General features: G+C 35.3%; 5 protein-coding genes and 1 long non-coding RNA gene across 7 annotated transcripts; 2 read left to right on the forward strand and 4 right to left on the reverse strand.

Moving 5' to 3' along the window:
- Nucleotides 1-29,092: 29,092 nt before the first annotated feature.
- LOC145030383 (uncharacterized) lies at nucleotides 29,093-30,679 on the forward strand. Its single transcript, XM_078978761.1, has 3 exons — nucleotides 29,093-29,593; nucleotides 29,650-30,005; nucleotides 30,193-30,679. Exons 1-3 carry the CDS (start codon nucleotides 29,093-29,095, stop codon nucleotides 30,677-30,679), a joined length of 1,344 nt encoding a protein of 447 aa, XP_078834887.1.
- A 973-nt stretch (nucleotides 30,680-31,652) lies between these two features.
- Nucleotides 31,653-32,691, reverse strand: LOC145029339 (uncharacterized). The gene is made up of 2 exons (XR_013676477.1): nucleotides 32,131-32,691; nucleotides 31,653-32,044 (listed from the first exon to the last, which is right to left on the reverse strand). It is a non-coding gene; the product is annotated as an uncharacterized LOC145029339 (long non-coding RNA).
- A 1,399-nt stretch (nucleotides 32,692-34,090) lies between these two features.
- LOC145032777 (ubiquitin-like protein 5) lies at nucleotides 34,091-34,689 on the reverse strand. Its single transcript, XM_078981699.1, has one exon. The coding sequence runs from the start codon at nucleotides 34,611-34,613 to the stop codon at nucleotides 34,392-34,394; it is 222 nt and encodes a 73-aa protein (XP_078837825.1). The 5' UTR covers nucleotides 34,614-34,689; the 3' UTR covers nucleotides 34,091-34,391.
- Nucleotides 34,690-34,923: 234 nt separating this feature from the next.
- Nucleotides 34,924-39,883, forward strand: LOC145032776 (phosphoglucosamine mutase family protein). 2 transcript variants are annotated; one of them, XM_078981698.1, is made up of 16 exons: nucleotides 34,924-35,067; nucleotides 36,459-36,668; nucleotides 36,979-37,045; nucleotides 37,156-37,339; nucleotides 37,416-37,468; nucleotides 37,562-37,887; nucleotides 37,962-38,026; nucleotides 38,105-38,165; nucleotides 38,252-38,369; nucleotides 38,453-38,534; nucleotides 38,618-38,690; nucleotides 38,772-38,833; nucleotides 38,895-38,990; nucleotides 39,059-39,213; nucleotides 39,319-39,493; nucleotides 39,559-39,883. In XM_078981698.1, exons 1-16 carry the CDS (start codon nucleotides 35,061-35,063, stop codon nucleotides 39,664-39,666), a joined length of 1,842 nt encoding a protein of 613 aa, XP_078837824.1. In that variant the 5' UTR covers nucleotides 34,924-35,060; the 3' UTR covers nucleotides 39,667-39,883. The 2 variants fall into 2 exon arrangements, with proteins under 2 accessions (XP_078837824.1, XP_078837823.1); XM_078981697.1 differs by lacking the exon at nucleotides 36,459-36,668 and having other exon boundaries at nucleotides 34,926-35,067.
- A 1,642-nt stretch (nucleotides 39,884-41,525) lies between these two features.
- On the reverse strand, nucleotides 41,526-43,593 carry LOC145032778 (Acyl-CoA N-acyltransferases (NAT) superfamily protein). Its single transcript, XM_078981700.1, has 3 exons — nucleotides 43,198-43,593; nucleotides 42,063-42,477; nucleotides 41,526-41,988 (listed from the first exon to the last, which is right to left on the reverse strand). The coding sequence occupies exons 1-3, from the start codon at nucleotides 43,316-43,318 to the stop codon at nucleotides 41,697-41,699; spliced, it is 828 nt and encodes a 275-aa protein (XP_078837826.1). The 5' UTR covers nucleotides 43,319-43,593; the 3' UTR covers nucleotides 41,526-41,696.
- A 1,380-nt stretch (nucleotides 43,594-44,973) lies between these two features.
- LOC145032779 (double-stranded RNA-binding protein 2-like) lies at nucleotides 44,974-47,439 on the reverse strand. The gene is made up of 3 exons (XM_078981701.1): nucleotides 46,923-47,439; nucleotides 46,167-46,386; nucleotides 44,974-46,083 (listed from the first exon to the last, which is right to left on the reverse strand). Exons 1-3 carry the CDS (start codon nucleotides 47,166-47,168, stop codon nucleotides 45,326-45,328), a joined length of 1,224 nt encoding a protein of 407 aa, XP_078837827.1. The 5' UTR covers nucleotides 47,169-47,439; the 3' UTR covers nucleotides 44,974-45,325.
- Nucleotides 47,440-62,300: the final 14,861 nt, after the last annotated feature.

Here is a 62,300-nt window from a genome sequence, read left to right on the forward strand (position 1 = left end):
TGCATGTAAAGAACGTCGAAAACGGAGGTCGTATGAAAAGTTATGGATTTTAGAAGTTCAGAGCATAAAAATCAAAAAAAGTCCAAAATCCGAGGAATTTTGCATGACAGGTGTTCGGCCACGTCACCTCACTCGAGAAGCTGCCCCGTGTCCGATCTCAATGAATCATCCGAGCAGCTGGCGACGCGTATCACACTCCCTTGCATTCGAGGTGCTGGTCCAACCGCGGAGCGACGCGTGCCCCTTCGTGTGTCCGAGTCTCGCACGAGCCACCTAGCCTTCGCATCTGCTTCTGCGTGGAGCCTTCTCAGCTATCGATCTTCGGTCTCTCACCCTATAAAAGGGGGGTTGCGATATTTCCCGAGTAATTTTGGAAAATTGCCCATTTTCACCCCTAAACTCATATTTTCACTATTTTCACTTCCCCCGATGCCCTGAGATCATTTCCAACACCCGAAACACGCCCCGAAGTGCCCGAGGATCCCAATAAATTTATCTTTTCGGTTTAAAGCTCAACCCTCGCAGGGCCTGGTTTTCATAGAAGAAACATTATTATTATAACGAAGTGCTGCACAAATTACTAATTTAAACCCCAGTTATATCACGACGAGTTTCAATATAGGGACAATAGTATGTTATGTGTTATATGTTCAATGTGCTTTCCTATGTTATTATGATAATGAGCTATACCTTAGGCCACGAAGTGTATGACATAAACATCACTTGGGTACTAGTATGTAGCATTAGCCATGAACTGGAAGACATAAGCATCACTTTGGCATAATAGAATACAAAGACATGGCTAAAAGCCTGTGTATTCTAGTGAAAGAATATTCTAAAATCATCTATTTTCTATGCCTCTTGGGCCGAAGTCTTATTGATGTATATCAAGTGTTAAAATTATTATGTTTCATTGAATTCAAATCTTTGAATCTGATTATTCGTTGATATGCAAAGCCTGTCATATAATACTCATTTTCTTATCTTCTTCCTTGTCGCTCTATGCTTCTGTCATATTGATATGTATATGGCATAATGTTATATTGTAATTGTTATTGAACTCACTAAGCGTCACCCGCTTATCCCTCTCAATGTTTAAAACTATTACAGGTGATAAGCAACTAGTATAGTTTAGTACTAGTAGAAGATGTAGAATACATAATATTACAACTTTTGTATTGTATACCTGGGAAAGTATGTAATATGTTTAAAACTTTGTAAAAATATTAATAGTCAGTTTGTATCCAATCGTTTGTAAATAAATTATTAATGTAAAGTATTATTTGTGAATATGCATGTATCATGTTTTGGAGTTACAATTGTCAAATATGAAAGTGTTGGGATTTCATATCAGGACGCGTAAACGTGAGATACTATAAAGCATCAACAAGACTGTGGTATAACGTGGGATCAGCAACAGGAGGCCCGGAGCCATCAATCTTGGCAGATAAATCAGCAGGAGTGGAGGCAGATTTACAATTCGACGTAGAGTCACGGTCAAGGATCCCAACAGCATATTTTTGTTGAGAGAGAAACAAACCATGAGGATCAAACAACGGAGACCCCCAAGAAGTAATATAGATCGCTGAGGTCAGGCATGGAGAACTCACCACTTAGTAGGGAGATAAAATGAGCAAGCAACTAAGTGGATGACTCTATGAGAATAATGTCGTCGACATATAGTAACAAATATGCAATATGCTCGCAATGTCAATAGATAAAAAAAGATGAATCACACCTGCTATAAACAAAACCAATGTTATAAATAAATACCGCAAAGCGCTGAAACCATGTCAGCGGGTCTGTTTAAGACCGTAGAGTGATTGTTGAAGTAAGCACACGTGATCAGGATGCATCGGATCTCGGAAACCAGGTTGCTGCTGCATGTAAACGGTCTCCTACAAATGACCATGAGGGAAAGCATTCTTGACATCAAGTTGTCGAATGGGCCATTTGTGGGTGACAATAATTGTGAGGACCGTACGAATGGAGGCAGGTTTGACAACCGAGCTAAAAGTTTCATCACAGTCAACACCCGATCTTTGACTACGACCATTAGCCACACCTTGCTTTGTAGCGAGATAAGGAACCATTTGCATTAAGTTTCTTTTTAAACAACCAAATACAGTTGATAACATTAGCCTCCTTAGGTCGTGGAACTAATACCCAAGTTTTGTTAGTGATAAGAGCAATATATTCTTCTGTCATTGCATTAAGCCAATTAGGATCTTTAAAACTTGGCAATAATTTTTAGGGACAGAGGAAATGGTGTCAACATGTAGATTCAACCGACGTATGGGTTTTGTAATACCCATTTTTCCTCGTGTGACCATGGGATGTGTAGATTCGATTATACGGTTAGGGGAAGAGGAATCTGTGGATGATGTTAAGGATGGGTTGTGGTCAAGTGGACCAAAGTTAGGTGGGTTGGATGAATTATGTTCACAGGCTGAAGAGGGCGTTGGGTCGAAAGTTGGTTGAGTTGGGCCAGTAGGTGTAGTAGGGGAAGCAATAGAGGTTGAGATGGATTTGAATGATTCAGTAGAAGGTTGGTATTGCATTGGAGGATCATGATGTGGTATAAGGGTGGTAAATGGTGGATGGTTCATGTTGGGTTTATCATGTTCAAGGAAGGAGTAGGATGGGGCACGGTTAGGCGTCAGTGAGCCAAAAAGGAACACCGTTTCATTGAACACAACATTCCGGGATATTATAATCTTATTTGTCTCAAGGTCTAGGCACCGGTATCCTTTATGATTTACGAGGAAAATACAAGGAGTTGATCGTGGTGAGAGTTTACAAGGAGCATTAAGGTGAGGAAAACAAAGGCATCCAAACACACGAAGGTGATCATAGGATGGTGGTTTGTTGAAGAGTTTGTGATATGAGGTATCATGGTCGAGGGTGGTAGAGGGTAGTATGTTAAGTAAGTGAGTCGCCATGTATAATGCTTCGGCCCAAATAGGTTGGTGGTAGTCTAGCATGCATTAAGAGGGTTCGAACTGTATTATTGAGAGCACGGAGCATGCGTTCAGATTTTCCATTTTGTTGTGAGGTGTATGGGCATGAGAATCTAATTTGAATGCCATGGTGAGCAAAGAGGTCATTAAATTTTGTGTTGTCATATTCACCTCCATTATCACATTGAAAGGTTTTGATATCCATGTTAAACTGTTTGTTGACAAAGGCACATAAGTGAACAAATTTGGCAAAAACATCAGATTTTGCATGGATTGGATAGACCCTCACATAATGAGTAAAATCATCTAAGAATATGACATAATACTTAATTCCACTCAAACTTTAAATATGAGATGTCCAAACATCCCAATGTATCAATTCAAAAGGAAAATGTGAAACAGAAGTAGATAAACCAAAAGGCAATTTAACATGACTGACACGCATGACATAAAGTAGCCTCTTTTGACGAAGAACTAGAAATTGAATTATTATTGACTAAAAATTTGAAAATATGATGACCCGGGTGACCAAGACGTTGATCATAAGGAGGGAGCAATGGTGATGAAGGCTTGAGCAGTTGGAGAGGTAACCAGATAAAGATCACCAGTGCTATCACATCGGATGAGAACTTGTTTGGTACGAAAGTCCTTCACAGAAAATCCAAAAGAGTCAAATTCAACCGAGCAATTATTTTCACGAACAAAACAGCGTACATATATAAGATTTTTAATAATATTCGGGGTTATTAAAACATTGCGTAAGTGCAAGGTGCGATAGGGATTAGGTAGTAGAAGAGTGGTGTGTCCCATAGTAGTTACAAGTATTAAAGATCTGTCACCAACTAACACAGATGAAGAAAAAATACTAGATTTATCAGAAACAAACTTGAGTATACCTGAGTTTGAGTGAAGATGTGAAGTGGCCCCGGTGTCCATGTACCAATCTGCTTGACCCAGATCATTTAGCGAAATAGTGTTAAACATGTGAGGGAGAGTGGTGGGCTTGGTACCTTGTTGTTGGACGAGATGAGCCTGCTGATGGGTCTGAGCATAGTTGGGTTGTGGAGAAGTAAATAACTGATGTTGCTGCTGACCCATATGCGATTGAGCTGATGGCTGTCGAGGCCCACTCCTTTGGGATGCTAACAGATTTGAGGCGCCAATTGGACTAGGCAGAAGCCTATTTTGTGGAGACCCATTGGATGGATGATGGACTTGAAACCATCGATCAGATAAATAACGATATATGGCTAGAACTCTTTGAGATTCATTGCATCGGGTACGGCATGTATGATCATCTCAAACCAAAACCGGCTCAATCAGATAAAGACAAAGCCACCACAAACTCCTGGTTGCGCATGGACTCCATTGTCAAACCATGGGTGTACAGGACTCTATATGTTTCTCTTCTCAACATGATTTTTCAAAAGAAGGCCACATCATATGATGTTTGAAATTGTCTATAGTTTTCAATGTGTCTTTCATTATATTACCCTCCAAAATATATACATGGTACATTAGGTTTAATAAGGGCCAAACATCATGGGCCGAACTATAATGAGAATTACACAAAATACATAAATACAATATGCTAAAAATATGGAAAAGAAATTAATTCAAAATAGTCACAAAATGACATTTAACAAATTGAATGAGAGTGTGATACGTGACAAAAAAAACATTCATTTATTAGAGTATATATCTACCTCAATTCAAAGGTGATTGAAAATCAATACATTAATTATCATCACTTGATTTCAAGGTCTATAACCAAAAATAAAACCAAAAAATATATATAAACGTCATTTATCCAAAAGTATGAAACCAAAAGAGTTGCAACATTCCAAACAAAACAACGAGTAACTGAACCCATTGGATCACTTGCAATATATTTCACTACACTGTCATCTGTATCAAATGAGGACAACTAAATAATTTCTTTGATTTTGATTGATTTTCCACCAAATAATCGAGAGCCCTTGACATCCATTGATTCCAATTATTTATATTTTATTATAAAGTTGTTAATTTTAACTTTTGATACACATTATGCAAAGTGTTGAAATTATGTGTATCTGAAGATTTAAATATAGACAACGTATTTGATAAAATATATTCATGTTCACATCACACATGGATGATGGATCACATTATAATTGATCCATAGAGTATATGTGTCACCCTCAATCCAAATGTACTAGATGGATCAAGTTGTGGACATATTGGTTTTTGGGATTGGTTTGGATGACATTTTATAATGGTTCAAGAAACATTTAAAAATTATTTGTATCAGCATACATCCATCATATACAGGTTCTGATAACCCGATGAATATTTGGGTTTTGTACTAATTTGACTCGACTTTTGTATACGTAAAATGGGAGTCCCAAAGATTGTCATTACATGTACTACTTCCCCAATTTATCGTCTAGCCGAATGAGGCGTTGTAAGGCCAATGGTAAGTAGGTGAATCTGAATTATTCATTGTCTACCAAAATATTTGGTTAGTCATGGCGTGCCTTCTCATGTAGACTAAAGGAAATCAAATCATTTAGGGATAAATTCATAAATTCCATAGAATTGTCAAATATGATCGTTAAAGGTAAACTTTAGCAAATTGTTATTGAAGGCAACATTTATATGCCTGTTAGTGGAGATATCTTTTTATTAGGCACGACGATAGAAATATTTATTATTATGATTAAAGATATTAAATACAACATATTAAATTTTTAGATTTTTTATAAATGTTCATTTATTAACAGGATTATCACGTGGTGACAGTTTTATTAGACCACAATTTAAGCTAATTTATTGTTTAAGTCTTTTTAGGTTGTCATATTTAACAAACTAAAAAATAGTTTATATATATATATATATATATATATATATATATATATATATATATATATATATATATATATATATATATATATATATATTGAGACTAATGTTTCAACAAGTTAAATATACCTTTTATTAGTTATAAAAAACCAAAACTTATACATAATCTTTTATATCAACTTATATATTTCAACTATTTTATTATTTAAGTAAACATTATTTTTTTCATCAGTTAGCAATTAAATTTTCAACCATCAATTAGTATTTAGTTTGGCATCAGCCACTATTATTTTGGGTTGAATTATTTATATTTTAATTTTTTCTTAACGATTATAATATTTCATTTATTTGTGAAAATGTTAATCCTTTTAAATAAAAAAATGTGTTTTGTCACAAGTCGTAACGATATCCACAACATTAAGAAAATCTAAAATTCTATTAAGAAACCACAACAATATAAATTTTAACTATCATTCAAATCCGATCTATAAATGGTAAAGGAAGACGCCACCAACACTTTGTCATTAAGTTGAATGGGTTAACAATAAACAAGAAGTACAGTTCCAAGGAAAGGAATCACCCCACCTATTCTGAGGGGGAGAACATGCCATGAGGTAGGGGATTCCGAAATTGCGGGAGACGTTGTTCGACCAAACCGTTGAGTATCGAAAACATGCTATATCACTTATTCATGGTAATTATATTGAATTATATTGAATCTAATAACTTGTTGAATATCACTATGCATATTAGATAAGAGACGATGTCCCTATTCTTTATTTTAGTTATTATTTAGATTATAATAAATTGTTTGTTGGTATCATTGATCAAATAAGATATAATGTTTTTTCGGGTAATCATATATCTTGTAAGATATTTCGAAGGAAAAAAAAGATTTGTAGATAGCTTACAAAATATATTTTTTCTTGTCCCATTTCTATAAAAAAATATTATTAAAACTAATTAAATCAAGATACTTAGAATAATAAATCTAAGGATGAACGAAATCCACATTTGGTGAAACACCTTTCAATGGCTTTTAACTGTTTCAATATTTAAGGAAAAATCCCCCAATGTTTGATAATGCTTAAGAATAACGATCATAATGTTTTCATAACAAGTACGGAATGATTTAGGAATGTCAAAACATGGTTAAGTAGAAAGTCAATTACTATCATTCATCTCTCCGCTAGTCCTTGATGAGCATTCTTGTTACTTGATTCACGAATTCAAGTAGTACATTAGGCTAACATGTCATAAGTAGAAATTTGAGTTCAACAATTTACACGCGTTATACATGCGTAATTTGCAAGGTATAAATTCCATTATTTCAACTTTACTATTTTAAATTCACTTCCCTTTTTGTAACAATGAGCTAATTTGGATTGCCATCCATTCATATATGTTACATAAAGACTTCCATGTATACGGACACTAGATTTACAAGGCTACTTTCATATGAAATGAAAATGTAGTAATATAATCAACATGTAATTCCTATACATTAGTCAATATCATTAAGCATTTCATAAGTTTAGGGTAGAAAGTAGTTACTTATGGTTAAGGATTCTCAAGTTCTTACCAACATAAGATATACCTACCAAGTATAATTGCAAGAAACATATTTCTTAGTGGATTAAAATAAGATTCAAAGGTTTTAATCACTCACCTTAATTCCTCCAAGATAAGGTTCGTTTAAGACTCTTTGTTGCTTACTTAAATGAATGAGAAATTAAATATATTTCTACCTTTTGTTCCTACAAATTCTTCTACACAATTAAATAACGACATATATAACAGTTAATGCTCATTTAATATACTAATATGACACATGTCATCATTTAATTGTGTAGGAGGATTTGTAGGAACAAAAGTAGAATGACCCACATGATCAGTCTTGGAAGGTCCAAACGTGAAACGACACACAACGTACGTACGCTTCATCCTCCTTTAATGCTTCTCTTCAGACGGCGCTGTTTTTCCAGCTTCTTCTTCAACCGATTTTCAAACGGTAACTCCAAATTTTATTTATATTGCTTAAAATAACAAACCTATGAGAGCAACAACTACTGTCATTTAGAGCAATTGACCCAACAACACGATTTTTGTGCCTTAGTTTCATCAAATCAAGAACATCATAAATTGATGCCACGTGAACAATGCTAGCATCTGGAACATTAAATCCATTTTGTGAACTGTTACGAATTTCTAATGTAATATTAGATTAAGGAATCCAACAATGAGAATGTTTTTGTTTCTATCCAAATATTTAATATGATAAAATTTATTGAATGAAAATGATATTCGGTAAAGAGGAGATCATGAAAATTGAGTTTATGTTAAATAACAAGCAAACTGATTATATGTTAAATTTATTGGATGAAAGTGGTATCTTCTGAATATCCTATAATGAAAAGGAAATCTTTTTAGTTGACTCCTTGGCTAGTCTTTGTACGATCATTTGGTCCGATCTAAATGAATAACAATTAACAAGCAAATGGATTATATTTTAAATACTAAATATTGCTTCAGATACATCCTCTATAATTTATAGAATGAGAAAGTATGTTACCATAATACCATTATATGTGCTTTTTAGGTTCCAGTTTGGCCATATGCAACGACACAAACATTTTAAAAAATTATAGTTGATCGTATAAAAAATGACCAAAGAAGAAGAAAAAAATATATTAAAATGAGCATAAAGGTTAAAAGAACGAAACCGATATAATCAATAAGCAAATAAAAAAATATAATTGTTATTTTTATAAATATTTATAAATTAGTAAATGAAAATAAAAGATATAATTATCAAATAAAATGAGTTACATGATTTTGAATATATATAAGTTTTGGAAACACTGATGAAAAGAAAAACTTCCTCTCTGTCGAGGATTTTCCTCACTAAGCTTTCAGGAGCCTCTCCTTTGCTTTTTTAGGTTTCCCATGCCATTCCATTCCAGTGGCTCAACCAGTAACCAATGGCGAAAACTACTTCTTTGCCGACAGCAACTTTCTGTAACTCGGGTAGGACCTTGCGATTGAGAACTCATTGTAAACAGGATTTCTTTCAATACTTGTACCTTCTAAAACCAAATAAGAGCTGTGAACGTAGGAACTGTTGGCAATTACCGTTGGTAGACTTCTTGTTTCCGGTGTAGAAACAAAATTGGGAATTTCTCTTACTTGTGTAAACAAGGATATTATTGTCTTAAATTAAAATTTTCAGTGGAAACATCAAAAATACTCGGTGGATTTATCAGCACCCATAACTATAGGGGGGCTAATAACACAAGGCCGGTAACACAAACCCAACAACATGTTACTCACTTACTTGCACTGCATTATCATAGGAAAGTTGGGCTAATAGCAAAAGCCCATCTAAAATTGTAAAACTAACTATATCAACAACGGTGAATGTTTCTATGGCAACTTTGCACCCCTTCTATTTTAATATTCTTATATAAAGATAAAGATACTTCTACTTTTTTTAGAAGTCGTAAAATAATTCTTTTTTCTCTTTATTTCTCAAAATGTATTCTACACTGTTTCAAACTTTATAAAATATCATTTTCATCTCCAACTTTTTAAACTTTCATCTCTTAAAATCTTAAAATGTATTCTACATTGTTTCAAACTTTATAACACACACACATACTCTCTCTCTCTCTCTCTCTCTCTCTCTCTCTAAATGTGTATGCTAATATGATCAAGTCTGGTAAAGCAAAAAACGATTTATGTTAACAATAGTGCCTAAACATTTAGGATGAGTGGTTAGACAAAGGTGACTTGATGGCGATTGGCTTTCGGCGAAAACAATTATACCATTTCCTTCTATGTTACAAACTTTCCACGTGATGCCAGGAGGGTTGACCTTTGGAAACCTTGCACGAAAATTAGGAACCTTGTTGATGTTTATATCTCCAGTAAGAGAGATGCTAGAGGTGTTTTTTTCGCTTTCATTAAATATACTTGTCGGATCAATTAGGGACTTACAATACTAACATCAGTGTAACATTCTATTTGAAATATAGTAATTAAATAATAAATCTGGAACACCAAGATGTAAATTTATATTTTATATTATTTTATAGTAGCCCAAAATTCATAATATTTAGCGGGATGTTGGTTTTGAGGAGCCAAATGATATAAGTTGGACTTTTCGGGGGTTAAAGTGTAACTTCAGGATTTATTTTGTAAAGATTTTCAGAAGTCAGGGGGTGTTTGGTATCATTTGGACTTATATTGAATAGATTTTGGAGGCTTAGGGGTTGAATGGTAACTTATGGACTTTATTTGAAAAGAATAAAAGGAGGAGGGACAGAAAGCGTCAATATGGAAAATTGTTGAGATTGGACGAGAGTTTATAACCCATCACCTTATCGCTCTCAAACCCTAACCCTACCTTATCAACCTCCAACCGCCACCTTCTTTATCCATCGTCCAGTCGCTACTACCCAGCCCTCCACTCCCACCCCCCATTGTTGTTCTGATCAATCAAGACCACAATGGACCATTGTTGTCGACGGAGACTAAGAGTCGCCACTGCTCGATTGTTGTCGCTGCTGCACCGCCGACGATGATGCCAGTAACCACCAAATCGAGGACCATCGTTGTTGCTTTAGTTGTTGTTTAGGACGAGGACCGACGATGGATGTCGTGGTCGCTGCTGTGACGGACGCGACCACCTTCTTGCCATAAACGATGTCCTCTCTTCTCCGTTTCCGTTCAGGCTACCAATAGTTGTCGATGCCGTCACCAAACAACCCTTCTGTTGCTCCGGTCATCATCCATCACCGCCTGCCGCAGCAAGGAAGCTGAGTCGTGTATGTGTTCAGCTCGTGTTTATGAGTGTGTGTGTGTGTGTGTGTGTGTTTACTCAGTTGGGAATCAAGAGAATCCACTGCCACCACCGTGAGATGTTGGCTGTCACCCTCTACCACCGCCTGCCGCCACAATGGTGGTTGAGTGTGTGTATTTTATTGTGTGTGTTTATTTTGGATATTATGTTGTATGTATGTTGTTAATTTGGCCGGATAAACCCGTCACAACCACCGTGAGGTGGTGGCTGCCACCTCACGCTGCAATTCTGCCGCCACCAGCCACCGCCTTGGGTGGTCATGTGCTATTATGAGTGATTGGATTGCTTTTTGGGATGTTTTGATGTGTTTTGATTTAGAATCGTGACCACCACCATAAGGTGGTGGTTACCACCGTGAGCCATCATCAACCATCACCGCCCAAGGTGGCAGTGGGTGGTGGTCGTCCTAGTGAAACCCTAATTTTACCTATCACTTAACAAATGGAGTAATTGGCACACGATTAGGTTGGAAACCCTAATTAGGGTTTAGAAAACCCTAATTTTGGAAATGTGAGTTTTGGATTTGTCGGGATCCGCGTTTGGACCATAGGATATTGTATGATTGGTCTAATGGAGTAATGGACTTAATGGTTAAGTCCTTAAAGGCTTAAGTAAGAACACTTAACCTAATCGTCATTTTATGTGAAAAAACCCTAATTGGGTTTAGGTTCTTGTTGGGCCATTTCTTGGATTAACTTGTTGTGGGCCTTCGTGGGCCAAATGGGGAACATGTTTATGGACTAAGGAGATTTATGGGCTTTAGGATAAGGCCCATTGGAAAGACTTGGGCCCAATTTGGAAAATTAGGCCATAGGTAGGCCATAATTGGTCCTTGATGATTATGAGATAGTGGACCATTGAAATGCCAAATGTTTGGACTAGGATAAATGTTTGGGCCATAAGATAAGTCCATGTAGTGGTTTGGGCCCAATTTGGAAAATTTGGCCATATGTTTGGCTTTGGTTCGTTGTTTGACTTTTGGGCCTTTAGAGTGTGTGTTTGGGCCTTGGGCTTGGATCAAGCTAGGTTGGGGTAAAGTAGTATTTTACCCTAAGTATGGACTTATGGTCATGTATTGGAACCTAATTATTAATTGGGTGTTGTTTTGATATGGATAGTTCGAGAGTCTGTCATCCAGCAGCTAGGGTTTTATCCGCTGAACTTCGGCAGTGTGAGGTGAGTCTCCTCACCATACTAATAGGCTGAAGGCACTAAGGCCAGTCCATTTATATAGTTGTAGTGATTATTGCGGATATGCTATCGATATATTATATATTTATGTGAAGACTATGCAGGGGTTCCCATGGCAATTGGTTATATGTGGTATGCTAGTTGATTGTGTGGTATTTGGTATGATAGTTGTCTTTTTGATGCTTGCATGGAAGACCCCGAAGGGTTCTTGAGGCGGTTGGATATAAGACCATGGGGGGCTCCCATGGCATTCCAGGCTAAGACCATGTGGAGATTCCCATGACAGTGGACTAAGACCATGTGAGGGTTCCTATGGTACCTGGTGTAAGACCATGGATGTTTCTATGGTACCTTTAGATGTTTTGTATGTATGGTTTATATGGGTTGTATGACATTTATGTTGATTAGTTAAGACCATGCGGGGGTTCCCATGACAGTTAGTTAAGACAATGTGGGGGTTCCCATGGCAGTTAGTTAAGACCATGAGGGGGTTCTTACGGTAGTGGGCTAAGACCATGAGGGGGTTCCTACGACAGTGAGCTAAGACCATGAGGGGGGTCCTATAGCACCCGGAGTAAGACCTTGAAGGGTTTCCACGACAACCTGATATGTTTGTGTGCATGGCTTATGTGATTGATATGGCTTATGTGATTGATATGACCTATGTGATTGATATGGTTTATGCGGTTATGTGGATTATGCGGGATATGCTCTGGGAAACTCTCTAAGCTACGTACTTACAGTTTTGTTTATGGTTTCAGGTATCATCGGTTCGGAAAGGAAGGGCCCGACTTGATCGCAACGCACACCCGTGTTTTCCGTAATATGTGATTTTGGGATGAACTCTGATAAATGTTTTTAATTAGCAATGTTTTTGGAATGTTTGGATCAAATGATATTTGTGTTTTGACTATAATGAAAATGAAATTTTTACCCTTGATTTTTGGGTTGTTACAATCATAAGCATCGATGATACGGTGGAAGCCTTGAATTATTTATTGGTAGGTGGTTGGAAAATCACTATGAATGTTTCCAAGCATCTCCGTTATCAACCCCCATCCATATCTCACACGCCCCCGCCCTTGGCAGGCGATTCATCCCTCCTCACCCAACCTTTAGGGATTCTAGGTCATTCGCCAACATGGCGAGAGGTAGAGAGAACCCATCCCACATAAGAATTGTGTTGAGATTATGGGTGAGCAAAAACCGAACCAACAAACAAAAAACCGACAAAACCGAAAAAAAATCGCAACTGACCAATCGAAACCAATACAAAAAACCGATGGTGCGGATTTATTTTTTTCAAAAACCAAAGTTATCGGTACGGTGCGGTATTTATAAAAAAACCGGTCAACCAAAACCAAACCACACCGAAAATGAATAAATAATAAATTACTAATTTATATTATATACATAATCTCTAACAGAGTAATAAATACTATATATAGATATGCATATATAAATATTTACAGTTTATTAATTTAATGACATTGCAAAGTTTTTAAAAGAAGGTACACTATTCCCTTCTTAGCTTCGTGTTCTTGTGTTAGACAAGATCAATGTTTGTTTAATTGTGTTTGTGGAACCACATAGCTGTATTTGGATGGAGGCCGCTGCTAGTACTTTTATTTTTTTATTTTTTAATTTTTTTAATGTATATATAGGTTTTTATACTTTGTATGACATAAAATGTTTTTTTCCTACAAAACTTATTTAATCTGTTTATTTATCAAGGCTTTTGTATTTGTATGTACAAAAAATGACTTGTTTTAGAAAAGGGTATATGCCATAAAATCATAAATGATTGTTTAAAAAAAAAGTTTTTAATTTTTTTTTCATATGTTGGCTATTTAGTTAAAAATTGGTTTAATTAGTTTCAAAAAATCGTGCACCACGCAAAAATTGGATTTGCAGAGTTATAGAGTTACAAAAAACTTGACCCACAACAGCAGAAACCATCCTAACGAATATAACCGGTTTAAAATTGAAACCGCACCATTTAAACTGAAACCGAACCATTAAAAAACCACACTCATCGGTTTTAGTATGATAAAAACCGCACCTTGCGGTTTGGTTTTGCTTTAAAAGCGCATCAACCGCACCATGTTCACTCCTAGCTGAAATCTATTAGGCAGAACCGAGATTGGTTGGATTCTGCGGTGGTCATTGGCGAAGTCAAAAAATTTGACATTCTATGCAATTTTCCCTCTGTCGTCAACATGGAAGGCTATGGTATCACATAAATCAAATATGCGTCGGAGGTTTACTTGTTACTATAAAATTCCTCTCTAGCAGGGTCATTGATGTCTTCTAGTTAAACAAAACATATGGTTAATATGGTTCAACCACTTAGATCCGGCTGGGAAAACCGAGGTTCGTTTTGAAAGAATTGTGTGGGTAAAAATTAATGGTGTCCCCATCTCTACTTGGGACGAGGTTAATTTCACAACCATTGCTAGCAACTTTGGAAAGGTCCTGGTTCCTTTTAAATCTTTTGTAATAACAATGACATATCTGAGGGGAAGCTATTCATATTAACTGCTTTCAGCACCAAAATAAATGAGGAAATAATAGTCGCATTCGATGACTCTCGTATTAGGATTGGTGTGTGTTAGATTGATGATAATTGGTTTCCTTTCAAGCCATTTTCGCCGGCCGTTTACTCGGATTCAAAGGCGAACGAATGTGATGATGATGAGGAGGACGCCATTGTTGATACATGGGCTAATTGCAAAATGGATTTTGAAGACGGAGAATTCTCCCAACCAACAGTAACGGAGGAACGCACGAAGACTCCCGACTACCTCGTTGGCCTCAATGACTGTTAAGATTCTGCATGGGAATAAGTTAAAAGTCGGACAAAATTGCAAAAATGGTCCATGTGGTTGGCAAATTTATGTGCTTTTGGTCAAAAATGAAATGTTGGTGCACCATTGGTCCAAAATTGGATCTTTTTAGTGATTTTGGTCCCTTTACACCTGAAAAGACTATTATACCCCTCCTGAATTCGTTTTCCTTTTCTTTTAGTTCATTTATTATTTATTATATAAAAAAAGATAACTTACTCTAAAAGAAGGGCCCTCTCTCTCTCTCACTCGCTCCCCCCCCCTTATTTGCTGCTATATTTTTAAAACACACACAAACACATACCATCAAGAACACCTCCACCTAACCTCCTCCTGCCATCAACATTAGCCCCCCCACCACCCTCCTTCGTCGACCATCTCCATCTTCTCCACCGTTATCCCCCACCAAACATCTCTCTTTCTCAAACCTGAAACCCATATCTCGTTGGAGCTATCTCTCTTCCCTCCCATCATCGGCTGAGAAAGAGCTCTAAAAGCTCCAATGTTTTTCACCACTAGTGAACTAGAAAACCATCATCGACAATCTCCCAAAATATCTGCGTTTGTCACACCTTCTCGACGGGGGCTGGATTATTTCGACTTTGGATCTAGAGGGATGTAAGTTTTTGACCTGAAAAGATTCTCAGGTTTTGATATTTGTTGCAGGTTCCAGGTTTGTTCTTGATTTGGTGTAGTGTGGTCTAGTATCGAATTTCAATTTGATTTGGGGAGAGAAGTTAACAGGTTGTCTTCTCCAGCAATTAGGGTGGGGTAGGTGGGATTTTTTTGTGATGCAGATCCAATAGGTGGTGGTGTTATGATAACGGTGATGGAGATGGTGGCTGATTATGGTGGCTCGAATAGATAAACAAGGGAGGCGTTCTGCTACTCCCTTTTCTCGTTGATTACGACGATCTTTCATTGTTTATGTTGTGAAACCAATAAGATGCACAAAAAATCATATTGCACTCTACATGTTTGGGGATCTAGAAAACAATGGAATACCGAGAGAAATGATTCCCTTGACTCTATCTGGCCGGAAAAGACTAGATTTTGAGGGACAATTGTGCCCTAATCGTGCCCCATCACAAACACATGATATGATAAGGATTTTTATGGATCCGGATCTATTGAGGAAGGAAGATGTCGTGACGATGGTTGATTGAAGTTTTTGAGGTACTAGTGGTCGAAGATGGTGGAGGCAGTGGGTTGAAGGCCAGTGATGGGTCTTTAACAACATTAGAGAGAGAGAGAGAGAGAGAGAGAGAGAGAGAGAGAGAGAAAGAGGGTAGGGGTGGGGTGTTACATAAGAGAGGTGGGGTGAGTTTTTTGGTTTTTTTAGTTAAAATAATAGGAACTTAATTTAAAAATTAAAAAAAACAATCAATTAAGGGCATAATCGTTATTTTAGGTAGGGTATGGATCAAAACCACAAAAAATGATAACCATAAGGATCAAAACTACACAAAATATCCAAATTTGAACCAGTGTTGCACCAACATTTTATTTTGGATAGAAAACACATAAATTTACCAACCACAAGGACTATTTTCGCAATTTTATCAAAAGTGACCATTCGGTTTTCGCAATTTCGTTATTTTAGGTGGGGTGTTACACAAAATATCCAAAGGGACCATTCGGGTTTTGCATCCACTTGATGACGTGATTAACTCCCCATCATTTCAATAACAATGACATGCCTAGTAATTGTATGTACCCATCCCGAACCCCACCCAACAACCCATTATCCCTAATTCTATTGGGCCTATACTCAGCCCATTTACAGTGTATATGGATTGTAACCCAATTACGGATATTGTTGGTCGTAGCCCAAATTTGGAGTCAGTCGACTATGCTCTTAAAAGACATAGAACCAAATTGAAAAAGTCTTCCAAACCAAGGGCACATCCCCCCTTCACGGACCACGCTAATCAACTTTCTAGCTCTGGGCTTGTTCCCCTATCGATAGATCTAAATAAGGATATGTCGTGTTCTCATACCTCCTCTTCGTCTGAAATGAACCATATGATTAAGATTGGTGCTCAATTGGGGTTTCAATTTGAGAATGGTAGTAGGACTTTGGAAAAGGAATTGTTCGGTATCGGTGGCAAAGCTGGTTTCCAATGAATGTCCTTTCACTTAATATTAGGGGAATGGAGGAGGTTCATAAGTTTAAATGGATCAAAATGTTGAGAAGTGAGTCTAATTTATCTTTTTGTGGTATTCAAGAGAGGCAAATTTCTTATTTTTCTTTAGCCGACCTGCAACTTAGATGGGGTAACATTGACCATGATTTTGAATTTGTGGAGGCATCGGGAAGATCCGGAGCCCTTTTATGAATTTGGGAGAATTCACAATTTCAAAAAAAAAAAAAAAAAAAATTGCTTCTATAAAAACAAATATATATATATATATATATATATATATATATATATATATATATATATATATATATATATATATATATATATATATATATATATATATATACTAGCAGTAGACCCGCGCAAAGCGGCAACGAAAAATAGTTTCTCATTCGGCAATAAGTTCTATACGGAAACATGTTAGATTTCAAGTAACACAAAACATATGCATATTCTTATCGATTGGTTTTACGGTAACAAATAAATGTAACCCTCGCAATACAAAAGAAAATAAATATTTTGGTGTGTAGTGTACGTTTATAGTTCTTTATTTTAGAAATCAGGACACATCCATACGAAGTGATTTGCTTATATCTTTATTGGTATTGATAAAGTTAATAAAAAGGAGAATCAAAGTTAATCTTAACAACCCGGTTTGCTTGATACAGATAAGTCTAAACGGATATATCATATTATCCACTTTACTATCTAAAGTTTTAAACCGAAAAATAATAAAATTAATACAACCATATTTAATGGAACATGAATAACAAATGGAATACTAATTTTCTATTAGTCATAAATCATACATAAATATTTTTTCTTAATATTAAACAAAATATTTGATTTTACAACTGATTGGTCAATTTCGATTAGAGGGCATAAATAATAAATAAAGTTTAAAAAAATTACAAATAAAATGGCATGTATGATGGATTATTTGTTTTATTTTAATTGGATAAGAGATTTGGTCAAAATTTTGAAAGATATAAGATTTCAAAGATAATCAGATTAAAATTTAGTATTATTTTATTCATGATTAGTTGTACTTTACGCTTAGAGGGTTGAACGTCTTAAAAAAATAATATTATTTTATTGGATCTATTTATAAAAATAGTAGGATTTCTTTTATATATATATATATATATATATATATATATATATATATATATATATATATATATATATATATATATATATATATATATATATATATATATATATATATATATATATATATATATATATATATATATAGTAGGTTATAACCGTAAATACACGGTTTGTATATTTATAGTTACTATATAAAAAAAAACGAAAATCAAACAAAAAAAAGTTGTAGTCCGATTAGGATATTGTAAAAACTTGAAGATAACTCATAAAGTTTTGTAAATTAATTTTTATAATATTAATTTTTTTGTTAACTAAAAGTTATAACATATTTATGATTCAAACTAAAAAAAGTTAAAAATGATTTAAAGAAACAAAAAGTAATTATATAGGTTTGAAAACTTATTTGGAAAAAAAAAACAAAAACAAAAATACCAATATGGTATTATTTAAAAGTGAAGGAGCTATATAATAACTCTGTATTAAAAGTGAATAAGAGGGGTTATACCAGGTTGCTCTATATGATATCTTAAAAAAGAAAAAGAAAAATAAAAGCAAGAAGATGAACTCCTTGAAAAGGTTCGAAAGGATAAATGTTGCACAGCAAGAGGTGCGATTTGTTGTGATTTGAGTAAATTACACGAATGGTCCTTATGGTTTAGGGTAATTTGCACGTTTGATCCCTAACTTATTTTTTTAACTCGGAAGGTCCCTACTGTTTTTTTTTGCTACGCGCTTGGTCCCTGTCTTACTTAAAAAATCTATTTTTCCCTTTATTTTTTAATTTATTTAAATAAACACACCCCTAATCTCACCCTTCTCACCTTATCTTACGTACTGCATTATTTTTTCCTATTTAAATAATAGTCTTTTTAGGTATGACAGGGACCAAGCGCGTAACAAAAACAAACAATAGGGACCAGACACGTAATAAAAACAATCAGTAGAGACCTTCCGAGTTAAAAAAATAAGTTAGGGATCAAACACGCAAATTACTCAAACCATAGGGACCATTCATGTAATTTACTCTTGTGATTTCCAATTCAAATGGAGAAACTTTAAAGATATATTCAATCGATCAAGATCGTATGAAGCTGCGATTTTAACAGATAAAAATTAGGGTTATATTTTTTTAGAAGACGAAAATCCTTTGGGGGTGGAAGAGTTTACATCTTTAATACGTTTAGCATTTAACCTTTGATTGTTATGCAAAATTACATCCCGAATTTGTCTTCCGTATCTTCTAAAATTTACAATTCCCCCTAATTTAATTTCATTTTGGGAGTTCAAAGTTCCTGCTTGGTTCGAGTACATTAGTCTTTTCTTATTTTCTCATCTGTTAAAATCCGTTTCTTGAAGTTTTAAATTTCGTTTTTCATTTCAAGTTGATTCCACTTTGTCAAGCTCTGGTGAATTTCTTGTCTTTGTTTATTATTCTTTAATGGGTTTATTTTGGGATTTTGTGTTTTCTTGACTAAATTTACAGAAAACAATGCTGCAGTTATTTAGTTTTAGATAAAACTATATAATAAATTACATAAAAATATCTCTATCCTTTGAAGAACAAAGCTTTAAATAAATCATCACACTTTTGTTTCCTATTTTACCCTCATGTTTTTGAATCAATGAAAAAATGGATTTGAAAACGTAGGTCGCAATGGCCACCATCAGTTGGTGGTGGCTGGTGGTGTGAGTTTGAATGAACATCAATTGGGAACCAAAATAAAATATAAAACTTATTTCCCAAGAACAAATCAAGGAATTGGTAAATTACTTACTTTTCAACTAATGAATGAAAAATAATAATCAGTCATACCATTTATAGCATCCAACTACATCATATATTCATATTAGGGGGTATTTTGGGTAATTTCGGGCCAAAAGAAAAAAAAAAACCCCAAAAAAGTAAGTAATAACCATTATGTATAAGATTTTTTTATCAAACAAACTTGTATTTTGATTGATAAATGTAATGTTCATCACATATGTATTTCTTCATCAGAATGTAATGTTCATCAAATATTTATTTCTTCAAAATTGTATTTCCATTGGCAAAATTGCATAACAATCATATATCTTCATTCGTTATTTTTCCAAATTTATTGATCTTCTTTACAATGTTTTTAGCGACTTTTGTTAGTCAAATTAGCTAAAAGTGATGTGCATTGTTACAGATCCAAAACAACTAATTTTCGGTTTATAGCACTTGTTTTCTTGAAACTTTTCAATTTCAAGTCAAATTTGAAGGTGGAAAGTTAGTTCCTTTGCATACACCCTTTCAACTTTTTTACATAAGTTATTTAACCAAATCCATATAAATATATGGTACATCGCCCTTATTTCCTCTTTGTTCAATCAACATTTGTTTATGAACTCTAACTAATGGCAGTAAGAATTAATATTGATTTCAGGTGTAGAAGTTCATAATTGGAGTTACCCTATTTTTTACATACCAAACTCATATTATAAACATGTAATATTGTTATACTACAATATCTTATAAAAAATCGCAGTACCTTTTTACTACATGCAAAAATACATCACATTACTTAAAAATACATAAATACCATTTTACATAAATAATTACACTTACCATTTCATGCTATTACATTGTCTTTTTTATGAAAACGACAAATATGTGGTATTCTTTTGGTTGTATACTTTTAACAATGTACTTTTGGTGTGTCACTAATTGTTACATAAATGGCCACTGTCACGGTTTACAGTTTGGGAAATGGTCCATGTGACTATAAAATTTAACAGAAATGGTCCATGTGTCAGTAAATTATTACAAAAATGGTATGTCCATGTTACAGAATTGGTTTCTGTAACAATAAACTGTCAAAGTGACCATTTAATTCATGAACGATGTATAAAACGAAAAATTATGTTATATATATATATATATATATATATATATATATATATATATATATATATATATTAGGGACAAAATGGTCAAGTTAACAGTTTGCATGGGCAAAATGGTTAACTTGACAATTCCCAGGGCAAATATGATAAAATAAATGAAAAAAATTAAACTTTCTGTTATAATATCATAATAATACAATATGAAAAGTAGACTACCTTTTTTGCCCGGTCCCCTAAAATTTAAAAGAAATCATAATTATAACATTATACTTTAATAGAAATGTACTTTATTTTATGCATTAATAGAAAAAGAGGACATGTGATGCGTAAAGGAAATTACATAAATTTTAATTAAGCATTAAATGTTCTGGAAAAGTTATATGAAACAAAAAACAAAGTAAGATGTTATAATTAAAAAAATTTGGAGCATAATGATATCATTTTATAAGAAGTTACAAAAAACCAAAGTAGGATTCCATATTAGGACAAATGCAATAAAAAAAGACATAACGATATGCTTAACAATCCTACAACTTTCAATTGAAGAATTATAGAAATTGTCCCTTTCCATACAAATGACGATAAATGGTACCTGTTTAAGAAATTAACAGAATGATAGAAACAGATGGAATAAATTTAAAAAAAACACTTTATGTATAATCGATTATTGATTGGTTGTTGCAGGATCCTGATAATGAATTTTATCAGAAATCAGTTGAAGAGGCTGCAAAGGTAAATGCTGCAGTCAATTGAATCACATGAAGAAACTTAATTAGAAATCCACGGTAAGGGTAGTTATCGTATGAAGGTATTTAAAAACATACCTGCTGTGTTGTACTTGCATGAAGAGATGTAATAGAAACAGGAAGAAAAAACATGAAGAAGACGAATCACGAAACTGTGAAGGGTATTTTATCGTATGAAGATATATATTCGTAGATTATTTGTATTTGTAGCTAATAATATGCAAATCGTCCAAATTTATTAATATATTGGGAGATATTATCTTTATCACGTTAAATAAGGATGTGATTGTAACTTGTCATATGAATTACCGGATTATTAGGTGTACAACGTTATTTTTTTTTGAAATACCTTATTTAAAGGGTTGTAGATTATAAATTACCTTGTTTATATGTGATGTTATTAAAAATTCAAATTTTAATACCGGATTCTATGGATGACAGGCTGTTGATTATGATCAAAAGCTGGTTAATTTAAGCATGTTCGATATCTAAATTGATTTTCAATTTTCATTTCAATTTAAATGCAGGAATGCATGAATAGAGATAGAGATGAGTAAACCGAAATTGTCCCAAAATCGGCTGCTAAATTGTAAGGAATCAGATTTGGTATTGAATGTAATTGAAATTAATTGAATGGGCGGGAAAAAATGGGTAAATAGGTGGAGAGAATGACACGTGGCATCGTGCTTGTGTATAAGATGGACACCTGGTGTTTAAAGGAGGTTTTTATTATATATATATATATATATATATATATATATATATATATATATATATATATATATATATATATATATATTGCAATATTGAATACTGGAATAGGGTGGTAGGCGAAACCATTTTCGTTAATGTTTACACGCTATAGGGACACTCGGACAAGAAAACGTTGTGGGCCAATCTTGCTATTTTGATGACCATTCGACCATGCATTTTGATGTTTCTTGGTGATTTTAATGTCGTCAAGTATCCTGAGGAGCGCTTTAATTCTAATTTTTGTCAGTCGACTACATTCACCTTTAACAAGTGTTAGGTTTTTTTCAAAAATTAGTTTAAAATATAAGAGATTTTAGCAACGAAAGGCTTGAAATTTTCGAATAACATAAACAAGTTATAACCAACCATGGATATTCTTGAAAAGTTTTGAAAGAAAACAACAACCAAAAAATAAGAAGAAAAACATAACAACGTTTGTAGTATTTGAATCCTCATACAAAGACTTGGAAGTTGTAGAATAATATATGAACCTTTGAGACGCCAACATGAAACCAACTTGATGTAAGATGCTAGACTTGTAGGACTCTTAAGCTTTAATACATAAAAGTAGGTAATGTCTTAAAGAGAGAAATACAAGTAACATTTTCTTCCAAGCCTTTATCTTAGAGAGAATGAAGAGAAGAATCATAGGAGGATACGGTTTCACTAAGAAAAGAAGCACAATGCAAGACTTTAATCCAAATATATTAATCATTAGGTCTTTGCACTTTTAGCCTTTTCCATACCTCTAAATCCTATAGTTTATTATATCCATCAAGACATGCTTCTAAAGCATGTATGTTCCAATAAACTAACCAAAACGAAGTCAACTCTTGTCCCTTAATCATGGATTCGGTTTTGTTTATAAAAGAAGAGAGAAATTTATAAAAAATACTTCCATTAATTCTTTAATAACTTATAACCTTTAACCTTTTGGAAAAAGAAGAAAGTCCTTATGGTCCAAAATGTTGTACATGACTTAATAAATAATACCATATGATATATATTATGTTACTCATTAATGAAAATTATTAATTCCAAGAAGCAAATAATTTTCAATTTATTATAAGAGTTTGTTGAATATTTATTAAAATCAAATTTTAATAAATAATCAATTGTATCAAGTTGTTGTTAGTGTGACCCTTATGATCATATATTAATTAACAATATCACTTTAATATTACTCTTGAGCATATGATATCTTTTAACAAGTTCATGCACGATACCGAGCTTATAGACTTAAAGATTGGTGGCCAGAGATTCACATACTTCTATGATGATGGTTTCAAGCTTAGAAAGATAGACAAGATTCTTGTTTGCCCCAAATTCATGTTCCACTTTCTATTTGTATGTGTAATCACTTTACCCCGGGAATACTCGAACCACTCCCCGGTTATTCTCCATGACAATTATGTGGATTTGGATCCGTGGCTTCTTCGTGATTGTCTCAATCAGGTTGTCTTCAATACTTAGTCATCTTATCATGGGCATGAACCAGCTAATAAGTACATGGTTTACAAGCTTAAGGTTGTAGAGAATGTGATAATCAAATGGAGCCAGACTGAATTTGATAAAGAACACAAGCAACTTCTTGACGCAAAGCTAGAGTTGAAGGTCTCGACTGGGCTGTCGAGGAAAGGCCTATATCAGCTGATGAAATCACAGATCTTCATGATGACAAGAAAAAGATCCTTGAATTTGAACACTTGGCGAGACTTGATTTACAACAAAGATCAAAAGTTAAATGACTTACTGATGGGGATGAAAATACCATGTTCTATCATAGTTTGTTAAAAATCAAAGCGAAGAAGAACTCCATTCAGGGGCTTATGGTTAATGAGTGTTGGGTTTCCAATAAGGACTCTCTCAAGGTGGAAGCCTTGCGATTTTTTCGGGAAAATTCAAAGAACATCATACAGTTAGACCATTGCTTCTCAATCAAACCCTCAAATACCTTTCTATTGATGTCATTTCCTTTCTGGAGAATGACTTTTGGTTGGAAGAAATAAAAGATGCAATTCAGGATTACGGTGGCATAGGGCTCCGAGCCCAGATGGTTTCACGTTCAATTTCATAAGGAGATATTGGACCCAAATGCAAGATGACATAATGAGATTTGTCAAATTCTTAGAGAATAATGGGTGTTTGTCCAGGGGCCTAAGTTCTTTGTTTATATCCTTAATCCCCAAAGTCAAGGATTTGTTAACTCTTAGTGACTTCAGACCCATCAGCCTTATTGGTTTCCTCTACAAAGTTATCACCAAAGCTCTCGCTAACCGCATCAAGCGGATTATTAGTTCAGTAATTGATGATATCCAAACTGACTTTATAGAGGGGTGTAGCATCCTTGATGGTCCCCTAATCATTAATGAAATAGTAAGGTTTTTACAGATAATAATAATACATGAATTGCCATAATAGATAGACAAATAATACAACAACAAATAAACTAGCTCACCTGTAATCCAATTTGTCTTGAATGTTTGTTTAGTGATTTACTAAGAATACATGTAGTTTTGAGGATCAACACAAGGTTGGTGAGAGTTACAAGTTTTTTTCTAACATCAGCAATACATTCAAAAGACTAAAAAGTATTTTCTTTGTAAGTATAACAATAGTTAAAATTGTATTTTCAAAGAGTCTTTGAAAGACAAAATGTATCTTTGTATAAGTATATCCATACATAAAACTGTGTTTGTAAAGAATCCTTGAATATTTGAAAACCAAACTGTACCCTTACATAAGTAATTTCATCCTTAAATAGTTTTGAAAGCAACCAATCCCATGGTTTGTAGAGAGAGAGAGAGAGAGAGACAGAGAGATAGAGAGACAGAGAGAGAGAGAGAGAGAGAAATATATTCCATTTAATGTTTATAGTGATTCCTACAACCGAGCTATGTGACTGAATGTACCCCCTACAATGTTTCAATGGACGTTGTAGTAATAATTATTGACACTTATCACCCGCTTCGATTGATTGGTCGAGGTTGTAGCTAGCAACCGCAGGTGGGGATGTCAACCCCGTATAGATCTATACATATGTATCTCGCTCCGAAGATTAACGGTTATAATAGTGTGGGTATGCTAAGTGTTTAGACTCAGCTACTGAATATATTCTCACTAAAAAGTCCTTAATTAAAGTATGTGAATAGCTCTCAGCCCTAACTTAATTGTGGTTAGGCATAATGAATTTCATTGTATAAAGTTTATAAAAGCCGAGTATGCTTGGTAACTATGTAAAAGTGTAATGTACTCGCTTTTATAAAGAGGTATGTTCCAAAAGTAATGAACAAATATACATGTATAAACTTTATGTATTTAAACCAAGGTTGCAAAAAACGCTCGACGTTAGCTAGTGTGTGGACTGGGGTCAAGGGATTAATCGGCTAGGCGGAGATTAATCGGGTACCATTAATTGTTAATTTGTTGAATTTTAAAAAAAGAAATATGACTAATATTATATCAAAGTTCGTAAATACCACTAATATGTTAACAAAATAGGTTAATATGATTAATACAACACTATTCATGCCTCAAATAATTTCCATTGAGATAAAACTTCTTCAAAATGTTAAAATTTCATCGTTTTATAATGTTTCACTCATTATGTATGCAGGGATTAATCGCTAGGCGCCCTCTAATCGGTTGCGTAGCGCCTAGGGATTAATTGGAGATTAATCGTGACTTAGTCGGGTTTTTTTATAACAGTGATTTAAACATATAAATATATGTGCATAGTTATACCTTGAACCCTTGAAATACTACAAAGTTTTATGGCGTGCTTTTTATGATATATACAATGTCACATAAAAATCAAATACTTTTGTGTCATGTAGCATTTTTTGTGTGGACTATTTATTTCACGATAAAATAATGATAATACATATACGAAAAGTTTATACTAGTTTATTTGTAATAATATGATAAATTGTTAAATAACATTATTATAAATTTGATTTATTGTATTTTCGCATGAAGGATAATATATTTGTATAAACAAAGTATATAGACACATGTATTCCCCCTGGAAAAAATTAGAAATATTAAAAATGGTTTGTAAGCACAGCGTGAGTTCGATTTGTACGAAATATGTTTATTTTGAGTAGCTTGTCGTGAGAAACCGCAAAGTCACGATTCTAGAACTTTGATGTGTTTTCGAGACCGTTTCATAACGAATTTACACTATAGGGTTGTTAGGGAATTTAATTAACCAAGGTATGACTGTTTTGGTTAAAATAAATTAAGGAAGGGACTAAAATGGTTTAAATGGGATTAATGTTTGAGTGTTTGACTGATTTTGTTAAGAAATCTCCATGAGAGGGGGTGTTTTGTTTGAAATACACCAAAGTTTCGGGGAAAAGACTCATTTTGAATAAACGGTTCAGCAAAGGGGTTTAATGTGTTCAAGTTATAAAATCAAATGATTTTAGGGCTTTTTGTGGCTATTGCCATTTGTTGATCGGGAAAAGGAAAAGAACGAACAAATCCATGAGGGAAAACACGATGAACACAGAGGAACGAGACTGATACTAAAGATTGACGATGGCGAGAAATCACGAAGTCTCGCAGGCCTCTAATCCGGATGTCTTGGTCGATCGATCACGAAGAGGGAGGCATCTCCAGGGTCGACGAGACCGGAGAAAGGGGAGGAAAGATGCAGCGAGGTTGCTGTGGAGTTGGCGAAAGGAAGTGGAAAACGAGGGGGAAGAGAAAGGTGCGAGGGAGAGCTATGCGAAGCGAGGCCAGAAGGGGTCCGATAGGCAGCAGGTGGGGGCTTCGGTGGTGTTTGCTCGACAGAAGAAGAAGAGAAGGATGCGAAATTGAGTTGGAGATGGAGGGAATCAGAAGGAGCAGCCTTGCTCAAGACGAAATTTGCGAAGGATTGGAATTGAAGGTCGATCCGACGGAGCAAACAACGAAGGCTGAAGGTGACGATGGTGGGAGGCTGTTGTGAAGTCGATGGAGGGTTTGCTCCGGCGGTTGCAGGTGAGTGAATGGGAATAGCTGATCTCCGGTGACTCCCTTCCGCTGTTTTCCCTTCTCGGTGCCGGCAGTGGAGTGGTGCAGCAACAGCAGTGATCGAAGGGGTGTTTGGCTTGCTATTGTTCGAAGGGGTATTTATTTATTTATTTATTATTATTATTATTATCTTTTTTGTGGTTGCTTCATTTGACAGGAAAGAGATGAAAAACGATAGTGTTTGGGTTTGATGTTTCACAGGAATCCATTCCTTAATAATGGAGCTTTCTTGGCAGTCGATTGAAGAAAGAAAGAGATAAGAGTTTGAGTGATTAATTTGTTAAAGGAAGAGTGCAAGCAAGCCTCAATTTGTCATCCAAATTTGAATGTATAAGTATATTTTGTGTACATTGATTGAATTGTAGAAGCAAAAATCAGCTCCACTTTGTTTGTGTGTTAACTTGGGTAAGATGTATTGTGGAAGTAATAATTTCCATTTTGTTTGTGTGTTAACTTGGGTAAGGTGTATTGTGGAAGTAATATTTTAAATTGGCTGTCAATGTCCATTTAAGATAGGGATAATGACTTGAGAGGGTAACATACTTTTGAATTTGATCACATTTGATCACTGAACTTTTTTTTCGTGCTTTATTAACCCTTAAACTTGTTGAATTGTGCTAATTTTCCCCTTATGACCGGGTTTAACCGGTTTCAAAGGGTTTATTGATCCTACGTGTATTTTTCTATCCTACGTGGCGAAAGAGGTGGCATGTAGGCCCCGATTTTTCGTCTCCTTCTCGTTAAATCACACCCCGAAGTCTCATTTGGTCCTTAAACTCGACTAGGGCACAAAATTCTCCATCAATCCTTCGTCTCCTTCAATCGTTCTGTAGAATGGCATCATCTCCAAATCCTACTGATCAGAACTTCATTGTAGTAGATTTCCACTACAATGGTCAGTTTGCCCCCAATCCCTTAGTTTACTTTGATCCCGACAGAGCATCAGTGCGAGATGTTGACTTCAGTGGGTTTGGGTATGAGCAATTCATGGAATTCCTTCACAAGCTCACCAAATCGAGAAGCAAAGACATCTATTTCTGCCTTCCACAAGAGTCTTTAGATCTTGGAATTCATACACTGGTGAACGAGGGTGATTACAAGGAATTTTTGGATTTGGCGTATGCTAATGACAAGAGAATTTATGTATATGTGGATCACCATAATGAACCTATCTTCGATTGGATTGAGGCTGAGGAAAGTGAAAGTGAAAACGAAGACTTAGATGAAGATGAGGATTCAGTTATTCAAGATTCATATTCTGTTGATCATGAAGAAGATGATGCTACCTACCCATTTCCAGCAAACAAAACTGCACATGATAGATTTTTAAACATCCTTTGTGAACCTATAGAGAGTGAAGATCAAGATGATGAATACGTACCACCCCAATACCCTGTGTATGATGAGAGACAACCATGGGATCAGATGAAGCCAATTATAGGTATGCGATTTTATAACCCTACTGAGCTTAAACATATGTTAAGCAATTATGCAGTTGCTAATGGGTATGATCTATGGTTTGAAAAAAATTACTCTAATAGATTGTTAGTGAAATGTTGCAAAAAGAATAAGTCACCATCTTGCCCTTTCAGACTATGGGCCTCTTAGATGAGTAAAGAAAAGACTTTTCAGATCAAATCTCTAGTGAATGAACATAATTGTTGTAGGGTGTTTTAAGTTTGGGTCAATTGTAACTTATAGATGGATAGGGAAACATTTTATGAGTCCAATTATAGAGAACCCAAAAATGAGTGCAAGGAAGATGAAAGCTAAAGTGTCAACAACATTCAACATAAATGTGAGTGTGGGGCAATGCAGAAATGCAAAGAAATTTGCATTACAAGAGATTGAAGGAAGTCTAATTGAACATTATGGGAGATTGTGGTCATATGGTGAGGAAATTATCAGGTCAAATCCTGGGTCTACTGTGAGATTGGATATAGACATCATGCCATATTCCACAACTTTGTTTTCCAAGTTTTATGTGTGTTTCAAAGCTGTAAGGGATGGTTGGTTAGAAGAGTGCAGGCCTGTAATTGGGCTTGATGGTTGCTTTTTAAAGGGTATAGTTAGAGGAGAAGTTCTTTCAGCTGTTGGGAGAGATGCAAACAACCACATCTACCCTTTAGCATGGGCTGTGGTATGTGTTGAGAATAAAGAAACATGTAAGTGGTTCATAGATTTGCTTATGGATGACATTAATGGTGGTCTTGGTACAGGCATTACCCTTCTTTCTGATGGACACAAGGTTAGTACTAGGTCATTTTTATGCTTTTTCACTCATAATGATGTTGTGATTTGTAGGGGTTATTACAAGCAGTTAAGGAAAGATGTCCAGAAGCTGAACATAGGCAATGTGCTAGACACATTGTGGCCAATTTTAATAAAAGGTTTACTGGTCAAGCATACTTAAAGTTATTTTGGAGGGCTATAAGGGCTAGTACTGTGGAGAAGTTTAGAGGTGTAATGGAGCAGATCAAATCTATTGATACTCATGCTTATGATTACCTTATAGACAGAGATCCTACTACCTGGTCTAAGGCATTCTTTCAAGAAGGAAGAGATTGTGATGCTGTAGAGAATGGGGTCAGTGAGAGTTTCAATTCTGCTATTAGGCATGCTAGAAGGAGACCTATAATCACTATGCTGGAGGAGATTAGGTTATTTGTGATGGAAAGGATATACACTCAGAGAGTTGAAGGAATGGAATGAGATTTGCTTATATGCCCAACTATTAGGAAGCGTATAGAAGAGCTGAAGGTTAAACAGAGATAAGTTTTTTTACTTTAATATGCTTATGTTAATTATGCGGATGTGTTATTGATTTATATTTTTTGCTTTAAACAGATTGTGGGGAGTTACTCCTTGTGGTTATCAAAAGTATGAGGTTAGATTCATTGATGTTGCATATGGAGTGGATCTAATTGCAAAGAAGTGTGCCTGTAGAATATGGCAACTTACAGGGATACCATGCTTACATATGGCAGCAATCTCTTACTTAAATCATGATGCAGAGATATATGTGTCCCAAACATACACTACTGAGGCTTACCTAGAATGCTACAAATATAGCATTAATCCTCTCAATAGTAGTGATATGTGGCCAGATGTTCCATACCTTAAGCCTTTGTCTCCCAAAAGAAGAAGATTACCTGGTAGGCTATCAGTGAAAAGGAAGAGGGATGCAATTGAACGAGAGTTAACTAGACCAAGTAGGCAAAATGTCTCAAGAAGGGGAAGCATGATAAAATGTGGTATTTGTAAGGAACCAGGTCACAACAAGAAAAAGTGTCCATCTAACCAGCAAAGCAATACATCAGGTGAATATTTTTAAAAACATTACATCATTTGAACAAATAATTGACATGTTAATTGTTGTTTGCAGTACCAAGTTCATCCAGGGGCAGTGGAGCAGACCCAAGTTTATCCAGGGGCAATGAAGGACCACCACCTACAACCCAACCACCTCCTCCACCACCACCTACAACCCAACCACCACCACCACCTGCAGCCCAACCACCACCACCACCACCTCCTGTAGTCCAACAACCTCCTCCACCACCACCTATAGTCCAACCACCTCCACCACCACCACCTGCAGCCTAACAACCTCCTCTACCACCACCTGCATTCTCCATGCCAAGAAGAAAGGTCCCAGTTAGTAAAAGTGGAAGGAGGAAATATTCTGAACGGATCATCAAACAAGCATTAAGGAGGCAGATACCTGGAGTTGGAAGCAATGCAGATAACCCTTCAGTTATTGATTAATTTAGTGGGTGTGTAGTGGATGGGTAAGAATATCTTTTGTAAGGCAGTTGTGATGTAAAGACAAAGTAGTAGTCTTTTTATCAAGTAGGTGTATGGGCACATGGTGACCCTTCTTTTGTCTATGCAGGAATCTTTTGTGTTACCTAGAAACTAGTTTTGTGTGTGCAGATAAAAACTTATTTAATTTTGAATATTAATGGAGTATTTCAATGAATCCAACCACCACATTCACTTACTTTTTTATTATATGTATTCATTGTTAAATCATATATGTATGATTCCATTCCAATCAAAACTAATTCTTTATATGTATGCTACTTTGTGATTCTATTCCAGTCAAAATCATATATGTATTCATTGTTATATGTATGCTTCTTTATGATTCCATTCCAGTCAAAAATACTTCTTTGTGATTCCATTCCAGTCAAAATTACTTCTTTGTGATTCCATTCCAGTCAAAGTTACTTCATTCCATTCCAACAAGAAGTTGATATAATGGCTCCATTCTTTGTGATTCCATTCCAATGAAAGTTAATATGTATGCAGTTAATATGTATGCTTCTTTATAATTACATTCCAGTCAAAATTACTTCTTTGTGATTCCATTACAATCAATGTTACTTCATTCCATTCCAACAAGAAGTTAAGATAACAACTCTATTCTATTCAAACATCTTTCAATACATCATTTGACTTCATTTCATCATATACACGATGATCAAAAAAAGAAATCCAATGGTAAACTTATATATTTTCTCCTTCATTGCAATGGCATCAGAGTACTTTTCCTTCTTCATTTGTTCCATGTCTTCCTTCACCTTCTCTACTTCGGTCTTCAATGTTAGTAATTCAGCTTTCATTCCTTCCACCACTTCCATTAGAGGCATCTGTACAGGTTCTACATCCAACCATTTCCAATATTTGCATTTACCTTTCCACAATAAAATTTCAAAGTGAGATTTCAAATCTGGAATAAATGAATCAGAAAAGAGGGAAAATTTAAGTGAAATTGCTTACCTCATTGCACACCATGAAATGCCTCCCTGGATTCTTTGGTGTTGTTGATGTTAGAATACGTGCAGGGAACCCACAATCACAAGTTTTTGGATCATTCACTGTGGATTTCTTGCTTGATCGATTGAGGGAGGATGAGAAGCTGTAGGAGGAAGCCATCGGGTATTAGGGCAACGGGGTATTAGGGCACAATAAAGGAACAACAAACGCCCCTCCTTTAATAACAAGAACCCTACATACCACGTAGATCAAACTGACACGTAGGATCAATAAATCCATTGAAACCGGCTAAACCCGGTCATAAGGGGAAAATTAGCACAATTCAACAAGTTTAAGGGTTATTAGAACACGAAAAAAAGTTCAGTGACCAAATGTGATCATATTCAAAAGTATGTTACCCTCTCAAGTCATTATCCCTTTGAAATACTATGTCAAAAGAACCTAGGATGAACCTCACAAAAATAAAATCCATTGGAACCAAGTTTTATAGCAATTTTATAAGTAGCTTAGGTAATCGTATGTTATAGCTCTATATTGCATCTTTATCAAAAAAGTTAAATTTGTCAGAACTCTTATTATGGTTTTGTAAAATTTCATTATATATATATATATATATATATATATATATATATATATATATATATATATATATATATATATATATATATGGGGTGCGGTTTGGTTTTTTATGGTTTTTGCAAGACTAAAACTGCACCGCACTGAGCATTTTCGGTTTTTGCGAAACTAAAAATCGCATCATCGGTTTTCATTTCGGTTTCAGTTTATGCGGTTTTTACAGTTTTTTCGGTTTGCGGTTCGGTTTTTTCTCACCCATACATCACATGTTATCCAAAGAGGAATTTTGCCTTTAGTATCAACTAGTTACCCACAATTTAAAGCTTTGGAAAGCCAACGTATGTGATACGAGGAAGACTTTTCTTTTGGAAAAAGAGGTCTCGACTCATTTAACATAAAAACCAAGATCGTTTATGGCATCCGACACAGTACAACTGGTGAAAACCCAAACAATAAGAAGAAATTTGATACACTCTAGGTTTTTAGAACTGACTGATTAAATTAAGAACTGAATGATTACTAGTAAATGTGAAGACATACAAAGATATTCCTCACCAACACTACTAACCGCCTATCTATACCAAGTACTCGCCTAATTGATCTAACAAGATAATGACCTTATTGCCCTTACTAACTAATTGAAGACAACTATTAAACTGGTTCCAACCTTACATATGTCAAACAGATCCCAAACCACAGGGTCAGCTTCAAGCCAAATCATTTCGAGTCAAACCGGTTTCTAATCCCAAACTTTTTTTTTTTTTTGCACCTTTACAAGAACCCACAAACACAAACCTCAAATCAAAATACCCAATTTATGATTCAGATTTCAGAGAGGCGACACTTATAGTACTATAATTAAGAAACCTACAAAAACTAAACCAGGATTACAATACAAATAGAAAAAGCACCTGATCAGGAGAGAAGATTGATGAACCCCTGGAAGGGTAGAAAAGGGGTAATTTGTTGAAGTTGGGATAGAGAGAATGCTTACTGAGATTCCCAATGGTATCATCATTCATCAACATATCTTGGGTAAAAAGATATATGATCCCCTCTCCCTCTGCTATAATAGATTTTTGAACTCTAGTGTATGATTTTAATTGAACCTAACCATAAATTTACTAAATAACAAAGTCAGACCAACCGCTGTGACTCATATATCCTAGATGAACCACCAACAAAATTGATCATCTTATTAGCTGAAAAATCCCAATCAAGTCAGACTCAAGCATGTGCTTTTCAAGCAAATGCTGTGATCTTATCTAGTTATAGAAATTAAAGCATACAGTTCTGCAATTCAAAGATAATTGAATTATTTCCCCCCTACCATGATGAAACAAGCACATAACATAAAGCATCAAAGATTCAAAGTAAGTAACTAATATGTAAAAACAACAAATTCCAATTACATATCTGATTTACCAAAAACAGAAGCTCACATATTTGCCCTAAATTTCACCAAAACGTTAAAAGAAACAAATTGGGAAATTAATGAACATTCAAGATCAAGTAAGTGATCAGGATGTGAAGGCAGTACTAAGTTTTGGTAATTACATGGATATTCATACTAGATATCATACAATTCAACATTCAAAACATACAATTTATTCATACACAACCATATTCGAGTGTTTAAAAGTTATAGGCACTCATCAAACTTACGGAAAATCATCACAGCGACAATCTCAATTGTAGTAGAGTTCGAGGCCCATGCCATCGTGAATCTCGTAGTCCTGGAGAGTGATATGATCCTTGTAGATGTTGTACCACTTCTGGATCCTGATCTTGTCAGCGCGAGTGCCCGTCTGAGCTGCAACGAGCTTCTTCAAGTCGCCGATGGTGTCATCACCGTTACACTTCACGCGAACCTTCTTCCCCAAACGATCGTTCAACACCACCTCGATCATCTTTGTCGTCCTTCGATTTTCTCCTGCAAATTCAATTAGATGTATCGACCGTATCAATGAATTCGAAACCCTAAATTCTAATATCATGACCCTTGTCGTGGACCACACGCAAATCCGAGGCGGCAGATGACTTTAGGTTTACATATTCACCCCTTCAACTTTCAAGCATGTATCAACACGACACCTTAAAATACATAATGTAGATAAAAAGGTCATAACAAAGGACTTCGAGCCCATTTTTTGAAAGCGAATCGGATCGATACCCGAAACAAAAAGTAGGTGGAAAAAAAATGACTACAACACACGTGCACTGCACGCTGGTATGACTGGTCTGCTGATCTGCTCTGCCATTGCCCTTCTACGGTTCTACCTCTTCCCCTCAGCTTCTCCGCCCATTTTTCATCTCTTTCTCCCCCTCTCAAACACACAGACAGAGCATCTGTGATAATGGCAGGTCAGCAACTTATTTTTAATCTCTATTTATATATTCTTGTGTTCATTGTTTGTTTGTTCAATTCTATCTGTGCGGATTTAATCAGGCGTTCACTCAAAGAAAAGGCCGTTTAACTCGATCATACTTGAAATTTTTGATTTTTGTTTGTTCAGTTTATCTGATACGGTAAATTTTTTGGAGAAAATCTATGGGGAATTAACGACTTACCTGTAGGTTTATCGGAATAAAGAAAAATTAATGTTTGATAACAACTTGTTTGTATCTAGACGAGATGATAGATTGTTTAATACACAAATTCAATTAAGAAAGGAGGTTTATGGATACATGCTCTTCGGTATTCATGAAATCGAGTCTTATGTCAATTGAAAGGTATATTCGTATTGAATATATTGAAGTAGATTCACTTGGTTTTCAAGGAGAACGCGAACTTATGGGTGGTGCGATCGTGGTAATTTACATAGTTTAGTCTAGCTACACTATGTGTTTGACATGATCGAATCCATACTCCATAGTTTTGTGTATGAGTAATTATCAGCCCCACTGTTGAAAGTCAAACCAGGATTCTTCATCAGTTCATCTCACAAGACATTATACATTCTTTTTGTCGTTGTAATATATGAGCATCCACAATCCATTAACTCTACAGACTACAAAGTCCAATCGATTGGCACATTAACATTCCACTTTCAATGCAACTTTTTCATTAATTCTCTACAATCCATTGAACTCTACAAACTTCAATGGACTGCCACATCAACATCATATTAAGAATGTGATCCCTTTTTTCCCCATTCAACTCCAAATTCGCTGTATGCCAACTTGGTGTCCCATTATGGTTGGGTTTAATTCATTGTATGCCAACTTGGCATTCCACCAATCCACCTCATTCTGCCCTCCGCCCCTCCCAAATTATACTTCCTTTTTGTTGTTCTTCAGCTCATGTGTCTTCCTTCTTCCCTTTATACTCTCTAAAGTTCTTAAACAGTACATTATAGATTGTGTATGAGAAAGCACACAAAGTCTTTTAAAGGGCAATTGTTCATGTTTAATGTCTTGTACTCTTGTTGCAACTGAGAGTAAGAGTATCCAGACGATGTCCCTTGTGTGTACCCTCATTAACCCTAAAAGGAAAGTGAGAAAAACACTTGCCATTAGATCTTTAACTTTCCTTCATGGCATTATCGGTAGTGAATTTCAATTTAAACTATCTGTTCTGTAAACTTGGGTCCAAAACTTACAGAGCCTTATATTTGGTGGCATCTTAGAGGTTCAATTCGGTAAAGCAATGTAATTTGTGAAAATACACAAATACGGGCACTTAAAAACTTTGGTTTTTTCATTTGAAATCTTCTTAATCTGAAATTTGATAAAACTCCAAATCTTTTATGCAGTTATGATGGGGAAAATTGTTCAAAATTTACCAAGTGCACATTCCTGCCAGCAGAATAGGCAGTTCTGCACCCTATATCAAAGGGAGGGATGTGTCCAATATAAACACAACTTGCTTCTCTTTCAAGGAAGGAAGTTGCCATGGACACGCATCTCAACCATGCATTTGCGTAATGTGTCAAACAATAAACAACGACTTGTTTACTGCAATGGTCTGTTCTAGACTCTTATCATCCAGGATGATATCAAATACAACCAAAAGTATAAGGCCCTTTAAGATTCTCAACATAACCCACATCCTAATATATAGTATATGTGTTGGCCTTTCTGCTTTCTATATTTCATTTCATTTATAAAAAGGTGTATCTTTAGTGGTATAAAAAAGATCCATTCATATAGAAAACATTGCATTTGGAGTTGTTATGAAAAGGGTGTATTTTTAGCTGTTTTGATGTGCTTTTTAGCTTTTAGCTTTTTTTTTTAATACATGAAGTTATTGTTTCTAATCGACTTCTTTTTCAGCTTCTCTTTCAGCTACTGCAGTACCATCACTTGAAAAAGTAGATTTTCTCAAACTTCAAAATGGCAGGTAAGCTTTTCCTTCTTGAAGTTTCGGTATGTCAAACAAATTCGGTAACTTATCTGTATATTGGTAAACTATTATAATCTACATACATACATACATACGCCTAAATGCAGTGATATTCGTGGTGTTGCTGTTGATGGTGTTGCTGGAGAACCCCTTAACCTCACAGAGCCAGTAACACAAGCCATAGCAGCTGCTTTTGCTGGATGGCTTTTAGATAAGAAAAAAGCTGATTCATCTAAACATCTCAAAATCTCAATTGGCCATGATTCTAGAATTTCTGCACAAAAGCTACAGGTATTAACTTTTGTGGATAGTATCTAATTCCCTATTGACACCATGAAACCATATATCAACCTAAGGTTTTTTCCAGGATGCAGCTTCTCGGGGAATTGCTAGTGTAGGCTTTGATGTTGTGCAATATGGGTAATGTAGTTTTAATCATTTCTTCATTTATTTTGATTATTTTCTTTTTGTGTGTTATGATCTGCTTAATTATTTTCAATGATGTTTATGTAGATTAGCATCTACTCCAGCAATGTTCAATAGTACACTGACAAAAAATGAAGACTTTCTATGTCCAGTTGATGGAGCTATCATGATAACAGCAAGCCATCTTCCTTATAATAGAAATGGTTTTAAATTCTTCACTAATGAAGGAGGCCTTGGAAAACCCGACATTAAAGACATCCTAGATCGTGCTGCAAACATATACAATGGATTTACACCAGAATCTCTAGAAGAGGCAGAAAGAAAAGTTTCATCTTCCATCACTAAAGTCGACTACATGGCTATTTACGCATCTAACCTTGTAACAGCTGTTCGCAAAGCTTCAGGAAACATAGGTATATGTGAAGAACTGAAGATTACTTTTTTTTTTTCTCTCATGCTTCTTTTCTTACTTGGATATGGATTACAGAAAAGCCATTGGAAGGATTTCATATAGTTGTGGATGCTGGGAATGGAGCTGGTGGCTTTTTTGCTGTATGTTATCTTTTAAGAATGATATATAAAACATGAGGTAAAGTGAAGATTACTTTTCACATCTTATTTGTTTTTCAGGGAAATGTGTTGGAGCCTTTAGGTGCTATTACTACTGGGAGTCAGTTTCTAGAACCAGATGGTAATAAAGTAACAGAATCAAAACTAATTTAAGCAGGTTTTTGTATTTAACCAACTTAAGTAAAAGTAAACCTGACCAATTTTCAGGGTTATTTCCCAATCATATCCCTAACCCCGAGGACAAGGCAGCAATGAAGGCAATTACTCAAGCTGTGCTTGATAACAAAGCCGATTTAGGGATCATCTTTGACACTGATGTTGATAGGTGATCTTCTAATATTAAATTTTTTTCCTTTAGTTATAAAATTGAATTTGGGCAATTATGTCAAATTACGGAGTGTGAATCAGATCTGCTGCTGTGGATTCCACTGGTCGTGAGTTTAACCGGAATCGTCTAATTGCTTTGATGTCTGCTATTGTTTTAGAAGAAGTAAGTTTCTAGAAGTTTCCCTAAAACTGTTGATGGCCATGATTTTGAGCTAGTTACTGTTTTTTTTTTTTTTGCCCTGCTAGCACCCTGGAACAACAATTGTCACAGACAGTGTTACTTCAGATGGGCTTACTGTATTCATTGAGAAGAAACTAGGTAAGAAGAGCCTTTACATCAGTGATTCTATTTTTTATTAAATCATATTCTACTTGTTTGATAGTTGCCAAATGCTCACAGGAGGGAAGCACCATCGGTTCAAAAGAGGGTATAAAAATGTCATTGATGAAGGCATTCGTTTGGTGAGAAGTTAATTAATTTTTTACATTAATTATCAGACACAATAATGATATTTTTTCACAGAATTCTGTTGGTGAGGAGTCACATTTGGCCATTGAGACAAGTGGCCATGGAGCACTCAAGGAGAATCACTGGCTTGATGATGGTGCATATCTCATGGTATGTATGTGTGTGTGAAGATCTGTATATTTAATAGTGTTGGTTGACTTTCTTGACTTTATTTGCAGGTGAAGCTATTGAACAAACTTGCATCAGCTAGAGCTTCGGGTCAAACTGGTGGAAGCAAAGTTTTGACTGATTTGGTTGAGGAACTACAGGAACCGGGTGTTGCTGTTGAGCTTAGATTAAAAATCGATCAAAATCATGCAGATTTGAAAGGAGGGTATGTTGATTGTTGAATGTAGATTTACTTGGTGCTTAGTGACTGTTATATTTATATATGTGTCATGAGGTCTGAATGTATTCAGAGGTTGTGGTGTTTTTACAGATCTTTTCAAGACTATGGAAACGCAGTCCTAAAGCATTTAACAAACAAAATTGAATCAGATCCCAAGCTTGAAAAAGCACCTGTTAACCATGAAGGGGTACGGGTGTCTGGATATGGTGGCTGGTTCCTTCTCAGACTTTCACTCCATGACCCTGTTTTGCCCCTCAACATCGAGGTAAATCAAACTTTTTAAATTAAATTGTAAAAAAATAAATAAATAAACATAAATGAAATTTGTAGGCCCCGAGCAATGAGGATGCTATAAAACTCGGACTAGCAGTGGTTGCAGCTGTAAATGAGTTCTCAGGTCTTGATATATCAGCCTTGACCAAATTTGTACAGAAGTAATCAGGCTCAAAGGTGTATTTGTTTTTTTTTTTTTTTTAATATAAAAACTTTTCTGTATTAATAATAAGTAGTTTCAAGTCTCTGAAAACTGCGACTTATAGCGATTCTTGAAAGTTGTAAAATTAACAACAGAATGACACCTAATATTTACAAGAAAGGCGTGGGTGAAAGTTTTGAAGCGATTTGTATCAATGATTGATCATGCTTATTGTTGCCAGTATTTGTAGAATGTGTGATTTTGTTTTATTTCCCTCATAAACTGAAAAAGGTCAGGTTATGCTCTACATGTCAACATAATAAGCACATATGATTTGTAGGATTTAGAAAATCACAAGGCTTGTTTCTCATCTTGCATTGTGTTTACCAACATTAGATTACCTCCTTCATACTGTACAATCTTGTAAAGCATAAATTATTGATTGTGTATAGTAAAAGGTTGTGCTGTATTCAGATTGGACACACCCACATATCCATCGACCAACCCATCCACATCCTCCCTCACTTCTACACACACACCTTACACCCACCTACATGCATATGTGCATGCTGATGCCTACACCTATATGCTCGTACACAAACATACATGTTTTCATTTTCTTTTTTCAACTCTTTAAATCTGCACCAAACTCATAAGTGGTCCCATATCTAAACCTAAAACAATATATCTATTAATTGTTTTCATCAAGTGCACTTATATATTTTCGTTTTCTAAATTCATCTTTTTGTTATATATATTACATGCAAGTTCAATAAAAAAAAAAAAAAAAAAAAAAAAAAAAAAAAAAAAAAAACATAGTTTTGAGCGGGTAAAAGTCTAATAAATGAAAATTTTAATTAAATGAAAGTTTATCATTTTTATTAAAAATAATAATAAGTTACAAAAAATACTAAAAATGTATTTTTGTGATGTTACATAATTTTTTTTTAATTCTTTTGACGCAAACCAAACAAAAAACAAATTTCATTCCATGACAAACAAATGTATTTTATATTCGAGTTCATTACATATTCCAATTCCTTTAGGTTCTAATTTCTTTTCCAAAACATTATGCCAAACAGACACCTCCTTAGAACAAATTTTTTGACATGGTTTGTGTGGTTTCATCTAACCGTAACGAGCTCCAGACGAACAAATAGATCGGGGCGACTTGAACTTCTTCTCATGATAAATGCCTTGTTTGGTTCTTTTAAGTTAAAAGAGTGTGAGAACTTTATTTTAAAAAACCTAGAAACATCATCTTTCATTTTTCTCTCTTGCTTAATCATCATATAGCTCCAAATATTTTTATTTGTCCAATTCATTTGCATTCTATACATTATAATTAGTAGTGGATCTCTCGGGTATTCTATGCACATGTTTTTTTCCCGATTTAAGTTTTTCACATATACCTTAGTGTGTTTGTCTCTAATCTTTATTATTTTACTTATTATTTGTTAACTCTCCTTATATATCAATGTTTACATTTAACTGGAGGTGTTATTCACTTATTCTACGATTATAAGAAAATTTGGATTGATTGGGATAATCTCATTTACCTAATGACATTTTGCAAAATGTTTTAAATGAAATTAGTGCAGCAGATATTTGGTTGAAGTTTAGAGAAATTGTGTATGACCAAGCATCTCTCAAACAAGTTGCATTTGAAGCAGCCTTCTAAAATGGAACTCAATTCACACATTAACACTAACAAAACACTTCACCAATCGATCACACGAACATCATGAAGGTAAATAATAATGTTCTCATAGCAAAAAGATGCCTAGACCCCACTTATGATTCTCACTTCTTTACCACTGCAAGCAATATGCCACTCAAGCTTAGCATGTGATTGATAATCTACTTCTAAAAACATCACAAGAAAAAGAAACCGAAACTTTAATTTACCTTACAAAGAACAAACAAGTACACTACCTATAACAATATACAATTACATTTCATGTATAAACAAATAAACAGTTACTAAGACCCCTAACATACCATTATGACTCCCTCCCTTTATCACTTGTACCTTTTGCAATACTACTTGTACCTAACAATTGGTTCGGTTTTTCTCAAGGAGCTTCATCATGAAATTAAACTGCATATCCGGTGAGGTCCTGGGCTGGGGCCATTTAGCTCCTTCGGGTATTTTAATATCCTTAAAACCCTGACTTCTATACAAATTAGTGGCACCAGGGTTATTTAGGTCACAATGCAATGCGATTGACCTACACCCCCAACTTCTAGCTTGAGCCTCTGCTTTTGCTATAAGCCTTTTCGCTATTCCCTTTCTTCTAAACCTTTCTCTCACAGCAACATTCGACACATACGCAATTCCAGTCCTGCAAATATGAAAACGTGTACGATTACCCCCTTATAGTTTGACGACTTTGACAAGAAAAGTCAAAATGATCACCTTCTCTGACGAAGAGGACCTTTCCTAGGAAGAAAGTCAGCGACAGTGTCTAGAGTCAAAATTCCAGCAACATATCCTTTATTGAGACTAATCTTTGCACCAAAACCTGCAATTTTGAGATCTTCGTCACCAATAAAGAAAGTGTTGTTGTCGTCGTCTTGGGAAGTGGAGGTGACAGCAACAAGACATGTTCGTCTACAACCAGTGGGTACTGACAATCCAAAAACCAGTGCAAGGAGTCTGTCGATCCTCAAAACAAAGTCTAATGGGAATGAGTATTCAGGGAAGAAGGAGCTACAATGCGTTTCTGCAACCTCCCAACAGTCTTCGATTCTTGCCTCACGCACCACAATTTCAGGGGATACAATTGGAAATATTTCAACCACTTGACTCGCTTTGCAAATCCCTATCGAGTCTAGAAAGAAATTTATACAAACGTTTCTAGTGAGAAACAATGAAAGCTAAAGAAGTTAGAGAGTCGGACTTTGATATTTGATGTCAAATCGAAAACTTTTTAACAAAAGATTGATTTTTTTTATTTTCTAAATGTGGTAAAGTTGATATTTTTCTTGAAGGATGTTGCAAAATAAATGCAACATTTTCGTTTTTGGTAAGGCTGCAATCCAAGATCAATTCTACGCCCATTGGTTCATCAAGATCAAGCTCTTTACACCCTTAGCATGAACCAATTGTTCCTTCAGTTTAACTTAATTACAAAACGATTAAACATCTGAAAAAAGTTCAAGCTCACCCATAATTGTTGGTTCTTGAAAATCCTAAAGTCTGATCAATAAAGACAAGGTTTCAGATACAGTAGAAAGATATATAACACTCAGAACATCGAAGATTGTGTTAATAAACCACAAAAGGCATAAACTAAACCCAATTCCCATTTAATCCAAACCAAAAATGGCACAATTAAGATGCCACCAACACTGTATCATTAAGCTGAATTGGAGTCGTAAACACCAACAGACAGATTTTTAATCAGAAAGACAAAATTTATAGTATTTCCACCAAAATAATAATAATAATAATAATAATAATAATAATAATGAAACTCCAGATCAAAATACCTCATAAGATTATGCAGCTATAGATACAGATATTTATATGTATAGGTAAGAAAAAGTACCTGATCTGGAGAGATGAGAAGGGATAGACGATTGATGAACCCTGGAAGGGTAGAAAGGAGGTAATTTGTTGAAGTTGGGAGAGAGGGTGTTTACTGAAATCCCCAAAGGTATCGTCCACATATCTTGGGTAAAAAGATATAGATCCCCTCCCTCCCTCTGGCGCAGATTTTGAACCCTGGCGAGTGATTTTTTAGCTGAATCGAAAAAAGAAGAAGAAATTTAAGAGCTTAGAATTCGTTGCTATCAGACAACATTCGGTAGTCTCATAATTCACTCAACGCAGACTGATTGATTGTTTGTGGGTGTTCTTTGTTTCTATCGGACTGATTGGCATCAAGGTGGCGATTGGGTCGGGTCGGTGGGTCACCCAAACCATATTAGGCAACCTATTAATAACCTTTATTTGCTTATTTTGTAATCTTTCCTACCTACAATTACGAATGATAAGGGTGTGACATCTTTCGCCTAGGGTGAGTTCGATTCCGAAATTGAATCAAACTAGTATTGATCCCATAAAATCCAATATGGTCAAAAGTAAGAACCGAATACGGAACCAACCAAAATATAAGACATAATAATGATATTGTTTTCATTGAGAAAGTAGGTTTAGTTTAAACTTAGAATTGGTATTGAACTCAAACCGAATAAGGCCAAAAGTAAGAGCCGAATACCATACTGAAGTATAGGTATCGATTTGATTGATTTGCATAGAAATGTTCATCTTTCACCAATCACCCCAAAGAGTATCGTGATTTATTTGTAGACATTTTTGAAGGGATGGAAGTTTGTTTTCATTAAAAGAACATATCACTCGATCCGGTATAATCTAATCTAATTTTGTAATATATATCAAAGGTATATTAATTTTTCTAGTTTTTCTATGAATCATTGCCGATAAATGGTTTCAAACAATACCCCAACATATTTTGAGGACACCTTGAACATAATGATTGACCTTCATCTTGTATAATCAACGACATTCCTTGTTGATTATTGTGCTGTCTTAAACATTTATCGTTTATCATCATTTGGCTATGCAAATATTTTCACAAAAGGAGCTTTATTCCGGGTATTATTATGTCACCAAGATAATACCCATGCTTGTATTATACTCCATTAACACGAAATTGATATTTGGGTACTGTTTCATTTAGTACATTGGTCACTAACGACGATTGGTTAAGGAAGTTGATGTCGTTTTTGGAACCAGGAACACCAAAAAATGCATGCAAAAACCATAGATTTTACGAATCTACCTCTTCGATTTTAATGTTAAGTTCTTGTAGACATCTTCAAATATGCATCACAAGCATCTGGAGCCGTCTCGTATGCAAGTTAACGTATTGCATGTATGTAATGGAGTAAAAGACATTTTGCCTGATAATTTAAAATATGAATATTGTCTTTATCCATATCATAAACAATTCGTAAGAATATTTCTTTGCATCCATAACCTCATTCTAAATATGTCAGCGCCATAAAGGGATTTCTTAGCGAACTTAATATTCGACGAGATGATCATCTGATGCTTCATGATTTCTGTCTACATAAAATTTTGTATTTATTAGCCCGTTTGACCTTGCAGTATCACCAAAGAGAATGAAAAAAGGTTAACGTCACGTGGAAGACTCATCGTCATAGCTTGATAATAAAAAAAAAATCGAAACTAGATGATTGTGAATCCATTTCACAATTGTAGATGTAGAAAATGAGAATGTTTAAAAGGTAATGTGGTGCCAAAAAAAAAAACATATGGAAACCCAAAACAGACGATATTAATATATAGCTTATACCTTTGTACCTTTCAAACGCAAGTCCAACACAAGTAGACAATAAATCCGAGTACCAAATTGTAAAATTATACAACAATTTTGTTTCCAAGATTCTACCCACAACTTCCTTCCAAAACCCACAACAACCACCATCTTTCCAACCTACTAACCATTAAACAAACCCCACCCCAAAAATACGACTCCAAGAGGCCAACGGCAACAACCTCCTTTGTCTCTCATCAGTAAAATCTCTATCCAGTTTCCACCACCAAAATATATTATATATATATAAATCAACCGTAGCCATAATAGATTTTGCAAAACAAAAGCCTCGTTTTCACCTCACATCAAACATTCAAACGTGCAACTCCTTCAACTTCTCTTCCACTTTCACTTGTTCAAATTTACCCTCTTCTTCCTTTTGTGTCACACTCACACATATTGCTGAGGTGGAAATCGGCTTCGGCTTTGAATCTTCAGGAGTAGGAGTTGCATGCCCTTTCTCCGGCATCGAGGTGACAGGGGGTTTAGCGATGTTGGGGGAAGAATAAACCGGCACCGCCTGTCTTATGGTCACCGGAGGTGCTACACCACCGCACATTGGCGGCATCCCCCTGAACTGCGGCGGAAGCTGATTACCCTGCGGTATACCAATATGCGGTGGTGGAACAGGAAGCGGAGGAGCGGAGAACACCGGAATTGCATTCCGTATGGTGACCGGTGGTGCGATCCCCCGGAAGTGGCGCACGGGGATATACGGTGCAGCTCCGACCGCAGGAAACTTGTGGGGTCGGGGAGACTGCTTTTCGTTTCTGTTGGTGTTTTGAGGCGGTGTTTTGTTGGATGCTTCATCGTTATCTAACAATGTGGTGAGATGGGGCCTACTTCGAGGGGTTGTTTTTGGACATATTAAAGGAAGTATTTTTGATGTTGTGGATGGTGGTGACTGTGAAGTGTTTGGCTTTGGATTTGGTGATGGAAACTGGATAGGAAAGGGTATATTCGACATTCTTGCCTTTAATCTGAATTTCTGTAAAGCACGAGCTACAATCACATGCTCCTGCTCCTCCAGCATCCCTTTTTGCATCGGTGAACTTTCTGTTTGCTGAGTCACTGAACATTAGATGATAAAACGTAAGTAGATCTTTTTCATAAACCCATTTTCTTTATATATATATAATGATTATGTGGCTTACAAAGTTTGAGAGATGACCAAGCTGACATGGCAGCATTCTTTTCAGCTTGTTTCTTATTCTTGGCTGGTTCACCTGTAAATGTACAGCCAGCTAATTCTACAGTGCATGTGAACACAGGTAAATGCCCAAGGCCTGACCTAAAAGTTGTATATGTTGGTAATGATGCCCCTACTCTTTGTGAAACCTCTTGCAAAAGGTTCTTGTACACCCCTGTCTCATCCTGTATCATGTACATTACAAGATCAGTGCCAAATACAATGTTTAAACTTTAAAGGTGTTAGAAACTAGAATCAATACTCGATCTTCTCTTATATCATGTCAAGTGTCAATCCAATTAACTTGCATTGAAATCTTATTGTACACAAGAAAAAGGGAATAAGCATTTCAAATCATACTTGACACATATCCTTCATATCAACTAAACATTGAATGCAACTCTCTCCGAAATCCCCATTGCATACAACAATGTTCTACATGTCCTCATAATGGCCTAGGTAATTGAATAATAGATGTAAAAATTCCTCCATCTGATGAAACCCTAGAGCCTACAAATTAAGCTGTATGAATTGAGATTACATTTTCTTCACTTACGCGGACTTCCTATACATTTATTAAATTGTTATAGCAATTGAATTTCAAAGACATGCTACATCAAGCAAATAGTCTTCTAAAAAAACATGAATTAAGAAAACGGAAGTTAAAATACCCATTTCTGAAGGTTAAACCTTACAAACCCTAAAAAAACAAAAGACTCACCAGTATTCGAGCAGCCAAAGAATTAGACGGACCACGGCTAGCGAGTGCATTTAAAGCCACCTCAGCGGCCGAGTGCTCAGCCTGCCTCAACGTGGTGCAGTAGTTAGGGCTCTCATACGTCTCGCCGTTAAAGTTAACAGTGGCCTTGAACCGTGGCGCGTGATCTGGACCTTCTCTTATACTTATGTACGACGGCAAATTAAAGCAGCTCCTCTGCGCCAGCTCCTGCAGCTGGTTCTTATACATCTCTCTATCTCGAATCGATGAATAAAAAACCTCGAGACTCCAGTCCAATTATCGCAGATCAAAGCGCCGATCGATAATGTCGATCATCGATTTCGATTCCAACTTTGTCCGATCGCAATCGAGGGTCTTCTAGGGTTTTGATTTTGCTAGCACCGCGTGTATATACATTTATCTGTATGTATATGTGTTGAGATATAGATATAGAGAGAGAAAGTCTAGAGAGATGGAGATTTTACAAACTTAGATAACAACGAACTAATGAGAGAGAGAGGTAGAGAAAAGTACAGTATGTAGCGAAAGTTTTGTTTAGGAAGCGGTCGCCCTCATGATAAGATATGTACCCGACCGATTCTTAGACGTTGGATTAATCACGTTTGAGGATTGATGTATGTAATTTTGAGACCTTAATTTTGATTATGGTGAGGGTCGTGCGTCAGATACCCTCCCCCTTCGTCATTGTTGTTAATTAATACAGTCACTTGTATTTTGGTTGTTTTAACTTTTAATAAAAAATGAAATTTTCTAAAGTTAAATGATCCTAATATCTAACAATTGTTACGTTATTTCAGCAATTTTTGCTGGTATTTTTTTTTATAGGAAATTACTAATCTAGCCTAATTAAGTAATTATTTAATCATTCTTAGCTAAAAATTAGCTAATTATTTAAAAATAACCCATGAAACCGTTGGTAATTAGAGTGGGTTACTATTTTGCCAAATGATCTACTATTTCGGGTTAAGTATATTTTTTCCATTTTAAACATCTAAAACCGTGGTTAATTTAGAATCTTCAGTATTCTCTCGAAAAGTTATGGTTTCTCAAACCGTAGCTTATGATTTTTGGTTAAACTCTACGGTTTGAATTTTTTTTTTCTTTTTTAAAAAATAAACGGAGAGTATTTTTTTTAAGAATTATTTTGATAACAAATACTGTTTGTAAAATGTAGAGTGGTTTTTTTATTGTTTATAACTTTTTTTTTTGAAAAAACAAGGGAAAAAAAACGTAGATTTAAGGAAACCTACAATGTACACCTTTTTAATGCACAAACTATTCATTAATTGATTATACACCGAAGGTTACCAAAAAACCTACGGTTTCGTTAATTTTTTTGAGTTTTTCAAAAAAAAAAAATATTGGAATCATAATATAGATATAATTGGTTACAATTAACAAGATTAAAAAAAACGAAAAAGTAAAATAAAATCCGTAGGTTTCGTATGAAGGTTACGGTTTTATTTTATTTTTTCGGTTTTTTTTTAAAGTTATCCTTATATACAAAAATTACTCCTAATCAAGAATACGGTAAAATTTTGATAAAAAAATAGATGTACATAGTTGTTCTTCGAGTGTTCCATTGAAAAAAAAAATAGTAGGCAAACCAAGGAATAAATACCAAAAAGTAACCTAATCTGAAAAATTATACATTATATAATATGGACCAATGGACCATGAAAGAGTAGACGGGCCGGGAAACAACAATTCATTGCCCTAAAACAATAGATTACCTCCATTTTACCGTAGTCAATTCTCGTTGACCGTAATAAACTCTAGCCATCTACTCTTTCGGGGACCATTTTTGGCTAAAGTTTTTTTTTTTTTTTGCTATCTTTTGATAGGTAATTAGGGAAAATGGCTAGATTAGTATTTCCCTCCTTTTTTTATTGTTTTAAAAAGTTTTTACCTTTTGAAAAATGAGTTTTCTTTTAATATTTCTTTCTAATTTTTTTATTATTTTTAACTTTTTAGTTTTCAATTGAAAATAGTCGTCAATCTAATGGTAAGAAGTGGCTATTTCATTTGAGAGATCATGTGTTTAATTATCGCTTGAGATTTTAGTGGTGATAGGGAAAAGTAGATTTTTCATTTCATAAAAAACTAAAAGCTTGAATTAGTAATCTTTAGTAAAAAATAATTCATAAAAAACTAAAAGCTTGAATTAGTAATCTTTAGTAAAAAATAATTTATAAGTTAGATTGTAATAAAAAAAAATCATAACTATACATTTACATATATAATTAAAAAAAAGAATTTATATAATTAAAACAAACTTAAAATATTTATAAAAAAACTTCATCGGCTTATTAAAACCTTTTTAAAAATAATTTATTAAAAACTACCTTATACATAACTTTACAAGCTAAAAGCTAAAATAAGTTACACGGTTTTACAGCAAATTAAAATAGGGAAAATATCACTATAACCACACGAACTTACATATTTTGGTTTAAAATGTCCCTTATGTTATTTTTTGGCTTAACAAGGCCATGAATTCACATTTTACTGACTAATTAGGGATTTTGACCCAATTCAACCGGTTTCCTTGCCTAGTCATCACCCAACTCATTTAGAGAGTCAAATCACCCAACTCAAATGACACGTCACCGACTCACGAACGAGTTGGCTTGCTTGGGCCCTAAGGGTTCAGTGGTCCCCTAGTATATAATAGAAGGGTCTGCTGGACAAAACCCTAAATTCTTGTTACCATTTCCGGCCAAACACTAAACGACAACCATTCGACAATACTCCTTTTTCCCTTCACCGTCTTCCATGGATCCTACCCCACCACCATCACCAGATACTATAAACTCCAAAAACTCCATAAGCTCAATAGACAGGCTTAACTTGAATGATTTGCACACGATCTTCTGTGACTATGGTAAAAAGATAGTTGAGCAACAAGGTCAAGTCGAGTGTATGAAGGGGGAGATGGGTCGAGATTACCTTCATTTCAGGGTGGATGTCCTCAACATGCCGCAAAGGTCCGACCATGTTGAGAAGTAGATTAAAATGATTGCTATGTTGGTTGTGGGTGTTGTCGTCGCCATGTTCCTGGACATGATTTTCATCATTCACTTGATAATCAGCAAGTGAATCTCATGGACATAGGTTGTGGTGGTATGCTAATCTAGTGCTCGTAGTATACTGTTAGGTTTAATGGTGTTTCTTGTTTTATATATATATATATATATATATATGTGTGTGTGTGTGTGTGTGTGTGTGTGTTATTATGATTATGTGTATTTCGTTTGTGTAGGTAGTGGTGCTCCAGTGGTGGTTGTAATGGTAATGTTTGGATGTATTTTGAATTCCTGGTTACCTGTAATAGGCATTTTGTAAATTAAAATACATATCTGATAAAATCAGACATGAATGGCTTATAATTTCTTGAGTTCATTGGTGTTGTTTTAGGCTAACTTTCGATGGATCCATGAACATGATAAGCAGTAGAAAAGATTATGAATATGTTGTTGTTTGGTAAATATTAATACCTGTATGTACTTTGTTTGCCTTAGTTAATGGTAATTAAGTGTGTGTGGTGCATCAACTATGACAGATGTGCGTGAGGTCAAATAAATGGGTATTTTCATCATTTCCTTTTTATAAGTACTTTACTTCCTTACTCAACAACGAAGCGGACATACATCCCTCTCTTTTTCCCTGTGATTTTTTGGTTTTGGAATTAAGGATCCCTTGTAATTAATGAAGTGAAAATGATGAAATGCTCGTGTGGATGTGTCGCCATAATAAGAATATCTTCCACTCCGTCCAACCTTGGAAGACCCTTTTATGCTTGCCCTATTAAGTATTATTTTAACACCCCGTTAGCTGCCGCTGTTGCCACCAGTGTTTCTTCTGTCATCACCAAATGCCACCAGGTGGGTGGCTAGGTCCATTTTGCAAACAAAAAATTTGTATGTGTGTGTATTTCTGGTATGAGTATGTGTTGTGTGTGGGGTTGTTTAGTCAGAATTCGTGAGAAAAGCCACCACCACCACTATAAGGTGGCTGCCACCTTGTACCACTGCTGGCCACCACAAGGTTGGATGTGTATTTATCTTTATCTTATTGTGTGTGTGTTTATTTTGGGATATTGCGTTGTATAATTGTAATAGGTGACGGAATAATCAAGAAATTCATAACCATCACCGTGAGGTGGTGGTTGCCGCCACCAGTCGCTGTGTTGGGTGGTAGTGTGCTCTTGTGTATGTTTAGATTTCGTTTGGGAAGCTTGGACATGATTATACTAGAACCATAACAACCAGTGTGATGTGGTGGCTACCGTCGGGTGCCACTGTTGACCACCACCACCCGAGGTGGCAGTGGGTGGTGCTCAACTTAATGAAACCCTAGTTGACCTAAGGAAACCCTAGTCGACCTAATAAAACATTAATCCACCTAAAAATTTAACCATTGGACTAATTGGGTTGTGATTGGGTTGGAAACCCTAATTTTGGAAAATAGTAGCGTTGGGTTGTCGGCAACCGCGTTTGGACTGTTAGATTGGAACTTTGAATTATGCCCGACAATATCATATGAATAGCCTATAGGAGTGATAGACTTAATGGATTAAGTCCTTAATAGGTTAAGTAAGAAACACTTAACTCTAATCGTCATTTTATGTGAAAACCCTAATATTGCTTGGGCCTTGAGTTGGGCCTTTCTATTGGGCTTTGGTGATTGGGTTATTGATGGGCCATCCAAGAACAAGCATATAGACTAGAATATTTTGATGAGCTTTAGTGTAAGGCACATGTGATGGGTTTGGGCCCAATTTGGAAAATTGGACCATAGATGGGCAATAATTTGGCCTTGATGATTATGAGATATTGGACCATTAGAATGCTAAATTTTTGGACTGGAATAAATGGTTGGGGCTTGGGGTAAGACCATGTAAGGGTTTGGGTCCAATTTGGAAAATTGGGCCATATGTTGGGCTTGGGTTCATAGTTTGACTTTTATGAGGGATTCTACTCAAGGGATTATCTTAGCCTTGGCCACGTATAAATGATTTGTAGGGATAATGAGGTATGTGATTCTGTTTTCCAGTGGGAACCTCCAGTTATCAAAAGTTGAATAGTTAGTTGAGAGATAAGTGGATGGGATTCAACAATAATGATGCTATATGGGCGATCTGTCAGGGAGTCAGACCATCTCGAGGCTACAGATTTCAGACGGAGTAGATGTGATCATGTTGCAAGGAATCCGTTCATCTTCGGGATTTAGAACCCTATGAGGAATGGTTTCAGTTGCCTTAGAAATGCTACGGTATGCTTGTGGTTATGGTTGTGTTGCACAAGTTGTTTGGCGTGTCAGGAGTGGTAAGGAATGATTTCGAGGACGAAATCTAATTTAAGTGGGGGGAGAGTTGTAGCACCCTGTTTCCAAGATAAACCCTAAAATCCGAAGATGCGTTTTAAGTATTATTTTATTCCGATATATGAATATGTTTAAATAAAGAGTTTAGTGAAAAAGTGTGTAATTAGCATTATAACTTATTTTGGAGGTCTAAAGAATACTTTCGAGATTTGTAGTGGAAAAATATTTGATCATATGGCTAAAGGATAATCAATTGGGCTCGTTTTGTTGTTTGTGGACTTATACTGAAAATATTTCGTAGAGGAGGGGCTATTTGGGTAAATTTGGATTTAATTTGAAAGAAAAAAGAGAAGGAATGGTTGAACATGTCATAATTGAGATTTTGGGGGTTAAAAAGGTAAATTATGGATTAGTTTTGCAAAAGATTCTCCAAACGGAGGGGTGTTTGGTAAGTATTGGACCTAAATTGAAATGAATCTGGAATGCTGATGGCTAAAAGGGTAAATTACGGCCTTCATTTGAAAATAATTAGGATGGAGGGCTGGTAATGTAAATATGGGGAAGTTGTTCATGGAGACGGGGTATATAACCCGTCACCCCCATCCAAACCCTAACCCTAGCAATGTTTACGCCGCCACCACATCTGGGTTCATCAGCCGCCACCTTCACTTCTTCGACTTCCGGTGCCGCACCACTATCACTGTTGAGGTCGCCAACCATCGAAGCCACCACCTCGAACCTGCTGCTGGTGAAACCACCGATCGATGCTACCTCACTGTCGACGAAGGCAATCATCGTGCTTGTCAGGAAGAAGTGGTTGAAAGAAGAACCACAACGTCACTGCCGTTGTTCCTGTCGGAGACTGTGTGCCTTCCTCGTCTCCATCTCTTGTTGTCGGTGCACCGCTGCCGCCGCCACCTCCCCCGCCATAATCACTCCTCCTCCATCTTCTGGCCGTCTTCGCTTCGTCAGTACTACGTCTCAGCTCCGTTTGCGTCGCCACTAACCGTTCCTGTTGAAGACAAAGTTGTCGTCGGACGCTAGGCTTTTGTTGCTGTTGTGAAACACCGTCAGTCGCCGCTGTTGCTACCAGTGTTGCTGTTGCCGTCACCAAACACGACCAAGTGGATGGATAGGTCCATTTTGCAAACAAAAAATGTGTATGTGTATTTCTGCTATGATTATGTGTTGTGTGTGGGTTTTTTTGGTCGGAATTCGCGAGAAAGGCCACTACCACCACCGTGAGGTGGTGGCTGCCACCTTGTACCACCACCGGCCACCACAAGGGTGGTTGTGTGTGCGTGTATGTGTTTAACTTATTGTGTGTGTGTTTATTTTGGGATATTGCATTGTATAATTGTAATGGGTGACGGAATAATCAATAAATTCATAACCACCACTGTGAGGTGGTGGTTGCCACCTTCTACCGATACCAGTCACCGTGTTGGGTGGCGGTGTGCTCTTGCTTGTGTTTAGGTTTCGTTTGGGATACTTGGACATGATTGGACTAGAAGCATGACCACCACCGTGAGGTGGTGGCTATGCCGGGTGTCGCGTCGACCACCACCCCCCGAGGTGGCAATAGGTGGTGCTCGACCTAATGAAACCCTAATTGACCTAAGGAAACCCTAGTCGACCTAATAAAACATTAATCAACCTTAAAATCTAACCATTGGACTAATTGGGTTGTGATTGGGTTGGAAAACCTAATTAGGGTTTAGAAAACCCTAATTTTGAAAAATATTAGCATTGGATTGTCGGGACATGCGTTTGGACTGTTAGATTGGAATTTTGAATTGTGCCCAACAATATCGTATGAATGGCCTAGAGGAGTGATGGACTTAATGGATTAAGTCCTTAATGGTTTAAGTAAGAAACACTTAACCCTAATCGTCATTTTATGTGAAAACCCTAATCTTGCTTGGGCCTTGAGTTGGGCCTTTCTTTTGGGCTTTGGTTATTAGGCTATTAATGGGCCATCCAAGAACAAGCATATGGACTAGAATATTTGGATGGGCTTTAGGGTAAGGCTCATGTGAGGGGTTTGGGCCTAATTTGGAAAATTAGGCCATAGATGAGCCATAATTGGGCCTTGATGATTATGAGATATTGGACAATTAGAATGCCAAATTTTTGGACTGAAATTAATGGTTGGGCCTTAGGGTAAGACCATGTAAGGGTTTGGGCCCAATTTGGAAAATTGGGTCATATGTTGGGCTTGGGTTCATAGTTTGACTTTTAGGGCCTTTGGATTGGGCCTTGGGCTTGAATTAAGCTAAGATAGGGGCAAAGTAGTCTTTTACCCTAAGCATGGACTTATGGTTATGTGTTGGAAACCAATTATTAATTTGGTGTTGTTTTGATGTTGACAGTTCAGGAACCTATCATCCAACATCTAGAGTTTATTTGTGGGACTTCAGCAGTGTGAGGTGAGTTACCTTCCAGTAAAAGTGGGTCGAAGGCACTAATTCGACCCACTAGTAGTTGATTATAGCTGAGACGATTGTATCTGTGATAATTATCAGGTATGCCACTATATGTTATGCTTTATGTGCTAATATGCTATGATATTATGTGATAGTGGTAGGGGTAGGTTAGACCCTGTAGACGGTTGAGATAAACCAGAGGGTAGGTCGGACACCCAGATGTGCCTGACAGTATGTTATGCTATGATATTATGTGATAGTGGTAGTGGGTAGGTTAGACCCCGTAGCCGGTTGAGATAAACCGGAGGGTAGGTCGGGCACCCAGATGTACCTGGCAATAAGTTATGCTATGTTATTATGTGGTAGTGGTAGGGATGAAATAGTCTCTATAACCGGTTGAAATAAACAGGAGGGTAGGTTGGGTACCTAGATATGCCTAGCACGGTAGGTCGAGAACCCAGATATGCTTGATAAGGGTAGCTCGGGCACCCCGGTATGCCTAACAAGGGTAGGTTAAGCACCCGTATATGTTCAACAGGGTAGGTTGGGCACCCATATATGCTTGGCAGTATTTTTATTGTATCGTATGTGGCATGATGGGGGAACTCACTAAGATCCATGCTTACGGTTTACAGTTTTGGTTTCAGGTATTTGCTATCAAAAGAAAGGAGTCGGCTCGATCGCAGCGCATCACACTATGTTTTCCGCACATGAGATCTTTGGGATTACACTATTATATTGTTTTATGATAACATGTTTTGATTATTGACACTTTGGTTACGATATGGTATGTTATTTAGGATGTTTTCTTATACTATTGGTTTAATAATAACTTAATTAAAAATGAAATTTTTGGTCCTGAACTTTGGGATGTTACAAATCATCTATAAGATTCTCCAAAAACCATTTCCAATTTTCGTTGTTTTCCACACAAACGACAACTCATGCTATTGGGAAAATATGATTGTTAGCATCTCTTCCTACGACACATAACAACTCTCCACTACATAACTCATTTAAGAAACAACCATATGAGTTTATTACTCTTCTACAACTGCCTTTCCAACCTTGCTTTAGCCCCTCAAAACATATATAAAACTTACTAAAATATGTATTCCCATCATGCATATTGTTGGATCTTCTTATCTCCTCACCATATGACCAAAGCTTGGCATAATGCTCATATAGTGTGCCTTCAATTAGTTCAATTGCATATTTCTTTACTCTCTTACACTATCCTATACTCACACCAATTCCAAAATTTTGTTTCACTTCTTCCTCAAGTAGCCTAACATTCATTTTTTGTTTTTGTAATAATTGTGTTATGAATTGGCTACCAATCCATGCATAGTTTACAATTGACCCCATTTTAAAATTTCTTGCTCATCTATAAGAGACTTAATCTAGAAAGAAATTTCTTCACTCATCCACGAAGCCCACAATCTAAACTTGCGAGATTCAATCTAGAAAGAAATTTCTTCACTCATCCACGAAGCCCACAATCTAAACTTGCACTGCCATGAACAAAATTTAACTAAAAGTCTCCTACTGTAATTTTTTTTGTAGCACAACTGATAACCTTTTACAACAGCATAATTACACAACATATGTTTTAGTTGTTTAGGACTTTCAAATCTCATTCCTAACACATGGTTTTGCTTTTTCCAATGAACATTTTCATTAAAAGTTGTTAACTCCTCATGAACTAACGCGTTTTCATCCATCTGGTCATATGGATCCCATGAGGTGGACTGTCTGGAGTTGGCTGCTCCTTAAGGCAGAGGTTGTTCAAAAATGCATCATTCAAGGTCATGTTCATTTGAATGCAATCACCATCTTCAATGTTATCGTCCAAATTACCTTGCACTTGCACTTCATCCAGGTCAACGTCTGCTTCTGTCTTATCATGCAACTCTTCTATTACTTCACCTACACCAGAAAACTTGTCCTCGGGGGTGCATACTTTATCTATCTCATCAAGAATCCATTGATGAACAAACACCAACATGATCCATGTACATAGAAATTACACAACCACAATCATACCCTACTTCGATCAACTCTTGGTAGTCTTTCTCAGTTGCTATTATCCTCAATCCACCAGGGAACTCAATATCGAGCATGCAAAAGTACACATTAATGCATGTTTTGTTTTGTGAATCTTTGAATGAATAATAGAAATATGTTTTTGTTCATTACAGGAAAATCCACATCCTCAAACCTCTGCCCCGCTCCATCTGAGTAACTGATCACTGGATACCTCGTAAACATAGCAACAAAATATAGATCGATCTTCATGTAGACGGCTATCGCAAGAATCTAAGGGGGTCTTTTTTCGAGGGACAATAGAAGAAAAGAGAAGAAAGGGACAAATGAAACCGACTAAAGAAGAATATATCTTGTAGAGGAAGGGTTAGATATATCATTTAACCATACATTACGTGTCATGTGATTTGACGTATGAGGTGTCTTTCACTTTTTAGAAAATGACCTTAAAACTGGTAAAATGTGAATTCATGTCCTTATAAAACCAAAAAATAACATAAGAGACCTTTTAAACCAAAATGTGTACGTTCATGGGGGTTATAGTAACGTTTTCTCATTAAATAAACCAAAATATTTTATTTTGCCAAACAAGGCATTAATCTTTTTCTAATTTTTGTCCTTTATAATTCTTATATTTCATAATAGTTTATTTTACATACAACTAATGTTTAGATATAAAAATTTATAACATAAAAAAACCGTCAAACTTTTAAATGATACTAATAACAAAGATAAAAAGTATTATCCTAAATATTATTTTACAATTTTTTTTATTTATTAAAATATTAGTATCAACTAATATAATTTTTAAAATTATAACGGTAGACTTAAAAATATATATATGAAATGCTATCTTTTGGAGATTCCCTTAAGATTATTTTGTGTCAAAAAACAAACTGATCACAACAGTTGTAAATATTTGTTTTTAAATGTTACATATTTTTTAATACTTCAAGGAACATTGATATAGATTCTTAAGGAGTATTTATGCTTTCCAAGGATGTTGATAGAGAAGTACTTGATGAGGTTTCTGATTTTAAGGAGGTATCAAAATGTAATAATTATACACTTTGTTTATCATCCATATTGATGAGTTTTATAGGTCATAATAAACATGTACATGCGGAAAATCACTTAAAATTTAAGGGAACATGAAACCTATAAGGATCTATGTCATAACACTTTGAAGACAAAATACAATGAACGTAAGGATCCCTACTAGAACCCTAATATAATCAAAATTAGTAGATCTAGGGTTATATAATTGTTGTAGTACACAATTTCTTCAATCCCTCCCTTTGTAGATCTTGGAAAGCTATAGCACCAAAAGTATAAATTCTATAATGCTTTGTACCCAAAACCTAGAACTACAAGACAATAAAATAGAGGAGGTTGGGAAGAAATTTGGTTATTTTTTTGGTAGTAGGAGTGGACAAAAATAGTTAACCCAAGGGTTCTATTTATAGATGTTTAGAAAACCCTAGAAACCTTAATTTGAACATATAACAATAATATTTCAAATTCAGGTAGTTATCTAGTTTCCTAGTTATTAGGATGCTTTAGGAATGCCCAGTTAGGGAATCCCAAAACCGTTTACTTTGTGGAAGGTTATGGATTACAACTCCAAGTTTTAGATACGTTCCTTTTTAAGTAATTTTAATAATTTGGTTTTTGGGTCTCTGGTGGCCATGACATGGTGATGGAGTCCCATGACATGACCAATACTAGATTTTTCATGGGCTTTAAGCTAGCGTCACGGCGTGGCCGTTATTTAATGAAAATCTTTAATCCAGGGTTTGACCGTTATTTAAGGGAATGTGATGGCTAAGGTTGCCCACCCTCGGCCTCATTCACTCTCCCTCAGCCTCCAAAAGGAAACCCTAGCCTCCATTTCTAATCTTTGAGTTATGTGAAGTTAAGAGGACCAATCTAATTACATTAACATGAATATTAATAAGTTTATGATCATTAGACTGTTAGGACTAGAGATTGATCAAATACAACGGTCAGGTAATGTTAATCCGCGACTTTGACTGTGTTAGAGAGTATTAGATACCCATGTTATGCTTTGATTAATTTTCATGACCATTGATGAGAAATCAATAGATCATATCATTCATAATCTGAATATATTAAATTAATTATGTGTTCACTAATTACATGATCACTGTGTTAGTTCTTCATTAATTAATAGTACTAGGAAATCTAATCAAGATAAATAGTCACGTTAGAATTATGCAACCAACTAATAGATCCATTGCACTGTTAACAAAGTTAACCATGATTTTAAGAAGTAATCCAAACTAAAACAAATTAATTGAAGTGATTCATTTCTAATTAGTTTATCTAGTTAGTTTAACTATTGATTTAGTTGAGTTTTATAATCAAAACCCCCTTTTCTTGATTTCGTTTATTTAGTATAACCTAAAATCAAATATTCAAATATTATTTCACTAACGTTATGTTTGAGTTCGACACCCTCGCTTATCAAAACTATACTATACTCGATCATGTTCACTGCGTGTAAGGTGTGGTTTAGATGTGATAGACTAGGAACTATAACTAAAAACTAGTTCATTCAAAATACGCATCACATGGATTTAATGATCAACCTCATGTTTATTTTTTTGTTTCTCAGTTTGTATATGATGAAATTCATATTACAAACCGAACACATTAATTTTGACCTAACTAGGCCTAGTTCTTATAGATCAACTCAAATCACCGATGGGGCCCAAAGATATCGTTTCTCCTGTTAAGTTAAAAGGATCAAATTACTTTGACTATATAGTAATACATTTTACTTACCAAACCATACATTAAATAACCCTTTATAACATCCAGTTATGAGATGTGTTTTAGCAAACGAAGGAACGACTGATTTGTAAACTATGAAATATATATCTCTACTTTAAAAATAGTAGATATTATCATCTTATAATTACATATGATTGAATCCATGAAGTAATATCTAAGCGTGAGTTTATCGAATACTTAAATTCCTATTTCCAAGTACTCATGAATATTGTATAAATCTTTATGCAATGCCCAATCCCTATAGACAATCTACAAACAATTAATGACAGTCTTAATTCAATACTTACTCCCAAAAGTATGATCGATTGTGGAATTTGATAATATTTAAATTACTCATGGAAGTAAACACGCAAAATGAAACATAATAATAAACTAATTGTGACATCCTCTAATTTTTAGAACCAAAAAGAACTTTCTTTACACTTTAAAAATCATGATACTTCATTTGCGGAAAATTCCAGTATATATAAAAATCTTTTCGAGAACAAATATTGTCTCAAATGAAATCATAAGGATGTCATAATCAATACAGATACATAAGTTACAATGTAAAGACCTAATGGTCATGAACATCATTGCAGTCTGTCTCTTAATTACTTTACATCTTAATCATGTTCCAGTGGCTTAAGTCTTGATAAATGTGATGCATACAAACCGAGTGGGTCAAATTGGGAAACCTGATGAGTACATGGGGCTTTCAATCCCACAATGTTATATATATATATATATATATATATATATATATATATATATATATATATATATATATATCTTAATCCTGCAAAACCAACTATTACCAAACAATATATAAATATATTTTCGATTTGGATATATATAAAACCTCATACCTATAAATACCCACCCCAATCGATCCTCACAGATCCAAGTCCACAATTATCAGGAGGATAAACCATTTATAAAAAAGGACTTGACTACACCTCTAAGGGCTTCCTTGGCTGGTGAAAGTCATAAAGGCACCCGAGCCATCAAACTATTTGATGAATATGGTATCTCATTTCATCTACTTCTATGGGTTATGAATGCACACTAGCAACGTAATTCACAAGACCATCTAGAATGATCAAGTGTTGTCATCTTAATCTGGGAGATGACAAGACATACCATTACGGTTACCTGATCTGGACCCACCATTTATGGTCATTAAAAAAGGAATATGATTAGTACTCTGGTACGTGTTTCGTACCATCAAAACTTGAGAGTTTCACGAAACAAAACTTTACTCCCCAACCCATTGGATTGATATCCTGTTATACATTGATTATTGGAATACTGAGTATGTGGTAGATTTGCATGGTTAGATGATAGATGTTGAAATGTGTTAGACTAGTAGATTTGTACGACTACATGGGATTATTGGTTGTGTGATTATCTGACTACTGCATATGTTCATTATATGTTATGTGTTGACATCTTATGTTAGGGTTGAGGCTTTACTACTTTGTGCATGAGCCGATAGACCATTCGTATTCTTTCTGATGATTGAGTGGACACAAGGGTATTCTAGTCCGATGGCTAAGTGGATCCATTGTATATTAGTATTCCAATCTGATGACTGATTGGGCGAAGGTATTGACCCAACATGCAATGTTAGTTTTATATATATATATATATATATATATATATATATATATATGTGTGTGTGTGTGTGTGTGTGTGTTGTATGGTGGTATTGTGGGGGAACTCACTAAGCTTTGGCTTAAAGATTCAGTTTATTGCTATAGGTACTTCAGATGATCGTGAAAAAGCGAAGGCATGACCATGCATATCTTCTTGTTTTTATTATATTGGGTCTTGGGAAAACTTTGATTATGATTATACTCTTGAAACAATGATTTTGAAAATACTTTATGGTTACAGTGGGTTGTCTTTGAAAATTTTAAATTTCTATGATTTTTGGGATGTTACACAAGGTACACTACTTGAACATTTCTCTTGCATAAAAGTTTCCAACTCATACGTAGACCTTATAACCATCTCCCGTTATATAAACATTTCAATATGTTCATATGACCAAGAATAATCTCAATACTAAATGTGTCACTATGATCCATCCTAAATTATATCGTACTTCCAAATGTCTACAAGTAACCGATATTCAGTAAAACCTTAAAATGTTCTTAACAGTTGTCTGACAACATTAGTCGCATAAAATTCTAATCCTTTTCTCACAATGGTCAAGGAATTTGAAAAATTAGAATAAGAAAATATTATAGCATATATTATCTATCCTATATCTGAAACATATGGAACTCGGCTCATTATTACCCGTTTAAGGATTTAATATATTTTCCATTTCTTGCTAAAATATTTCCATATATGGAATCTCCTATGTTGAACCATTTCAACATGATATTCATATATGTCTTTGATTAAGTCTATTAAACTGTACGATCTAAACCTTTGGACTCGAAACGAAGTATGAGTGCCCTCTCCCTTAAGCCTACTATAGCAAAACAATTCTAGAACTTTGAAATTTGCAAATTGGAGGAACTGTTCCCTATAAACAGTATTGTCAACATGCAATATCAACATAACAATTATGCTGCAACTAGATTTGACATGTACCCAAAAATCAATAGGACTTCTAGAAATCGATACCCTTTGACTTTCTTACATAAGTGCATATTTTTGTGACACGATGATTTGTTAAGTCTCTGACTAGGCTTCTAAAGTTTATTCACCTTAGTTGGATAGTGTATGTGTTCAAGCCCTTCAAGACGTGATA

Source organism: Lactuca saligna, chromosome 2 (assembly GCF_052625555.1).
Source record: "Lactuca saligna cultivar CGN05327 chromosome 2, ASM5262555v1, whole genome shotgun sequence".
Lineage (NCBI taxonomy): Eukaryota > Viridiplantae > Streptophyta > Magnoliopsida > Asterales > Asteraceae > Lactuca > Lactuca saligna.

What these genes read in the sequence shown, in the direction of transcription:
- LOC145032777 (XM_078981699.1), bottom strand. Translation starts at nt 34,613, where the DNA reads ATGATCGAGGTGGTGTTGAACGATCGTTTGGGGAAGAAGGTTCGCGTG.
- LOC145032776 (XM_078981698.1), top strand. An exon ending in CTCAAACTTCAAAATGGCAG is followed by an intron (nt 37,046 to 37,155) that starts GTAAGCTTTTCC and finishes GCCTAAATGCAG; the next exon opens with TGATATTCGTGGTGTTGCTG. An exon ending in CTGCTATTGTTTTAGAAGAA is followed by an intron (nt 38,535 to 38,617) that starts GTAAGTTTCTAG and finishes TTGCCCTGCTAG; the next exon opens with CACCCTGGAACAACAATTGT.
- LOC145032778 (XM_078981700.1), bottom strand. Translation starts at nt 43,318, where the DNA reads ATGTGGACGATACCTTTGGGGATTTCAGTAAACACCCTCTCTCCCAAC. An exon ending in TTCTCATCTCTCCAGATCAG is followed by an intron (nt 42,478 to 43,197) that starts GTACTTTTTCTT and finishes ATTTCTTTCTAG; the next exon opens with ACTCGATAGGGATTTGCAAA. An exon ending in GGTCCTCTTCGTCAGAGAAG is followed by an intron (nt 41,989 to 42,062) that starts GTGATCATTTTG and finishes TCATATTTGCAG; the next exon opens with GACTGGAATTGCGTATGTGT.
- LOC145032779 (XM_078981701.1), bottom strand. Translation starts at nt 47,168, where the DNA reads ATGTATAAGAACCAGCTGCAGGAGCTGGCGCAGAGGAGCTGCTTTAAT. An exon ending in CTTTGGCTGCTCGAATACTG is followed by an intron (nt 46,387 to 46,922) that starts GTGAGTCTTTTG and finishes TACATGATACAG; the next exon opens with GATGAGACAGGGGTGTACAA. An exon ending in TTGGTCATCTCTCAAACTTT is followed by an intron (nt 46,084 to 46,166) that starts GTAAGCCACATA and finishes TCTAATGTTCAG; the next exon opens with TGACTCAGCAAACAGAAAGT.
- LOC145030383 (XM_078978761.1), top strand. Translation starts at nt 29,093, where the DNA reads ATGAGTGCAAGGAAGATGAAAGCTAAAGTGTCAACAACATTCAACATA. An exon ending in TTCTTTCTGATGGACACAAG is followed by an intron (nt 29,594 to 29,649) that starts GTTAGTACTAGG and finishes TGTGATTTGTAG; the next exon opens with GGGTTATTACAAGCAGTTAA. An exon ending in ACTATGCTGGAGGAGATTAG is followed by an intron (nt 30,006 to 30,192) that starts GTTATTTGTGAT and finishes TGCTTTAAACAG; the next exon opens with ATTGTGGGGAGTTACTCCTT.